Source organism: Lotus japonicus, chromosome 3 (genome assembly GCF_012489685.1).
Source record: "Lotus japonicus ecotype B-129 chromosome 3, LjGifu_v1.2".
Taxonomy (NCBI): Eukaryota; Viridiplantae; Streptophyta; class Magnoliopsida; order Fabales; family Fabaceae; genus Lotus; species Lotus japonicus.
In genome coordinates, this window is record NC_080043.1 from 88,725,703 (window position 1) to 88,797,171 (window position 71,469).

General features: G+C 35.6%; 8 protein-coding genes across 14 annotated transcripts in view; 2 read left to right on the plus strand and 6 right to left on the minus strand.

Annotated features, from left to right (window-relative positions):
• The window catches only part of LOC130744964 (uncharacterized), a 1,539-nt gene extending 869 nt beyond the window's left edge, over positions 1-670 (plus strand). The window contains exons 1-2 of the mRNA XM_057597121.1: positions 1-515; positions 666-670. The exon at positions 1-515 is cut by the window's left edge and continues 869 nt beyond it. Of these exons, the coding sequence (XP_057453104.1) occupies positions 1-515; positions 666-670 (520 nt within the window). The remainder of the gene's footprint in view (positions 516-665) is intronic.
• Positions 671-6,739: 6,069 nt separating this feature from the next.
• LOC130744965 (uncharacterized) lies at positions 6,740-8,947 on the plus strand. The gene is made up of 2 exons (XM_057597122.1): positions 6,740-7,552; positions 7,808-8,947. The coding sequence occupies exons 1-2, from the start codon at positions 6,740-6,742 to the stop codon at positions 8,945-8,947; spliced, it is 1,953 nt and encodes a 650-aa protein (XP_057453105.1).
• A 9,335-nt stretch (positions 8,948-18,282) lies between these two features.
• Positions 18,283-19,795, minus strand: LOC130747087 (E3 ubiquitin-protein ligase PUB23-like). Its single transcript, XM_057599910.1, has one exon. It carries the CDS (start codon positions 19,564-19,566, stop codon positions 18,355-18,357), a length of 1,212 nt encoding a protein of 403 aa, XP_057455893.1. The 5' UTR covers positions 19,567-19,795; the 3' UTR covers positions 18,283-18,354.
• A 4,075-nt stretch (positions 19,796-23,870) lies between these two features.
• Positions 23,871-31,967, minus strand: LOC130744967 (uncharacterized). The gene is made up of 14 exons (XM_057597123.1): positions 31,902-31,967; positions 31,030-31,581; positions 30,726-30,940; positions 29,956-30,011; positions 29,785-29,874; positions 29,289-29,408; positions 29,083-29,166; positions 28,869-28,994; positions 28,576-28,791; positions 28,049-28,487; positions 27,024-27,949; positions 25,870-26,949; positions 25,617-25,754; positions 23,871-25,537 (listed from the first exon to the last, which is right to left on the minus strand). Exons 1-14 carry the CDS (start codon positions 31,965-31,967, stop codon positions 23,871-23,873), a joined length of 5,775 nt encoding a protein of 1,924 aa, XP_057453106.1.
• A 3,546-nt stretch (positions 31,968-35,513) lies between these two features.
• LOC130742966 (replication factor A protein 1-like) lies at positions 35,514-38,428 on the minus strand. The gene is made up of 10 exons (XM_057595076.1): positions 37,953-38,428; positions 37,576-37,843; positions 37,392-37,488; positions 37,107-37,313; positions 36,896-37,028; positions 36,645-36,799; positions 36,445-36,565; positions 36,171-36,365; positions 36,009-36,092; positions 35,514-35,919 (listed from the first exon to the last, which is right to left on the minus strand). The coding sequence occupies exons 1-10, from the start codon at positions 38,100-38,102 to the stop codon at positions 35,689-35,691; spliced, it is 1,641 nt and encodes a 546-aa protein (XP_057451059.1). The 5' UTR covers positions 38,103-38,428; the 3' UTR covers positions 35,514-35,688.
• A 6,923-nt stretch (positions 38,429-45,351) lies between these two features.
• Positions 45,352-47,053, minus strand: LOC130747090 (E3 ubiquitin-protein ligase PUB23-like). Its single transcript, XM_057599912.1, has one exon. The coding sequence runs from the start codon at positions 46,918-46,920 to the stop codon at positions 45,685-45,687; it is 1,236 nt and encodes a 411-aa protein (XP_057455895.1). The 5' UTR covers positions 46,921-47,053; the 3' UTR covers positions 45,352-45,684.
• A 2,803-nt stretch (positions 47,054-49,856) lies between these two features.
• On the minus strand, positions 49,857-55,753 carry LOC130747089 (uncharacterized). Its single transcript, XM_057599911.1, has 5 exons — positions 55,232-55,753; positions 53,463-53,714; positions 52,802-52,963; positions 51,315-51,404; positions 49,857-50,583 (listed from the first exon to the last, which is right to left on the minus strand). The coding sequence occupies exons 1-5, from the start codon at positions 55,665-55,667 to the stop codon at positions 50,393-50,395; spliced, it is 1,131 nt and encodes a 376-aa protein (XP_057455894.1). The 5' UTR covers positions 55,668-55,753; the 3' UTR covers positions 49,857-50,392.
• A 1,476-nt stretch (positions 55,754-57,229) lies between these two features.
• Positions 57,230-63,394, minus strand: LOC130747091 (BEL1-like homeodomain protein 1). 7 transcript variants are annotated; one of them, XM_057599918.1, is made up of 5 exons: positions 63,174-63,394; positions 61,645-62,699; positions 59,663-60,039; positions 58,981-59,041; positions 57,230-58,897 (listed from the first exon to the last, which is right to left on the minus strand). In XM_057599918.1, exons 2-5 carry the CDS (start codon positions 62,566-62,568, stop codon positions 58,007-58,009), a joined length of 2,253 nt encoding a protein of 750 aa, XP_057455901.1. In that variant the 5' UTR covers positions 62,569-62,699; positions 63,174-63,394; the 3' UTR covers positions 57,230-58,006. The 7 variants fall into 7 exon arrangements, with proteins under 7 accessions (XP_057455901.1, XP_057455902.1, XP_057455900.1 ...); XM_057599919.1 differs by having other exon boundaries at positions 63,107-63,394; XM_057599917.1 differs by having other exon boundaries at positions 63,086-63,394.
• Positions 63,395-71,469: the final 8,075 nt, after the last annotated feature.

The window sequence follows — 71,469 nt, forward strand, 5'->3', positions numbered from 1 at the left end:
GAAAACTTGGAACAGAGATGTGTTTGAGGATTTGAACAGAAAGAAAAAAGAGGTGATTGAAAAAATAAACGAGCTGGAAAAGAAAGCAGAAGAAACTGATTTGCAGCTGGAGGAATTAGACCAGAGGAAACTTCTTGAAGTGGAATTTTGGCAGAATGCTAGAAGACTTGAATCACTATTTCATAAAAAAGCAAGGATATCTTGGGTGAAGTTTGGGGATGCAAATACGAGTTTTTTCCACTCGCTAGTTAATTTCAGAAGACGAATGAATGCGGTGGCTGGTCTAAATGTGAATGGGGTATGGTGTGAGGAACCGCAAACAGTGAAGGCTGGTGTTAAGGAATTCTTTGCTCAAAAATACAGAAGGACAACTCTTGCTACTCCTTCCCTCGATGGAGTTCCCTTCAAAGCACTCCCAGTTCAGATTTCTCAGTCCTTGGAATCTCCTTTTGCTATGGATGAATTGAAGGAAGCTGTATGGAGTTGTGCAAATGACAAGAGCCCTGGCCCGGACGGTATGAATGTTGAAAGATTTTTTACCACTCTACGTTTGAATCTCTCAAGACTCAATTGTAGTATAGTAAAGGGTTTTGTCGTATCCACAGGGAGGTGTAATACTTATGCCGTTCAATAGTTATCAAGCTTAAATGATGGTTGCACAATAGTTTGATTTTTGTTTAAAAACATAAAAGTAAATGAAAACAAGTAAAATAACGGAGAAACAACAGGTATGAGGAATTGTTGGGATGAGATTTCATTGAATGACCTCTGTGCCTTCTTGTGATTCAAATACAACCAAGTCTATGCTTATGACTCATCTACACTAGTTCAACCCTACATCATCGATGTCTCGCATGAGTGGATAGCAATAACTCTCTAATCCTAAACATTGATGTCTCACATGATTAAGAAAGATAGTTATCATGAAGCTTAGGTGTTTAAGTGACTAACAAACCTAACTCTATGTCTAGCAATTAGGATTATTAGGTGATTAACTCTAGTTCGGACTCTAGGCGATATAGCTCTCGCTCTCACGCCAAATCAAGCATATATGTTCTAGGTGCGCAAACTAAAACATAACATGAAGATCAAGAGAGAATCACTAACTCATAAACAAAGAACATGATTTATATCAAGGAGAATCAAATAGAAAACATAAGTATCAATCAATTACATCAAACCCCAACAAAAGAGAGATTAGTTATCCATTTTCATGGATAACTTTACAAATAGAGAAGAAGAATGAGAAGAACCGAAATCGTCGCGATGTCTCGCCGCCGAATCCGATGTCCAAGCCTCTTCTCTAGCCTCCTAAGCCTCTCTCCATGTTTCTCTTGTGTTTCCCCTCTGTTTGGGTTCTGTTCTCTTCAAGTTCCTTTACCAGATTCTTAAGAGAAGCTTTTTATATTGAAAAAACGCAGTATAGGGCGCTGAGCAGCCATATTACTTCAGGGGAAGGTTTCTGGCACCGCCTTGAGCGCTGGGCGGCCTCTGCAGGTCGCTGGGCGCCTAGTACACCTTCAAACTTCTTTTTCTTGCCAAAAACTTGCTATTTTCCTTGAATCTTCAATCCTACAGTAAAAGTTGAGATTAAAATCAAACTTTGGCTCATTCTAGCCTAATGTTCACCTATCAATACGTTATAATCAAAAGAAGTAGGATTTGATCAATATTTCTCATGAATTCAAAAGGATAAGTGCCTAAGTTGCTCATCGAAATTAGGTAAAATTGGCACTTATCAACTCCCCCCAACTAAGCACTTTGTTTGTCCTCAAACAAAAGGTAAAGACTTAAATCAAACAAGCATGACGGAAACTTTTTCAAAGCTCACTTTGCAAGATCTCACATGGATTGAATCAATGATCCAAAATAGAAACATGATGCCCACAAGAAAATGGATAACATTAATACAACTACTTATTCAACCTGGAATTCAATAGACATACAATCAATTACTCTTGATCAGGGAATCACTCAATCAAGCCAAGATATAACATGTAAATCAGGCAAGGTCAGTGTTTCGCTCATGTACATCACTGAATCACATAAGTCAAGATTGTTACTTGTCTCCACAATCATCAAAGCTACATGTTCAATCAAGGATCACTAAGGTCTTTATAGGGTTGTAATGAGGCTTGGCTTCAAAGAGTTTGGTTTTTCAGGATATGCAAAGAAACTCAACAAGAAAAGAGAGCAATCACACTTTACTTTCATGATATTCACTCCCCTCAACTTGCTTTAAACTAACTCTCATTCACCATTTTCAATTGAACTTAACCCTTATCTTTCATCAATCTCTTCTTTATTCTTTTTTTTGTTCTTTTTTTCTTTTTTTTTCCTTTTCCTTTCCTTTTCTTTTTGATTTATTTTGAAGCATATAAACATGAACATTTTTCAAAGTAATTACAAAGAGATTGACACAATATACAAACCATAATAGCATTCTCCCCCCAACTTGCATACAACCCACACTAGTGAATGCTCTCTTAGCCTATCAAGCTTAGGAGAAGTCATTGTTTTTCTTTTAGGTTTAGGGTTATAATCATGAACAAAACACAAATCTTCAACTTTATGGCTCAAAGGGGTAACAAATGGATTTTAATTGACATAGGTAGGCTGTTTGGCTATGTAGCTATATATACACAACAAAATATGCTTTGATCCTTTCCTATCAATTCCATGCAACCAATGTTATCAGAGACTCAAACAAAATCAACCATGTAAAGCAGTGATGTTCTCTCAACTCACATTGTATAGGAACACTCCCTCACAGGCTAAAAAGTTTCAAACTTCCCTGATTTTCAAGTAATTTTCATGTATGCTTCAAGAATTCCAATTAAATCATGCAATCATATCAAGTCATGATGTCAATGAGTGCAAACACAATTTCTATCATGGAATCACTAAAATCAATTCACTTTAAGCACATATCAAGAAATTTTCACAAAAGTCATGCTAGTATTGAGAAAGTCAGAGAAACATGTAATCCAGGACACATGTGCTATGTATAAAACTATCCTATTAAAAAGAAGCTAAAAAAAATGAAGTGGACTCCCTTATGATGTCAATGATTTGAATCCAAGCTCTCTACTAAAATCCTTGATCTCTCTCCCCTTCCATGGGAATTGGACTGTCCTCAGACCAAATTGTATGATTCTCCTGTTAATTTGCCTTACAGTCACTTGAAAAACATGTTAGAGTACAAGGGATAAATGAGAATATAAAAGCATTAAAACAATTCAAATCCTAGTCCATATGAAAATAGACTTCAAGAGCTTTCTAGAGAGTGGTCATTTGCTCAAATCTGAGAAGAAATGAAGAAGTTACGCTCATTTGAATAAAAGAGTGGATTGTAGAGAAGGGGATGGCGCTGAGCGGCCTCTGCATACTGCTGAGCGGTTAGCATCAGAGTTGCAGACCGCTGAGCGCTATCAGATGGGCGCCCGACGCCCTGTGTAGTGTAAAAGCTGAAGAAAACTAAAAAAACACAACTGGATTGGTCCAATTTTGAGTTTTACACTTCCCGATCACGCCAATTGATTTACACACATTCATATATCATAACAAACATGTTCATGCCTTAAAATTCAGCAATCAAGCACAGTTTATCAAAGATTCACAATGCAAGGCTTCCAAAGACAAGTTTGTATGCTTTTCCGGAACTTAATAGGCCATATTTTGATGTATTCACTTCTAGCACATGCCGCTTAGTCCAAGCACACATAAATACCCTAAGAAACTTGTGCATAGCTTAAAATTGACAATTCAAACGCATCTAGCACAACAATCACTTGAGGTTCCATTTAAGGTTCAATTTGCACTATTTTCACAACTCAACACCTCATTTTTAGAACTTCTTACATTTCCTTCATGCTAGGCCTCAAAATCATGTATTAACATCATTTAAAACTTGTTCAAGACCTTAGAGTACATTATAGTACACAATTCCCTCAAATCACCACTCATGATCAAGAAAAACACTAATTTAAGCATTCACACATAAAGTGACCTCAAAACTCACCAAGTTCCTAATGAAACTATCCTAACACACAAATATCAACTTCCTAATGCATAATAGAGCTTGTTCAAAAGATTGAAATGCAATTTTTCACTGTTTATGTAGAAAATGACAAGGAGGGACTAGTTTTTCAATTGAAACTCACAACCTCATGCCCCGAATTTTGCAAAACACTCAAACCATACACACCAACCATCCATATGCATGATAAACCATAATTTGGACCTGTTACAACTCTCAAATGCAGTTTTTCAACAAAATTTTCACAGGATCCATATTTCAGTCAGTTTTCATGCATTTTCACAAGTCAACTCCTCAAATTCCAAATTAATCACTTTCATTGCTTCCAAAACCTTTAAACACACTCAATATATCTATCAAAACTTGTGAAGCATATTAAAACACCTAATTAAACAAAGCTTCACAAAATCACGACCCTAGTTCTAAAAACACATGAAAACACATAAATATAACAAAAGCAATAAAAAAAAACACTGGGTTGCCTCCCAGGAAGCGCTTGTTTAACGTCATTAGCTTGACGCAAACACTATCATGGTGACCACAAACAAGGGTTATAGTATAACCCCTTCCGCTTCTTTGGCTTTTTGACTTGGTTTTCATCAAGTGTTCTATCAAAACCTTTCCTAGCCATCCAAAAATCATTCTTTTTCTTTCTTTTTTCAATCCACCCTAATTCACAATTTAAGCTATATACATTCTTTGAAGTATTCAATGAAATATTTTCATCAAACTTATCCCCAAATACATAATCTATATGTTCAACGATATAAATCATACCATTGCATTGGTGATGCTGAAAATCATCAAAAACTTCAAAGCTTACCTCAACCTTTTCATGTTTTACCTTTGGGGAATTTGGAGGTGAGTTGTGAATTGGTGGATCATTTTCTTCATTTTTTTCTTTTACTTCATCCTCCTCACCTTCTTCCTCATTTTCGTTTTCAATTTCTTTTGTTTCCACAACAACCTTACCATATTCAGCCATTTGTTGTGCTAGCTGCCCCATTTGATTTTCTAGGTTCTTGATGGAAGCCTCGGTATTCTTTTGATTAACTATTGAAATCTGCATGAATTGGACCAAGGTATCCTCAAGCTTAGCAATCCTATCATGTTCTGGGGAACAATATGGTTGATATGGTAGTGGTGATACCTGTACTTCCTGAAAAGGACAATAACCCACACAGTGAGTGTTAAAACAAATATCACACCATATTACCTGATCTTTTATAGATGGTTGTTGCATTTTTGGAAGTTAGTGACTCAGAAGCTTCTTGTTGCTCTTTTCTCTTTGACTAGCCGATTGAATGAAAACGAAAGCACAAGCTAACACAAGAGATTAGTAACAACAAGGAATATCAAATTGAAAACAAAAACTATACACTATATTCACAATCATTCAAGAATGAAAACTATTGCAATGCAATTAGTATTGGCACACCTCCCCGGCAACGGCGCCAATTTGTTGAAAGATTTTTTACCACTCTACGTTTGAATCTCTCAAGACTCAATTGTAGTATAGTAAAGGGTTTTGTCGTATCCACAGGGAGGTGTAATACTTATGCCGTTCAATAGTTATCAAGCTTAAATGATGGTTGCACAATAGTTTGATTTTTGTTTAAAAACATAAAAGTAAATGAAAACAAGTAAAATAACGGAGAAACAACATGTATGAGGAATTGTTGGGATGAGATTTCATTGAATGACCTCTGTGCCTTTTTGTGATTCAAATACAACCAAGTCTATGCTTATGACTCATCTACACTAGTTCAACCCTACATCATCGATGTCTCGCATGAGTGGATAGCAATAACTCTCTAATCCTAAACATTGATGTCTCACATGATTAAGAAAGATAGTTATCATGAAACTTAGGTGTTTAAGTGACTAACAAACCTAACTCTATGTCTAGCAATTAGGATTATTAGGTGATTAACTCTAGTTCGGACTCTAGGCGATATAGCTCTCGCTCTCACGCCAAATCAAGCATATATGTTCTAGGTGCGCAAACTAAAACATAACATGAAGATCAAGAGAGAATCACTAACTCATAAACAAAGAACATGATTTATATCAAGGAGAATCAAATAGAAAACATAAGTATCAATCAATTACATCAAACCCCAACAAAAGAGAGATTAGTTATCCATTTTCATGGATAACTTTACAAATAGAGAAGAAGAATGAGAAGAACCGAAATCGTCGCGATGTCTCGCCGCCGAATCCGATGTCCAAGCCTCTTCTCTAGCCTCCTAAGCCTCTCTCCATGTTTCTTTTGTGTTTCCCCTCTGTTTGGGTTCTGTTCTCTTCAAGTTCCTTTACCAGATTCTTAAGAGAAGCTTTTTATATTGAAAAAACGTAGTATAGGGCGCTGGGCGGCCTGTTATGGGCGCTGAGCGGCCAGATTACTTCAGGGGAAGGTTTCTGGCACCGCCTTGAGCGCTGGGCGGCCTCTGCAAGCCGCTGGGCGCCTAGTACACCTTCAAACTTCTTTTTCTTGCCAAAAACTTGCTATTTTCCTTGAATCTTCAATCCTACAGTAAGAGTTGAGATTAAAATCAAACTTTGGCTCATTCTAGCCTAATGTTCACCTATCAATACGTTATAATCAAAAGAAGTAGGATTTGATCAATATTTCTCATGAATTCAAAAGGATAAGTGCCTAAGTTGCTCATCGAAATTAGGTAAAATTGGCACTTATCAATGAACTTCAGATTTATTAAAGCATTTTGGGACATCTTGAAAGAAGACTTCAAAAAAACTGCCGATGAATTCTTTGCAAATGGCTCATGGCCGAAGGGGTTGAATGCGTCTTTCATTACGTTAATTCCTAAATCCGAGTCTCCACAAGGTTTGAAGGATTTTCGGCCAATCTCATTGGTTAATTGTGTGTACAAGGTGATGGCTAAAGTGCTGGCAATCCGAATGAAGGAAGTAATGTCTTATGTTATAGATGACTGCCAATTTGCATTTGTGGGCAACAAGAATATGTTGGACAGCGTACCTATAGCCAATGAAGTTATACATGAAGCAAAAAGGAGGAAGCAAGCGACTTTTGTGCTGAAGGTCGACTTCGAAAAAGCTTACGATACTATAAGCTGGCAGTTTTTAACTTACATGTTGAGAAGAATGAAATTTGGAGAAAGGTGGGTGAGATGGATCAAAGGTTGTCTTGAATCCTCTTGTGTTTCAGTGTTAGTAAACGGAAGCCCGACGGAAGAGTTTAGCATGGGAAGAGGGATTAGACAAGGGGATCCCCTTGCCCCTTTTCTTTTCCTTGTTGTTGCTGAAGGACTTAGTGGTTTGCTTCGACAAGCGACTTTGTTAGGAAAGTTCAGCCCGTTTGAGTTTAGATCAGAAGAGAAAATTGAGGTATCCCTCTTGCAATTTGCAGATGACACCGTTTTCTTTGGAAGAGCTACAATGCAGAATGTGTTCACAGTAAAGTGCATATTAAGATGCTTTGAGATGGTGTCCGAATTGAAAGTGAACTTCTTTAAAAGTAAGGTGGCAGGGGTAAGTGTGGACAGCGCAACACTAATTGGATTCTCCTCGATGCTACACTGCAAACAGATGCAATTCCCTTTTACTTATCTAGGCATGCCGGTGGGGGGGAATCCACGGAAGATCCGATTTTGGGAGCCTGTTTTCTTGAAGCTTCAGAGGAGACTATCACGATGGAAGCAACGTTCCCTGTTCTTCGGGGGCAGAGTTTGCCTTATTAAATCAGTACTATCTTCTATCCCCCTCTTTTATTTGTCTTTTTTTAAGATGCCTCAAGGAGTTGCTACTAAATGCAAAAGTATTCTTTTAAGATTCTTGTGGGGTGGAGCTGAGGGGGGTAGGAAGATAGCTTGGGTCCAGTGGGAAAAAGTCTGCAGACCAGTCAATGAAGGGGGTCTAGGGGTGAAGGATTGGAATCGCTTTAATTGGTCCCTACTAGGTAAGTGGAGATGGAGAATGATGAAGGAAGAAGATAGCTTATGGTGTAGAATCTTATCAGCTAAATATAATGGTAGGGTTCGACCTTCTGACTCACAATGGTGGAAAGACATTAATGCTGTCTGTTTTGATCAGGGACATGGGTGTTGGTTCAATAATGCAATTTGCAGAAGGTTGGGAGATGGTGGTAAAGTTGCTTTCTGGAAGGAGAATTGGTTAGGTTGTGGTGATTTAAAAGGAAAATTCCCAAGAATCTTTGCTTTATCAGACCACAAGGATAGGCGAATAAAGGAGATGGGAGAATGGAATAATGATATTTGGCAGTGGAAACTATTGTGGAATAGGGATCTGCTAGAAAGAGAAGAAGAGAGGGTTCAGGAGTTATTACAGCTGATAAAAAACTTCTCGCCGAAAAAGGGAATAGAGGATCGCTGGGTGTGGACTAAGGAAGGCTCAGGGGTTTATACAGTGAAGTCAGCATATGCGTTCTTGCACGGTAGTCTATTGGATGAGGAGAAATTGGTTTTTAAATGGATCTGGAGTTGCAAAGCTCCCTCGAATGCCTCTTCGTTTGTGTGGAGGGTGCTGATTAATAGAGTGCAATCGAAAGTTGAGTTAGCAAAGAGGAATGCTTTTCAAGGTAATGTGGATTTGTCTTGTGGAATGTGTGGGGGAGATGAGAAATCAAGTTCCCATTTGTTTTTTACCTGCCCAGTTGCTTGGAAGGTATGGATGGATGTTTACAGGTGGTTGGGGGTAGTCCTGTCCTTTCCCAAAACTGCAGAAGATCAGCTGATGCTACATGGTTCTGTGCTGCAAGGAGGAAAGAAATCTGTCCGGGTTCTGACCTTAATTTGGATCTCAACAGTGGGTGCGTTGTGGGGGGCACGCAATGGTTTTGTCTTCAAGGGCAAGGTGGTTGATGGGGATCGCTTAATAGGCAACATTCAGTACAAGGTTTGGCTATGACTAAAAGTGAAGGAGAGGAATTTCACTGCATCAATCTTTGAAAGGATAGGGAACCCAAGAGTGTGTATTAATGGACTATAACTCTGGTTGGAGTTGCTTGCTCTGTGGTGAAGGAAGACTACGCTGTAAATTGTTGGTTGATATTGTAGACTAGTTCTACAGTCTCTAAATCTGGTTCTTTTTTACTAGCTGTTTGTTCAGCTCTTAAGAAGTTGGTTCTTGTAACACTTCTTTTTCTCATGTGTTAATTACTTATTATTTGTTCCTCTTGTATTAGGGTTGGGCACCCCTTGTGCTCTCTTTAATGCAAGGTTTTGGTCTATCAAAAAAAAATATATATACTGTAATTAATTTTAGATATTCTTTCATTTTCCTCAATAAAATTTAAATATATATATATGTGAAAAATATATATAGTACGTACGTAATACTACGTTTGATAATATTAATTGAAAGAGTAATTAAATTGATAAATGTTGAACATGGACTACAGAATAAATTATGTTTAGTTGTCGTGGTCCAAACCCTTTGCCCACCATGATGGCCAGAACAGCGGTGTTTATGGTTTTGCTTTTTTTCGTCATAGTCATGGATTGGAGGGTATATATTGAATGAGCCACTACCACTAGGTATTTTCCATTGGTATTGATAGCCAGCCAACTTGAGCCAAGCATAATTTTTGAATATTCCCAGGTTTAAATTCTACCTATAACTTGCTGACACGTGTAGGATTAGCCTCTTTTCTTACCCCTCGTGACTGTATTTTGGGATAGAGCTAGAATCAAAAGGGTATGTATGTCTGAGAAATTCTCAATCAAGTTTGATTTTATGTTTTGATGTACTATGGAAAAAAGAAATCTAGTTCATAAATTAAAAGAGTACAATACATTTTGGAGTAATAGTAAGAATATAGTTTATGACTGGATCAATTTTTAACGTTGTCATAGTTGTCCTGGTTTGGGTCTCAGATCCTCCAAATTATCAAAAAAAAAAAAAATGTTGTCCTGGTTTGAATATAAGACACGAACAATATCAATCCAAGTATATATATGTACGTGCGTGTGTTTAGGTTTCCAATCTATACCCCCTATCCTTCCAGACTGTCTCTCAACAATGATGACTATTGTTTTCCTAGCTTTATTCCCGACCTGCTTTCTTCTGAATACTGCTTCAGAATTAATTCCTTCATTTTTCTTATAATTTCATATCACTCTGATTTAGACATGGAAATGGAACCATGCATATCAGCATATTAGCCATGTACAATAGCTTTGGTATTTCATTGATCTAAAGTTTTTTCCTTTGAGATCATCACTTCAATCATTTTCACACATTTAAGTCTTCAATAATCCTTAATCAACTTAAATAGGTCCACTTAAAGTTTTCTCAACTCCTCTATTTCTTTAGAGCACTGATGATACATGAACATACAATTTTTTTACCGATTAACATATATTCAATATACATATCACTAACAATTTTTAACTGTTACAAACAAAAGCAGCAGTTAAATAATACTATTAATGTGTATGCCGAATTATATGTTGTTAGCTTTTGCATGTCATACCTTTGTTTTCAATTTCTTTACAACAAAGTAAAAGAAAATACAAGTGACAAAACTTGTCGGAACGGCCATCGTGCAATTCTCTCGGCTGAACCGGCGGTGTGTCCAAAGGTCCAATTCCAATTTTAGATCAACTACGATAATGATTAATTATACGAATCTAAATAATACTGCTTTTAATATAGTTTGCTTACCCAAAAAAAAAAAAAAACTGCTTTGGAACATGATCTAAGACCACTTACAATGGTCTGTTTTTTCTCTTGTTTAATGTTGTTGAAACTTGTTTAATACTTACAATGGTCTGTTGAATATTGTTGAAGGAGGGAAAATGTTGAATGGAAAATTTTTGTTTAAACCATTGTACATGGTCTAAAATTGATGGATCAGTTTATCTCTCATTCTCTACTTGAGCAGTACGTACAGTACTCAATGACAAGAAGTACTGTATGTGGGCCACTTCATAAACTTCTAAATTGCTAGTTGTAAGAATATGGAATACAGAATACATGTCACTCAAAAGTTTAACATGCAATGATAAAAACAAACAATATAATGTCCATTCACATAATGCTTAATTTTTAACATGCAACACTACTACCAGTTTTGCTAACCGTCACCTGAACATGTTGAAACAAATAATAATATGATCAGTGCCATGCATATATGGAAGAATTGACTAATCTCTCTTACGTACGGAATTTTTGTTGCATATTTCTCCAGCTTTATCAAATTGAAAAGGTGGCCGACATTAGGAATGAATGCTCTTAAAATCATTTCTTAGTGTTTTTACTTATTGGGGTAGTGACATATACTTTCATTTTGCTATTAAAGAAAACAAAAGAAAAATTATTAGTGGCTCAAGCTAAATACTATCTGAATGCATGTGCTGCGTGGATTTTCCACCGAATAATGAAGAGGTACGGAACTTCTAATATATTATATATAGGGCTCATTTTGATTTGCTAAAAGAAATTGAAATACTATTAAAACAATGCAAAAGTACTACATTCATGTTTAAGTTTCAAAATGGTTATGAGAAGGAATAAAAACAGAATAATTAAAGGATGGAGTTTTCTTAGGTGAACATATGAAAATTAAACAAAAAGCTAAAGATATAAAACATCCTTAAATAACAAAGAGTCCATCATTTCAGGAGCATCAACAAGCTCTATGAGATCACATCGCAAACGAATTGGTACGGTATACCAGTGAGACAATCAACTGGCTCGTTAGCACCTCTACAAATATGATGAAGGTGTGGACGTCTCAATCACACGACGTACATAAGTATGTGGACATCAAAGAAATCACTAGCGAGCTCATAATATGTATTTTTGGTCATCCTGAAGAGAATTAACAATCACTAAACAATCTGTTTTGCAAGTGGCGTGATTAATATTCATCCTCCAAGCAATAGAAGGCTAAATTTAAGCGCATCCACCTCAACTTGCAATGGATCTCCTCCCTGCTTTCCAACATAAAACCCACAAAGTCGTTTTCTAGAATCATCACGCACTAGGCCTCCCTGTTGAAGCTACATACTCTTCCAGGGTCCTTTCCTCTTTGAAGAGGATATATTAAGGCGCGGGATTATATTCACAATGGTTTCTCCTTCAAACTTGGGAATGTATCAACCTCTTTTTGATTTTCAAATTGGAGCAGACTTGGCTACCTTGCAACTACTGTCCCCTCTGTTTATATATCTGATTCAAACATCCAGTTAAAAGATCTCGCGTTGTGGATGGAACTTGGAATTTGAACTCATTGTACCCGGATATTCCACCCAACTTCAGGGAGATTTGTATACCATCTCCTCTGTCAGTGATGCGCTCTTTGGACATGTGGACTTGGAAGCATAGCACCACATGGACTTAAACGATGGCGAATAAATGGTTAGTTACGGATCAGAATGCGACTGTTCAAGCAATCGGTGACAATTCTGATTGCAAGTGGCATGGATATGAAGATTAGCGCACAAGAGAAGATTAGGGTGTTTATTTGACTTTTTATGCATAATTCTATCAGGGTAGACAACCACTGTTTTCATTGTCATCTAGCTAGGTCACAAAGTTGCTCTCATCCTCTTGAAGATAATTTACATTGTCTACGAAACTATCCTTACTCTCAGGTGTGTCTGCGTTTGGATGTTGTAGCTTGGCCGAACTTTAATGTCATGAATCCTCGGGTCTAGTGCGAAACCAAATTAGTGTCCAAACTCTTCGCTTTTCCTAGCAATTATTTGGGTCATGTGGTAGTGGCGAAATGAAAAGGATAAAGTTTTAAAATTTGTTAATCAATTGTAACAAAAAAAAGGCTAGTCAATAAACCTTCAAATAACTTTTTCCCTAAAGAAGTAAGAACAATTTATCACAAATTAAGCAACACATATAAAACACTATATTGTAAGTCAAGTATTAATTAATTAATGTACCATTGCTTAATTTCAGTCCCATAATATGCATCATACATGATTTTGAAATTTATATTAATCTAATTCTATCTTAAAATTTAATTTAAAGGTGGAAGTTACTTTTACTTTTTATAAAATATAAGGCTTTATTAGCTATATCTATGAGTAATGATATATACACACCTCATTTTTTAAACACTTCATTTCCATCTCTTTTTGTTTCTATCTCTTTCATTTTATCATCTATCACATCTCATACTTTTTCTCTTTTACTTTTTCTTTTCTTCCTATCTCTCTTTTCATTCCGCCTCTTCCACCTCAAATGAGAGGTGTGTAAGTAACATTATTGCTATATCTATAGTTAACATGAGATCTCTGAATACACAATACTCTACACCTATGTTGGTGGATAAAATGGCTAGTCTTGGGGAAAATCTAATCTTGTGCAATTATTACTTATGAGTTATGTTTTTTTTTTTTTTGGGTAAGCCAATTTTACTTATGAGTTATGTCATTGACCCAAGAAAAGAAAGTGTGTCACCATAATTCTGACAAGAGACCAAGAAATATTGTGCGAGATATGGATTGGGTGGTGCCAAAAGTTATGTTCTGTTTTGGGCGCAAAAAATAACCAAGCAAACAGATTTGTTACTGGATACTTGTCTTCTCAAGGCTGGCCCGTTAACACTTTACAACTGTTGGGCTAGATACCTTTATCAAGAGAAATTCTTAGTATTAAGGGTCAATAATATATTTTGACCAAGAAAAAAAAAGAGTCAATAATTTATATTGACAAAAAAAAAGAGTCAATAATTTATATCTAATTCAAATTAGTACCTGTAATTATTGAAAAAAATAGTATATGTAATTAAAACTTGATCCTTCCAAATTTCTTGGGTTAATTTTCTTTTTCATCCTGAAAATATGCAAGAGTCCTTCTTAAAAATAATATTGTAATTTTTTATAAAGTGATAATTATGAAACCTAGGAAAGGTTTTGATGAGGCACACACTCTATTCTCTAAGAGCCTGGGTGGGTTTTTCATGTAAGACTAACTCCAATGGTGTTGAAATGTGAGTGTTTAATGTTGAAATGTGTGTGTAATGGTGTTTAATGGAAGTGTTGAAAGTTGAAAGGGGGAGAGAGGAGTTAAAAAATTAAACACAGTTGAAACCTACGTCCGGAGCCACGTGGCACGCCCTGGTTGGTGACCGACAGGCGCGTGCCACACACGCGCCGACAAGGCGCGTAACGTGTCAGTTGGCTGCGCTGTGGGACCCAGTGGCTCCGGAAGTGGGACGCGTGGCACATCCTGGTTGGGCAACGACAGGCGCGTGTCACGCACGCGTCAGAGGAGAGAGAGGGGCTGCAGTGGGACACGTGGCTCCGTTTGATTGGTCCGGGCGATTTTCGTTTATCATAATCTTTCCAACTCAATTATTTCATTCAAAAAAAAATTAAAAAATATAATTTTTTTTACCAAAATTCATGATTTTTTTTCTCTATAAATAGAGACTTGGTTCGTTTGATTTGGACACAGAAAAAAAACCAAGTTTTCCATCATCTTATTCATCTTATTATCTTTCTATTATCCCCTTTACTTTGAAATGGATCCCAACAAGTACCATTTCAACACCCAGAATTCTTCTAACCAAATTCCCAACAATTATCAACATCCAAATCAGTTTTCCAACTACCAAATTCCCAACAATTATCAACATCCAAATCAGTTTCCCAACTACCAAAATCCCAACATTTATCAACATCCAAATCAAATTTCCAACTACCAAAATCCCAACAATTATCAACATCCAAATCAAATTTCCAACTACCAAAATCCCAACAATTTTCAAGATCCAAATCAATTTCTCAACCAACGTCCTCATCCCCATCATGGATCTATGTTCAGATATCCATCTCCAACACCGCTGTCTAATGATGGTGCACCTGAATTTCCCAAATTTTCAACACAAATGACTCTTGGTGGCATGACAGCTGGTAATGAAGCCACTCCAAATGAAGAGGATTCAACTCCTACGAGCAGGAGAAGTCACTTACAAGCATGGAACACTGATCAAAATATCGTGTTAATTAGTGGGTGGCTTAAATATGGAACAATCAGTGTTGTCGGGAGAAACCAAAAAGGAGAAACATTTTGGGGTCAAATTGCTGAGTATTGTAATCAGCATTGCTCATTCGATCCTCCGCGGGATGGAAATGCATGCCGAAACCGTTATAATTATATGAGCAAGCAAATAAATAAATGGATTGGCGCTTATGATGGCGCTAATCGTATGCAACGAAGCGGTTGGTCGGAGAATAATATTTTGACCCAAGCGCAAGAATTATACGCAGATGGGAAGAAGGGTCAATTTAATTTGATGGCAGAATGGCAGGCTCTCCGTGATCAACCACGTTACTGTAGTCAAGCAGGAGGTAATGTTGGCTCAGGAAGTAGTGGATCTAAGAGATCTCGCGAGAGTGATGCATGTGGCTCAAACTCTATAGGATCGATTCCCCGTCCAATGGGTAGGGAGGCAGCTAAAAAAAAGGGTAAAAAGAAGAGCACAACAACTGCCTTGGAGGCGATGGAGAAAGATTGGGCTGAATACAAACAAGTCAAGGAGATAGAGGTTGAACAATTGAAGCAGATAGCATCGATGCAACAAGAGACTAATAAATTGAGGAAAGAGGAGACTGAAGCTAAGAAAATGGAATTATTTCTAAAGTTAAGTGAAGAGGAGCATCTCAGTGACCACAAGAAAGAGCTGTTGAAGCGGTTGTCCCAAGAGCTCTTTGGAAATTAATTGTCTGTAGTGTTTGCTTTATTAATTTTCAAGTGGTGTCAAGTCTGTAGTGTTTGCTTTAATAATTTGTCAGTGTTGTCAAGTCTGTAGTGTTTGCTTTATTAATTTTCAATTGGTGTCAAGTCTGTACTGTTTACTTTAATAATTTGTCAGTGTTGTCAGTGGCTTTAATGTATGGGTTACCGAGTTTGAATGTGTATCACTCAATTCGAATCTAGTCCTTATCCGATAATTAACTATAGTTCATATTATTTCGAATCCGTTAGTGTCCACCATTCAATTTATCTATATATATGGACTCATAGATCCACCATTCAATGTATCTCTTCCCATCTACTTCAAATTTCACAAAAAATGGATCCACCAGAGTTTGATCTCGAAGCATACCTTGAAAAAAGTGAGAGAGAAGACACTTATATACTCAACCGATTTAGGGATCGTCGAAATCTAATATTGGAGGATAGTGCACCTCGTGGTAGGAAACATCTCAGTAGAGATCATGCAAGGGCAAACCAAAGGTTAATTGACGACTACTTTGTCAATGAGCCTACATACGACGATGGAATATTCCGTCGCCGGTACCGGATGCAAAAACATGTTTTCCTTAGAATCGTTGCGGACCTTTCAAGTAGTGATAACTACTTCACCCAGCGAGTTGATGCAGCGAAAAAAGAAGGTATATCGCCCTTAGCAAAATGCACCACAGCAATGTGAATGTTAGCATATGGTGTGGCAGCAAATGCAGTCGATGAGTACATCAAAATAGGAGAGACTACAACATTGGAGTGTTTACGTAGATTCTGTAAAGGAATCATACGATTGTATGAGTAAGAGTACATGGGAGCACCAACCCAAGAGGACCTGCAAAGAATACTACAGGTTAGTGAAATGCGGGGGTTCCCAGGCATGATCGGGAGTATTGACTGCATGCACTGGGAGTGGAAAAATTGTCCTAAAGCATGGGAATGTCAATTTTCTAGAGGGGATAAGGGAACCACCACAGTTATTCTTGAAGCAGTTGCATCTCCTGATCTTTGGATCTGGCATGCCTTTTTTGGATGTCCGGGAACGTTGAACGATATAAACGTTCTAGACCGGTCACCAGTGTTTGATGAATTGGAACAGGGAAACGCTCTAAGTGTGAATTTCATCGTGAATCAACGTCCCTATAATATGGCATACTATCTAGTTGATGGTATCTATCCTTCTTATCCAACTTTCGTCAAATCTATTAGACTTCCTCAAAGTGCTTTGCAAAACATCAGGAGGGATGTCGGAAGGACATCGAACGTGCATTTAGAGTGCTTCAAGCTCGTTTTAAAATCATCCGTGAACCAGCTCGCTTGTGGGACATAACTGATTTGGGTATCATCATGAGGTCATGCATCATATTACATAATATGATTGTTGAGGATGAACGAGATTCATATGCCCAACGCTGGACCGATTTTGAGCAAGCTGACAGAAGTGGATCTAGTACACCGCAACCATACTCGAACCGAGGTGTTACCCGCTTTTGCGGATCATGTGCGTGCTAGATCCGAGTTGCGTGATCCAAAAGTCCATCACGAACTGCAAGCAGATCTAGTGAAGCACATTTGGGCAAAGTTTGTAATGTATCATGATTAAATATGCTTTGTATTGTACTAATTACGTTATTTGTGTGTTGTGTGTTTAGTTTGTTGTCTTGCATTTTAAGTTAAGAAAATTAAATAAATTATTGTGTGCTTAGTTTGTTGTCTTGCATTTTAAGTTAAGCAAATAAAATATATTATTGTGTGCTTAGTTTGTTGTCTTGCATTTTAAGTTAAACAAATAAAATATATTATTGTGTGCTTAGTTTCTTTTCTTCCATTTGAAGTTAATAAAATAAAATAAATTATTGTGTATATTTTTTTTATAAAATATTAAATTGTTAAGTGTTTTAATTTAATTTACGTTAAAAAATATTACGTTAATTTAATTTAATTTAAAATAATAAAAAAACATTAAATTAAACTAAATCAATAATAGTTTATTTAATTTAATTTTTATTGAAAATTTTAATTTTATGAAATCATAAAAAGAAAAATATAAAATTAAATCAAAATATGAAATAAAAAAAAGTGGTGGGGTAGGGGGTAGGGTGTTGAATGAAAAACCATTGGAGTGGGTAAAAGTTGAATGAAGTGTTGAACTGGAGAGAGAAGATGATGTGGAGTGTTGAGAAGAGAAAAAGTGGAGTGTTGAGGGTGTTGAATGTTGAAACCATTGGAGATAATCTAACATTGGCGTTTATGCAAGTATTCTGGGGCAATTTTGCATATACACATGACAAGCCAATGAACCCTTGATAGCTAGCAAACACATAGTTCCAAGAGTATATTGTTTACAAAATTAGATATGGGGATTCATTTTTCATTGGTATATATTTCGAAGGATAAACTGTCAAGATTAAAATGTTTTGGACAATGATAGTTTCATTCTTTCACCATGTACAACAAAAACATGTTTGGAAATCCTTCTACAATTGATTCTAAAGTCCAAATCAATTTTGAAAAAAAACTTATGTGAATAGCTTCCGAATGTCATAATTGATTCTGAGGAAAAAAATAAGTTAATCCAAACATGCGACCATTAGACTAGATCATGGGTGGAATGAAAGCAAAGGGAGAGGTATACATGGGGAATTCTTCCAAACTCCAGAGTGCAATTTGAGTGTCTCCATGGCCTTGAAACTGCTTTCCACCTGAACCACCAAACACAACTTTGACACCACCCCAAATTGCAGCATTTCTTGAAGTACCTTAGTAGTAGCTGAATACCTACAAATTGAGCTCAAAATTCTAACCCCTCTATCACTTGCCACATGAGAAACCCACAAAATTTTCTTTGACACAATGGCCAATCCAGCTCCATGGCTCAAGAATTCAGCCCTTCCTTCTGCACAGTCACAGAGTTTATCCAAAGCTGCCAACATGAGTTCACATGATCTTCTTTCAGAGACCTCAAAAAGAAGCTCAATGAGGACTAAAACAGAACCACCTTCTACTGCTTTGATTCTGTTCCTACCCCATGAACACAACTCCACAAGAAGCTTCAATGCTGCCTTAGATCCCTGATTTGAAACCTGATCCTTTAGAAATCTTGTTATTTCCACAAACAATTCTGTTCTGACACTGCTTGATTGGGTTGGTCCAGCCACTTCAAATGCTGACTTTAATAACATAGTTGCATATGACCTAGACTTGTAATTTCCATGCCTCAAAACCTGAAACAAAGCTTCAATCAATTGAATAGTACCCTCATTGTTTATCAGATTCTTAAGCTGAGCCCCACATGGATTAAGATGAAACAAGACTTCAATAGCAACTTCACTCTTAAGAGGTGAATCTTCTTGGCTGATGCAACTCAACATGATTGAAGCCAAGAAATCTATTAGTATTACCCCTGAAGACACCAAACAGAGTTTGTTACTTTCACTTTCAAGAGCAATAGATTGAAGGCTTTTGAGGCATTTGAGTTGCTTTTCCGGGAACCTCTTTGCTTCTGAGATGAGTTTGAGAATTTGAGTTTTGTCAATGGTTGGTTTTGGAGTTGGAACATTTTCAATTCCAAGACAAGCACTGTGGGAACACCAAGCTTGGATCAACCTTTGTAGAGTGTGGTTTGGAGTGAGATCTGTGTGTTGTGAAAGTGGTTGCTTTGTGACAGGGCAAGTGTAGTTCTTGCATGAAGATAACCATTTCTCTATGTTTTCTCTATCGTAAGTGATTCCTGTGCAAACAGTGACAGGATCTCTCATGAGCTGCAGGGAAATGGGGCAGAGAAAAAGGGGAGGAACATCGTTTTCATCCATGTTTGTGTGGATGAATCATGAATGTGATGATGGAATTAGTTCCAGCCAAAAGAAGTGGCTTAAAAGAGAAAAATGTTAGATTGGATCTTTGAATTCTAATGGTACAGTGGGAGGAAGATAGAAAATGACATCCCTGAATTGGCTGCAAATTGAGTGCAGAGTCAACTGTCTGACATCTCAGATAAGGCTAACTGGGATCTCACTCTATTAGTTAAGGTCATTATAATGACAGTAGACAAAATGATACTACCTCATCTCGTTTTTATTGGAACATGTAGGGGTGTAATATATTAGAAATATATTATAAATGTTAAAGTGGCAAGACTCTCAGGGCCCGTTTGGTGCGATGTATAGTATAAAACCTGATAGTATAAGACTTGATAGTATTAGGCCTGATAGTATAAGCCCTGATAACTTTCTTATACTATCCAGCGTTTGGCCATACTCTGTATAATTTACCATATCGTTTAAATTAATGCAATTTTATGTTTAATGAAGTATTGAATAATGATATATAATAAAAATCAAATATGGAGATGATTTTAACGGTAGTGGCGGTGGTGATGGAAGTGGTGGTAGGTTGGTGGTGGTGGTGGCAATGGTGGTAGGTTGGTGTTGGTGGTGGTGGTGGTGACAGTGGAGATAGGTTGGTGGTGGTGATGGCAGCGATGGTGGTTGTGGTGGTAAGGCGGTGGAGGGTCGAGGCAATGGTGGTGGTGGTGGTGATAGGGTGGTGGTTGTGGTGTCGGTGGTGGCAATAGAGTGGTGACGACGATTATGGTGGTGGTGGTGATATGGTGATTGTGGTGGCGGTGGTGGCGGTAGGGCGGCGGTGGTGGTGGCGGTGGTGGTGATCAGGTGGTGGCAGCGATGGTGGTTGTGGTGTTGGCGACGATAGGGTGGTGGTAGTGGTTGTAAGGCGGTGGCGGCGACGGTGGAGGGTGGAGGCAATGGTGGTGGTGGTGGCGATAGGGTGGTGGTTATGGTGTCGGTGGTGGCAATAGAGTGGTGGCGGCGATTATGGTGGTGGTGGCGATAGGGTTGTGGTGGCGGCAATTATGGTGATGGTGACGGTAGGGCAGTGGTGGTGGCGGCGGCGACAACACTAGTGGTGACGGTAGGGCGGTGGTCGCGGCGGCGGCGGTGATCGGTTGGTGGCGGCAACACTGGTGGTGGTGGTGGTTCCAATGGTGGTGTAAGTTGGCAGCAATGGAGGGTGGTGGTGAATGGTGATAGTGACTTATACGTCACAACTTTATCATGCCTTATCCATCACTCACATGATGGATTAAATAATACGTCATTTTAACGTATAAGAGGACTTTGATGGATAAGCTTATATAATACAATGTCATCACCAAACAATGGATAAACTCATAATGTATTGTATAAGCTTATACTATCATGCCTAATACAGCGTGTCAAACGAGCCCTCATAGTTTTTTTTTTTGAATAGAAGACTCTCATAGTTTAATGGGTTATAATGGGGTTTGAGATGAGGTAGTACCATTTTGAACATAAGTAATTTAAATATCATTCACGTAAAATCACCACAAAATTTTAAGATAATGAATGAGTGAGTTTTTGCACTTATAAATTGTTCTACCCTTATTTATTTTTCCTAATTGGGACTAATTTCATTCTATTCACATTTGTTACTTCAATAATAAAATCATTCATGTGACTTTACATAATAGTTTAAGTTTTGAAATAATTGGTTTATAACATGCTACTAGAACTTCTATAATTACGTGATTTAGAGTTTGATCTTTATTGCCCACACACACTTCATAATCACTAAGAAAGTTATTTTAATGGGACTAATGTTCTTTAGAAATAGAACTTCAATCATCTATGATCTTTGTATAGTGAATATAGACTGAACGCTTTGCTTGCATAGCAATGTCCATGGCGGATCCAAATAGTAAAATGAGTAATATTTATGTAGATGAATGATTAAACATGTATTTACAGACATGGTAAAACCTGCAATAATTGAAGTCTTGATTTTTAATGGTAAAACACGCTTGAGTAGCTTTGCAATTATTTAATTAAGTGTATTGGCTTTGTTGCACTCGACTACCTGTATCACAAGATAAATTTTCATTTTGATCATCTTGCCCGATCAATATGATATTCATTTTATTGGGAAATCTTGCAAGATGATACTAAATTTTGTGGCAATTTTATAGGCCGGACAAACAGATATAAGACTTTCTCCAATTATAAACTGTATATTTTTTTTTGAAAGCTGAATAATAAACTGTATTAGAAAAGGAGTGACAAAGACTTTCAAATAAAACTGCTCAAGTACACTTTCTGTTGTCTTTCTACTAGTATATCTGCCCGTGCTCTGCACGGTTAGTTTTCCATGATAAATTGTGTAACACAAACAATACTCTACCCATATATTACATATTATTGATCAGAAAATCTGGGCCATTCATTCACTTGTGAACACAGTTCATCGTTCATTTCACTACATGAAAACAATACCACTTCAGCAAAACCTAGAAATCCTATTAGGTCTGATCATGTATTAATACATCAATAATGGCTTCTTTCTCACAGGTAAAAAAAAAGGTCAATGTATCTCCTTCCTTTAATCCATGTGTTCTGCAAAAGGTTCTCCAACCCTTACCAAATCTCGCATATGTGCGTCGTGGAACACCAAGAATCTTGCATTGAACTTCTTTGCCAGTTGGCCCTCTCAATAGCCAGTTGTAAACTTCACCTTGTCGTAGATATTCATAAACATGTGCAGGCAAATTCTGCAAGCATCATTACAACCTATTAGGAACCTTAATTAGCATGTTAAAAAGCTTAAGCAAATTAGTTTTACTATACCAGCTGACTTGAAGATACTTGATTTGGTGATAGCCTGGAGGCGAAAAAACAGGGATACACAATCCATTCTGGGTCCCTACTATTTTGGATCCGGGTGGATTCAGCCTGGCTTGAAATTGCAACATCAACAGTAGGGGGTGGGGGGGTTAAAACTGGAGGTGGAGGTGGGGGAAGGTAACATACTTCCTCAATACTTTCATTGTATATAAACAAATCAAAGTTGGAAAATCCCTGGAATTTGAGAAGCAACCAGTTCAACCCTTCCAAAGAATAATACTTCCGTATCTCCGGCAGACCTTTAAACAAATAGGGCTTTCCAGCATTTTTATCATATGAAACAAAATGAACCTTTCCAAAGGGATCAATCAACTTCCACTGGTTGAGTAGTTCATGATCAAATTCGTTAGCAAATTGTGGTGAAACTAAGGCTACTTCCTGCACATTCAAATTAAGTCAAAAAATATACACACATACACTAATAAAGCAAAATCTATATGATGAGCTTTATCACCTGGCCAGGTAATGTGAAAATGGCAATGGAGTCCCTACAACAAAGAAGATCATCTTCAAAATTCAGCTCCATCTACACAGTTGATTTTGGATATGTGGAATGAACTCACTGCACTCCGGTGTGTATACAAAGGATTATAAGTAGTTGCTACAATGGGTGTCTATGATATGCTGGCACAGTTGAATATTGGAGTCAAAGTTAAAAAACATGCATACCTTTTTGCAGAGCCTCAAGCAGAACTTAAGTTATTTCCAATTAGCCATCAAACCGTTTACTACCAATTCTACTTTTGGGTGGCTGAAATAATTAGTAGACGTTGTGTCAGAGTTGGGAATTCGTAAAAACGGGGTTGCCCTTATTGCAGCATTTATATTTGACTGTGTAATGTTTGAAAAAATATACTGACAAAGAAAGGAAACAGGTTTATTGATTATACCATATATCATGAATTAATTGACCTTCTTTGATTTGGTGGCCTTTCTTAAGCATGAATTATTACCTGAGCCTCTCAGTCGGTGAAAGGTGTTTATCAAAAAGACTTGGAAATACTGATTTTATTTGGCATCACTACATGGGCAGTATATTAGGATATAGATTGCAACCTGAAGCATCTTGACATAAGTTTTTTCAACTTAATAGTAGTAGATACAATATGTCTGGCATTAGATAACAGATTAGAGTATTTGGCTTATTACAGAATATAGATGGAAAACTAAAATAGTTAATGTACTGGATCAATGGGAAGTGGACAACATGGAACTGCCACAAAATTACACATATGATTTTAAGAGAGCCCCCCAAACTGTTTTGACCACGTAATTGTCTGCAAAAACATGACAAACATATATAAAAAAGATATTGAAATGATATCCTTACAACAATGTTATAATTTAATACATATAAGAGTAAGATTTAAAACTTACAGTATTTCATATATGATGGTTCTTCAAACGTTTTGAAAAACTTCATTGTATACCACATTTTTGGTGACCTTTGAGATTAATCCATCTTCATCTAACAATAAAATTTTGAGACCTTTTCTGGACTTTACTCTTGATAAGGCAACATATAACTGTCCATGAGTAAATACTGGCTTAGGCAAATACAAACCGACATGAGAAAGCGTCTGACCTTGACTTTTATTAATCGTCATTGCAAAACATAAAGCAATGGGAAACTGTCTCCTGACAAATTTAAATGGTAAACCAGAGTCTGTAGGTACTAAATCCATTCTTGATATAAGAACCTTCTCACCTAACTGCTTCCCTGATACTACATTGGCAACAATAACATTTTTTCCCATATCTTTAACAATCATTCTAGTACCATTACAAAGTCCACCTGCTTGGTCAATGTTGCGCAACAACATAATAGGGACACCCACTTTCAAACTCAATTTGTGATTTGGTATACCGGAACATTGAATATTATTGAGGAACTCAGTTGTGAACCATTCTGCTTCGACCTCTGAGTCTTCATCTGACCTGCAAGTTGTATCACAACTCAAATATTCTTTAATCTCACCTGGAATTTTACCTAGCATTTCAGTATTAATAATTTCTACACTTTCTAATGTAGGAGCCAAAATAGCCCTATCTTCAAAGAATTTGTAATTCTTTTCATTCAAATTTTGCAGCATTTGAGGGTAAGCAAAGTCAATCAAACTTTGAATTGGATTATCAGAGTCAAGAATAAGAAGATCATCTGGAATCTGAATTGTAGAATCTTCTGCATCAATTGTATTCACCTTTCCGTCACCAATGTCTAATAGCCAGTCAGCAAACCTTTTAATTTCAATCTTTTCATCATGACATTTTGAGCTAATAAGCCTCATGTTTTTGGTAAGTTTTAGCACATGACATTGCTTCCAAAGATAAGACGAATTGATTGTGGCACTAACAATTTCAGAACGACTTCCTTTCTGAATAACTGGCAAAATTTGCCTAAAATCTCCACCCAAAACCACCACTTTACCCCCAAAAGGCATGCCACTATCAACACTTTGATGCGACTTCATTATATCATTTAAAGTCCGGTCCAATGCTTCAAAACACCATTTATTGAGCATGGGTGCTTCATCCCATATGATCAAACTTGTTTTTTGTAACAACTCTGCCTTTAAAGAACCTTGTGATACATTGCAAGTTGAACTCTCTTTTATAGAAATTGGAATAGAAAACCTAGAATGTGCAGTTCTGCCACCAGGTAAAAGCAAAGAAGCAATACCACTTGAAGCAACATTTAATACAATCAACCCTTGTGCCCTAACAGCAGCTGATAATGTATTCCACAAATAGGTCTTACCAGTACCTCCAAAACCATATAAGAAAAAGAGACCTCCAGCTCTATTCATAACTGCATCCATTATGGATTTGTATATCTTATGTTGTTCAGCAGTTAATGAATTGAGTAATGATTTGTGCAAATCTTCCATTTCAGCTTTATCATAATTCAATTCATCCGCTACAAATTTGTTCTCAAATTGGGAGTCATCAAATAAGTGTGGAAATGGTAAGCATGGATAATCTTTTAAAGATCTTCCATTCATATGCAGTAGTTTCTCCAATTCTATTAAACAAAGATTCTTTAAATCATCATCATTTATATGAAGATCTACACCAAAAAAAACCCCAATAATTATCTCATGCAAATATATACATTAACATAATTTCGATAAAAAAAATTTCCAAACCTGAATTGCGCAGCTTTTTCCTCCTTTCATAAACTATACTGTCAGACAAAATTCTCCAAGACTTTTCCCACACAAATTCAGGTTTGCTCATTGTGTTTGTTGTAAGCAACATTACAAAGAACTTTCGCAGCTGGGTACCTACAAAAATATATATGGTAATTAGATAATACTATCATGAACAACAGAGGAAGTTGATATAAATTTCGTGCTGTATTTTATGACAAATAAAAGACATTAATTGGATGTTACACACCTGATGCTAATTCATTTGCTTCCGTAATTGCATCTAAGAATTCCTTATCATCAGCTAATAATCCTAAGGCGTAACATGCGTCACGAAATGTAGGATATTCAACATCATCCACAGTGCGAATGCTCTCCCAACTTGTGCAACCTTTCTGTAGAGTCAATAAAATTCTCAAGTAATAAAGTTCACCAACTCCATGAGGAATATATTGGAGTCTTCCAATAGATGTCCCTTTCTTCCTTGGATGCCATGAATGAGTGTCTTCATCATATACAAAATGGGATGGGAACTCTGCATATGTAAACGCTTTTCCTTCACCATACTTACAATTGGCTTTCATCCAAGCTATAAACATAGTGTCTTTTTCAGTAGCCTTGTCTACCACGCGCTTTAAATCATCATGATCTTTAAAACAAACACTTTGTTTATTTGGAAGATGAAATGTCACTTTTTTAACCGAAGGCCATTTGACATGAATAAATAATTTCAATGTCCTCCAAACTGCTTCACACGGAGTAAGGTATCTACAATCATAATATTGTTTAATTTCATCTTTGACCTCAGTCTCCGTGCAATCTTTGTTCTGATTGGATATCTCAACATTTACTCTATCCGGCCCTTTGCTAACATATTTGAAGAGATATTTGATTGCATTTGACTTGTTGCAATATTCAACATTGATATGACCATTGTATAACATGAGTAATTGAGGATTATAAGGGACAACAAAACTATTATCCATGCGAATACCTTTCTTGTCCACATAAACTCCAGTGTCTCTTCTTTTATAAACAGGATAACCATCATCATCAATTATAGTGCTTTCTTGGAATTTTTTCGGAAAAAATTTACTGCACTTTCCATCTGTCATGCAAGGAGATTTGTAATGTCCCGAACCACAAGGCCCATGCAACATGTAAGTAGACACAACGTTGTTTAATTTAGGATATAATATTGGGTCAGGAATCTCAGCAGAAATGCATTTATCAATGTCAGAAGTTGTTACTAATTTGTTCTCTTTAGAAAGCCATAACAAAATATGAGCATGGGGTAATCCTCTTTTTTGGAATTCAATTGTATACATACCTGGAAAAAAAACATACAAATAACTATATATACAATAAGTTATAATTTGAAAACAGTAAATAAATGGAACATACCTGCATCCAAAGGTCCGAAGATGATGCCACTCTTCAAGGTTGCTATTAAATGGTCAAGTTTGATTTTAAACACTCGACAACAAACATCAGGACGTTCGTCAGCACGAACATTTCGTGGTCGCACAAATCTATCAATTTCTTTCCATGCAGAATTGCAGGTGACAGTAATGAAAAGGTCAGGATAACCATAACGCTTGCATATAGCCATTGCATCCTGACAACAATCAAACATATAGCGTTTTCCACCAATAAAGGATGCTGGGAGCACAATACGCGTCCCTAAAAAACTTGGATCAGTTTCTCCTCTAGACATTGCTTCTTCAAGGCCATTGAGAAAATCTGCTCGAATCAGTTTTTGATTATTTCTAATAAATGAAAGCCTTTGTGATTCAATCATAGTAAAGCAATCAACCACAAATTGTTGAAAAAGCCTTCTGCATAAAACCACATTCCCATACTCATTATTCCTTTCTTGAATTCTGAATGTTATGAATTCTCTCAATGTGACGCGAGGTTTCAAGCGAGAGCTAGTAGTAGCAGAAATACCAGATAAAGGAATATCTTCTTGCCAACCATCTTCGCCATAAGGAAATATCAAAGGATATTGTAAAGGAATAAACGAAGTATGAGTTTCGTGAATCCTAGAAAGGACACCATCTTTTTTGACAATAATATCACGACCAACTTCAACTGTATCAAAATCTCCTACAATAAGTGCTGCAATCTCGTCAGACGTAGGAAGGTTATATGTTCGGGGGTCCTTACCTCGCTTCCGAAAAAGTCTCAAAGCAAATGACGAAGATTCTTTCTCATTGATATAATCTCGCACTTTGCGAAATGATTTTGCTAAAACATTGTTCTCATCAATCATTTGCTTTAAATCCTCAACTAATGATATATCCAAATTCTCCGCTGTGTTCATTGAGCTGCACATGGGCCAAAACACTTGTTAAATTTCATGCCAACATATTACATGTAAAAATGATAAAAAAAGATAAATTACTATATAGAATATAAAAACTTACTTAAACGGCTTCATTCTATTGGAATTTTCATTCTGTGTGTCATAGATATAAAGTTGGGCAAATTTTGGTGATTGACCGGCTTGAGGTAATAGAGTACCAATTCTGTGATAATTTTGGCCACTCAACACAAATTGAGGGGGGCCTCCACCATTGTTCAAAGAGGATTCAACCTTCCCACCAATTGAAGTAAAGGCGAACATACTATTATATGCTCTAATATTATCCTTAAAGTGTTTTGATCGGGAATCTATACCATGAAGCAAATTATACAACAACAGTGGCGGCTTAGATATAAATGGTAAGACCACCTTTCCTTTCATACAACACCGATAGAATTCGGGATTATTAGACTGCTTACTTTTGTCTATTCGTTCTTCATACCACATCTGAGCATGGCAAATTCTGCACAGAAAAGATGCATCTCCAAGGTCTACCTCGTCTGTAAACACACAAATGAAACGTTACATTACAGCTCGGTTGAACTTACGCATGGAACCTCTATTAGATAACAAAAACTAAACAATTACCTATTAACTCAGCATCGTCGTATATGTTTGGAACATTAAGTGGAGAATTAGCAGCTGCATTGAACTCAGAAACCAGTTTCCGACACAGAGATACACCTTCCCCAGGCTTAGTCTTAACAACAGAACTCTTTGAGGAACTTGCTCTAGACTGTGCTATATTCGGTCTTTTACCAATATTTCTTTTCTTGACCTTCAGTCTGGGGGAATCACGTGTTCCTACTTAACAACATTTACACATGTTATTAACTATGAAAAGAAAATAAATTAATCATTAGCAATTCGGGACGACATACCTGTGTTGGAATCACGTTGTGGAAAATTTTGTTTGTCCATGACCAAGCAGCTTCTTTTGATTTTGACATGTTGTATTCTCCTTAACCTTGCAGCTGCACTCTGCTGGGTTATAATAATGTCTTCAGCTGCACATATTGAACATAAAATCATTTCAAAATATAACATTTATTGTCAATCATCAATCATTTAAATCATAGTAAAATGATTAGATACCAGTTTTTAGGGAACCATTGGAGTGGACATCTTGCAAAATCGAAATGTGAGTCAAATTGGAAGAAGATGTTGAATGAAACCCGCCTGAATCAAACACGGATTTCTGTGAATAATACACAATACTTCCAATTCAACCTCAAGGATATAACACGAAATTCAGATCTTACAAAATGTGCTTTTTGTATATCCCTCGTTAGGAGTGGCACCTGGAATGTTGATTGCTCTATCCAAACGCATCCCACTGGATCTTCCATCATTTGGAACTGACATGATATTTGTTATATTTGATAACAATGGACTGCAACTCATCTCCCTAGACTTTGAACCTGTTTCATTGAAATTAAGAGCATTATATAAATTAGTAGACACAGGATAGGAAATGACCAAAATTTTAGCCATTTCACTTAACACTAAAGTGGAAATCACAAATTAGAATTTATAGCATAATAAAAAGTGCATAACAACTGCAATGCTTGCCTTGCCCAGTGCTCCCACAATTTTCATTGTGAAAAATTTCTACAGAACTTCTTTTACGATCCATTATTTGCTTCCTGATACTTCTGGATGCTTTGCATAATAATGCTGCTAAATTTAGACCATTAAACTACTTGGCATGTACAAAAGTGTCTTCGTTAAACGAAAAATGGTACTAATATTAAGATGAATTCAAAGGAAGCTTATATAGCAATATGACCAAATTACCTTGGACCTTATCTTCGCCAGGCGTGTCCCTATGCACAGATGAAGAGTCCATAACAAAACTTTCCTGATTGTGCCCAGGTGAAGAATCCCCTTATAGTAATACCAGGGTATGTTGATACAATAGCCAAGAGCAAACTCCTGATGAAAATACATACACTAAACTACAATTACTATCTCCAAATTCAGAAAGTTCAGCAACAGGTGGTATGGAAAATTCATGATTCAACCTTGAAGGTCAAATATGAGTTTGTGGTTTAGATATTTATATCCATTGCCACCAATAAGTGAAACACATGATACCAAATACCACAATAGCATAGGCGAGAATATCACATCAATTGGATTTGAATAATGAAATATAAAAGCCTTTATTAAAGTGGTTTGGTAAATTACATAAAAAAAAATGTGAATGGAAGTCAACATCAAAAGTAACTCGAAATGGGCCTTTGATAGCTTAATAAAGACAAAAACTTACACTTAAGATTTAAATATACTACATAAGATTATTTAGGAGCCATTACTCTTTAAATAAAATCTGATATAAATGCTACCCCTTATATACACTGTCTTGAAGTGATGTTCTCTTTGCCATGTAAAGATACTTTTCTACTCCAAAACAACCATTTGCATGGTTTTAAGAAGAGAGTGAAATCACTTTTTCATAACACAACTTGACATTAATATTAATAATATTTTACAAACATATCTTGATTGGTAAACATAGATGACATATTCATATCGTGAAACAAACGTAGACATAAACCACTAAACAACACAACATCCTAATTCCTACAATTAGGCCAACCTAAGCCTTTCTTGAAATGTCCACACTGGACCAGATCTGGCATTAAAAACCATGCAAATAAGCAACCCAAATCCCCCTAAAAGCGTGTACAATGGCCAACAACAATCTCTACTTGAAAATCTCCACATCAATCAACCTGGATACACCATCAGTGAAGTGCATTGACATCTTCTGACCATGCTGAATGTCATGAAGTTTACAAAATTTTCTCCAACCCTTTCCAAGTTTAGTGTAGGTTTTATCTGGCCTGAAAAGGATGTTGATGTCCTTCTTAATTCCAGTTGGTCCTCTTATGACCCAGGGCTGACGTCCGTTTTGGCGAACATATTCAGCCACCTTTCGAGGTAAGTTCTAGAAAAAAAAATGAAAAAACATCATATACTTAAGGGGAAACGAATGGTATCAATAAGCCTTAGTTTTACAATTTAAATCAAACTTACATACTGACTTCCGTACGCACGGTACGGGGTCAGAGTCGTGTTGAGGTGCATGCGATACTGAGGTGGCCCTTCATTTGCTTGCACAGTTGTTCCTCCCAGGTGAGCCACCATTTCAAGCTCTTGCTCGGCCTCAACAGAAATATCAGTGCTAGAGGGTGGTGGAGCATATGGCACAAGGGCTAAAGCTTCTGACAAAGCATCTTCTTCAGAGCGGTCTATCCGGACGCTCTCGACTTCATCTTCTTCCCCCCTGACAGACCCAGAACCTTCTACAGGTGCTCGAAAGGGATCATAGCTAATCTCATTGTCCAATAAGTCAAAAATCCTCATGTGGAAATGAGATGCAGCAACCATTTGGAGGACACACCAATGTGTCTCATCCAAGCCATAGAATGAAACAACTGCACCCCAACCTTGAAGGAGAGTTGGTGTTGTAAAATCCATATTAAAGTCCACAATGTAAAGCCTCTGCAAAGGGTCTTCAATCAACCATTTGGCCCCAAGAACATTAGCCCAGTTAAGCACGAATTGTTGGTCAATCACAGCAATTTCCTAGATGCAAAAAATAACCAGAGTAAATAAATTAAAATGAAGCGTTATAATAGTTTAAGAACATGTGTTTCCCAGTAAATGCAAGGAAGCATAACGTGCAAAAGGAAACTATCATGAAGCGTTAGAATAATCAATATTTAGTATGTTCCTTAGGCACTATCATGAACCAAGCAGGTCTGGGTTAAGTCTTGAACCAAGGTTTACCAAATAAATGTCAACGTTTCAATAACAGTTATATCATGGTTTGTTTACCAAATCCATACTGGAAAAAAAAAGACCCAAAAAAATGTGTTTTGAGGTCTAAAGTGGAAATAGCATACTTCATTCTTGCGCGGTATGATACAAAGGGTACCCATGTAACCACCAAATGGAACAAAGTGAACCATGACTTGTGTGAAGATTTGAAGCACAGATTGAAAAGTAAGACCAAAAACAGCTTAATGATGCATGAAGTTAAAGTCCCTGGAAGTACCTATTTATAGGATGGTGGGCAAGTGAGGCAAAGTTTTTCCCACCAAAACGAACATAGATATCTTTAATGACTAAATCATAAGTTTTTTATAAAATAAATTATAAAGAAATTCTTATTTTGTAGATATATAATTATATAGTCTAAAAAAGATACTCATACATGCTTGGAGGATCGGATTAAGTTATTAACAATGAAGCTAACTTTTTTGAAAAAAACATATTTACATAATGATTTACTTGGAATTAATTTTGTTTCAGAGAAATATAATCATTCCACTTAAATATATGCGGCAGATATTTTTTGGGCATGTGCTATTGCTTGTGAAAAAAAGAACGTGTATAGTAAATATCAAAGATACAAAGAGTAAAGACATGAAACTAACATTCTTGCAACGTTAAATGCTCCTTTCATGTCAAACTTATCTGATACACCTGGCCAGCATTAGCAACTCTGTGAACTGATCCTAAAACATATTTTATGAGGACTATGTTCTACCCAAACCATTAAATATGTTAATCCTAAAAAATGTGATTAGATTACAAACTAAAGTAGTTTAGTGTTTGCACCGGAACCCAACCCTCTTCTGAATGTATTTATTACAGATTGTATATGCCATATACAAATTTGGAAAATAAGAATTTCAAATGAACAAATGTACAAAAGGTGAGGTTTTATCGAGATGGCAACACCTGTACATGAGCAAACTACTACTATGTCCTGTCAACAGAATAATCCCAGATTTGGGTGCTCAAGATACAGGGGTAGAGATCAAGTTGTTTGCACAAAAAAAGATCTTTCTTATGTTGATCAACAGTAGCATAGCAGAGGTATAATTACAGCCAGATCTCACCACATGAGCAAACTACTACTATGTCCTTCCAAACCGCTTGAGCCCCGTAATTTATTAAATGCTTCCTTCTACAAATAACCTTTCTATTACTTGCACCATTCTTTTAGTCTTTGCCATGATGATTATGATTAAGGCCGGATGTGATGTGAAACTTATATATTTAAGAGACCATGAGGTAGACAACCACCCACATTTATTGCGCCTGAACTACAGTTAGTGAAATTGAGAGTTTGTAATAATATGCTATCCTATTAGCGGTCCTTTAATTAAAAAAAATACACTAAGCCCTTCCATTTTACATGCGTCCTACATCCAAAATAAGAAAAGTCACTGTGCCCTTATATTACATGCTAACGTGAACTCTTGGTTCAGTTTAACATCATCACCAAATGCCAAGGTGGAAAACTCTCAGTATTTGAGCTTCCATTTAATTACTTGTTCTGAGTAATTTATAAATATAACAACAGATGTAGACATGTAGTCAAGTAGTCCATTAACAAAGTTGTACAACTAATTAAGTTCACTAAGGTCTCGTTTGGAAAAACAGCTTAATCAAGCACTTATGGTCATAAGCGCTTATGACTCATAAGCAAATTTTAAAAATCTATTGAAATAAATTAAACTTAAGCTATATATAAGCATAAGCTGTTTTTCGTAAGCTATCCTGAATAGCTTATGAAAATAACCTGAAAATAGCTTATGACAGCTCATAAGCTGTTTGCATAAGCCCTCCCAGACACGGGCATAAGAGCTTATGTTGTCAGCTAAACTCAAATAATCTCTACCAAACTGGGCTAAAGTTGGAGTCTATAGAGTTAGTGTGTGTTTGGATTTAAGTTTGCAAAATATAGTTTGAGTGAAAGTGAGTTTGCAAAATAGAGTTTGAATGAAAGTGAGTGGATTGTAAAGTGACTTATGTTTGGATGTTTTGATTTTAAAAGTCCATTTGATAAATGAAACTTGATTGGGTAATAGTAATTAAAAGCACTTATAAAATGTGTAATTACAAAAAAGGATATGAGTCAATGGAGTTAATATCACTTATATTGATTCTTTTCCTTTTTTTTTATATCTCCTCTATAGTAATAATATATTTTTAAACTCTTCCCAGTAATAAAATCTGTTTAGGTTCATGTCTTGACTCATTGTATCTCCTTCAAAGTAATAATATTTTTTAAAAAGAAAATAAAATGCATTTTAGTAGTTGAAATTTGTAAACTTTAGATTAATCAATTAATTAAGTCTTAAGTATAGTAGAACCAAAATACTTGTCACGTTTAGTGTTGGAGGTTAAAATAAATTATAAAACATATGAAAATATAAGGATAATGATACATGTTAATAGTTATAAGTTGTAAGTGTATTAAAACAATGCATGCGGTGATGATAGTGGGGCAATAATGTCACATATAAAGACACGTCAAATTTTTAAATATAGTATTAGAATTGCAACCAACTTTCATTCAATTGAAAATGGATGCTTTTTTGTCGTTGATAAAACTGGGTTTTAGGAACATAACTTGGTTGAGACAACTGAGATAAAAGTTAGCCATACAAAAGGGCACTGCGTTTTGTGCAGTCTGGAAGCACATTAAGAGGGGTAACCAGTAATATCTAGTATAACCATAGGAATTGGACACACAATGCTCCCTCTATTTGCAAATTAGTCCATCAAAAGTCTTACAATTTTGCATACTCTTTGGAGACATCATGAAATGAATTTTTAAGGACTATAATGCAATTCTAATTTGTGGACAGGGTGAATTGAAAATGTGTTTAACAATCCACAGCAACTAAAAGTGTTATTTTGCCCACACAAAATTCATTATTATCTTGTCTAGTATAGATGAGTACATGTAGTATCTAGTATATCCATAGCAATTGGACACACAATGCTCCCTCTATTTGCAAATTAGTCCATCAAAAGTTTTACAATTTTGCAAACTCTTTGGAGACATCATGAAATGAAGTTTTAAGGACTATAATGCAATTCCAGTTTGTGGACATGATCAGTTGAAAATGTGTTTAACAATCCACAGCAACTAAAAGTGTTATTTTGCCCACACAAAAATCATGATTATCTTGTATAGTATAGATGAGTACATGTAATATCAGGATGCCACTAAGTTTCATCCAGCCTAACTAAGAACAACAAAATAATCCACTGCAAGGTTCAAGCAGGAAAACTCAGTTTTCACTTGAAAAACACAACCCTTTATATACCATACCCTTGATTCAAGAGTATCTAAGTTTATAGTATAAATAATAGGCCACAGCAAGGTTCACTTGGATGGTATTAGTAGATGCTTGATTCTACTGCATACATCTCAATTTTTAATAAACCATACACTTGATTCATGGGATCCTAAATTTTTCTTAAACAACAAAACCCATTACAGTTAAGTGTGAAATGGTTTGATTACGTTCCAAGTATGATCTACATGGATTTTAAGTGTGGAATGGATATAGTGGTGTATGTAAGTACTTACATAATTGTCATCAAAATAAATTAAAGTAACATAAATCAACCATGTCCACTACAAAAGTACCTAATTGACGACGCAAAATACTACTTTCATATTTATATTGATGACCATGTCCATGGGAACTGGTATTTCTTGGAACAAACAACAGCAATTGAAATAGCAGACTGGAATTTAAAAACATAACATAGATAATAAGGTGAAAAAAGACACTGCAACCACATGTTGCTTCTTAACAACTTAAAATTACACCAAATACATTTAAAACAACTGCATCGTCAATATGATAGGTCTCAATTCTTCTACTTCCTCATCTTTGGAAACACCTTCTTCTTCCTGCCCGTCAAAACCAACACACCATCGTTCTCAGGTGAAGGACTCCTCTTAGGACTGATGATGTCTTGAGTATTTCCAGCTAGATCAATCGCTGGAGATTCCAATGACATAGCAGGTTGATTCGCAGGACCTTCCAAAGATTCTTCAGTTTGGGTGGCTTTCTCATTGGACACAACAGCAAAGTCTTCCAACAAATCCTGCAAAAATATCAATTAATACTTAATTATAACCTTGTCTATATAATGTGGTAAAGAAGGAACAATAACATACTTCTAAAAATATAAACCTTCGCTAATTCCTCATGCTTCACAGCTTCTGGATTCAGAGTAGACTGAGGGGTGAGCAGCAAACGACTTGAAGAGGCACCAACCTTTATCCCGTATTCATTAAGATCAGGACCAGCATTAGGTAAATAAACATAACAAAAATAAGGTAGAGAAACACCTACACTGTTATCTAACTGCAATGTTTTGAACTGCTCAATAATCGATTGATCAGTGCAGACACGCTTTACACGATATGAAGTCTCAAATCTGGACCTGTCAAACCTCTGACCTTGGAAATTTTTAACCTCAATCTTGAAAAGAGCAGATCTCCCAACAAAGCTAGTTAATTCAACAGGAATCCCCATCCCATTATCATTCTGAAAGTTATATACAACCAATAAAAATTTTAACTTGGCCACAGGTTGTTCGTTAAAAAAATATAATGTTGAAACATACCTTGTCACAAGCATCAACCATTTCAGAGCAAGTTTTCCCAACCAGTGCAGTGGCTTCTTTATCAAAGAGGATAAAGTTTGCACTGCCAGAATTATCTTCCACCCTGACTTGAAGACGATACCTAAACCAAATGAAATATACCATTACTATCTAACCACCCAACGTTACCATGAGAACATTTAAAATGAAGTCAACCAAACCTAGGATAGACGGCCAGCACGTGACGGTTACATCCCTCACAGAAAAACATCCTTTCATCAGCATACACCTTGCGGCTACATCTACAGGCAGTGTACCACCAATCAACACCTTCTTCAAGAGGAAGAATGGTACCATACACAACACAGACACAATCCTACACAAACAAATAATATTATCATCAAAAGTCTGGCATATAACGCAAGAGTTATCAACATTTCTCATTTGATAACAATGAGATGCAATCTCAAACCTTCTTGATTTCCCTCAAATCAGCAATAGACTTGCTAATTGTCAGAACCAGGAAATCATCCTCGCCAGAAACGGTTTTGGAATCAGACAATTGGCTAACAGAGTGCGATGCACTTTCATTGGCTTCCAAAAAACTGCAAGGAACATTGGGCAGACAATCAAGTACACAATTTCAATGACTAAAATTTAAAGTCCAAAACATAGACGCATACCTGGTTTTCAAAACATCAGCCATTGGTAGATCTGGGTCAAACAGAATTTTAGTAGTCCCATGAACATTTTGAAGGCTGTTGTGCCCCTGAAAGGATTTGACTTTAGCAAACTGTATGATCACGACAGGGTTGTTGAGTTCACCACCGCCAAGAAAATTAGCAAGCTCATCAACATAAGCTCCGAATAGGGCGCACTCAACCCTGACCCTGGAAGTAAATGTGAATGACTACATTATAGGTTCAAACGATGAAAATCAAATAATCCAAAAACTTAAGGGAAATTACCCTGCAGAATCAATCTCAATCACATTCATCTTTGATTTCTTCCCATTAGTAACAATCTCCCTCTCAACTCCAACGCCGGTTAGAATGCCAATCACATCTGCAAAACATAACCATATGGAATACGAAATTGTTAAAGGGGTGGAACACATAATTGTCATAGGCAGATAAAAGTCTAAAATGATACCAATTAGGAAAGAGGAATCATAGGTAGGAGCTAAAAGGTCAGCTAGAGGAACAAAGCTGTAGGGGAACGCATCAATAGGAAACTGGTCCATTGGGCGCACTTCAGTGTTATACATGAAACATATCTTGTAATTATGACGTGTAGTTTTATACTCCCCACTACTATCCACTAACACAAATGAGGACACACTGTAAACCTTCCCCTCAACCAGTAACTTCTCAAACTTGTACATCAGAGTCTTTTTAATACTGGCATGGATCTTGGTACCCTTCAAAGTAAAGAGGCATACAACCATTACCAACACGGAATATTTAATATTATTCTGGAAAATAAATGTATAACATAGACAAATAGACAAAACGATATCAAGCCAGTACCTTATCATCCATCAGGACAAGCTCAAGAGAAAGGGGCAACTTCGATGTGGCAAACCCTTGGCTGTACCAAATCCGGATCACCTTCACCATAATCCTCCAATGTTGCTTCCCAGAACGAAGCTCAGCAACATTATGGTAAACAGACTCCATCACAAATCACTCAGAAAGGAAGTAAAACGTACAGGGAATGGTAAGCAAATCAACGTTGGTGGGTGGGTGTGGTAGATACAATGGCCTTGTACTAAATTTATAGTTGGAAAAAAGTAGAAACCGGGAGAATCACAGAATTGGAGAATGTATTTTTTTTTTTTTTCAAATTTGAAAAGGGGGAGAAACACATGAATCACACAGAGGTAGGTAGCAGTGGGAAAATCATGGTATTTGAGAAGTATGGTGTTAAAACATCTGCTAAAGATTTTTTCCTTCAGAGGGCTGATAAGAACCCGGGGAACGGAGACACGTGGCAAACTTCTTAGAGAGCGACACGTCAAATTTTGTCCTGGTAAACGGCTTGTGCTTTGTATCTAGTATAGATTTACATTTTCCATGTTATCGATCGGATGAAATTTCATGATAACGCCATTAAATAATCTGGGTTTACTATTATTGATGGCGTGGATTCAAGATTTCACTTGAAAAAATAAAATCATTAAATATGCAGCATGTATTTGAGGCACGTAGTGCTAAAAAAAAATATGGTGGTAGAGAAGGTAGGGTGTTTAACTGTTTATACAAGTTGTTCTGAAAGATAAGGTCAACACATGGAAATTAATCGATACAGAGATGGTGATGGTGAATTAGTTAGGATAGGACCAAATTAATGCTTATATTATTTATAATACTCCTATATGCTTGCAACTACTTCAAGCAGGCGGAGTTAAAAAGATGAATTTTTCATATAAAACTTTTAAAAGATCTTGTCACGTGAAAGTTATTTATTTATTTTTCTTGACACCTCATTAACAAAATAAGTAAAATAAATAAGTTGATATAATTAAAAAAATAATTTATTTCTTCATTGAATTAAAAAAATTTATTGAGAAATAACTAAACATAAATTTTTAACTTAATAAAATTATAATATATATATATAATAATAAGATGATATTTGCTACACTCCTGTAATGTATATAAAAAGTTACAAATTTAATTTTAACGTGAATCCAATAATAGAATTTTTTTTCTTAACACATGACATGAGAAGTTTAATGCATGCATGGATAGTGCTGAAAATCATTTGCACCATTAATGCTTGTTTGATTACTAGCTGAGTAAATTGGATAAATCTTCCTTCACACTCAATATACACTTATATCATCAAGGGAGATAAAAGAAAATAAGAGATGAAAATATTTAATAAAAAAGAAAAATAAGTGATATAATATGTGTTGTAAATTGTAATATAGAAAAAAAAAGACATGAACAGATAAAGTAAATGAAATTAGATGAAAAAATGTTTTATGAATAAATTAAAAGCCTTGATCCCATGTTGGGACTTGAGTAGCTCGGAATTTCTTATATGGGGGTTCTTGTTGATTTGGCCTTCCCTCTTTTACTATCACATGTCCAAGTTCATGTAATTTGTTTATAAATTAAGGCGTTTTTGCTGGGAAAGTTTGATTGGAGCAAGTACCATAGAAGATTTTGCATATTCATATAAGATACAGGTTTACATTTCAACTATCACTTCTAGTGTGGCAACGTATTTTATAAGCATATAAGATCTTAGCTTTTGTGTTACTGTCCTCAACAATTTTGTTTCATGATGTGAAATAGCCAAATGGCGACAAGTTTGAGTCAAAGACAGCACGTATATATAAATACAGAACAGCAAATTAAGAAAATATATAAAGCAGTTCTGACTTTGGACTTTTGTATCTGTAACATGTACAACTAAGATTTGAATCTACACTTTCTGACGTTGGGAGATGTGATAACGTACCAACCATGCATCAGAAAACATGTTATAGTAGTAGTATACAGATCAGGACACTGAAATCAAGCATGCTTAAAGAAAAATAATTAGGAGTGCCGGTGCATTAAAATTTAATACCTGGAAAATTTAAAACGATATCTATATCAAAATATAAATAGTTTATTTTTTTTATAAGAATACTAAACTCTTAATCATATCTTTATTCTTTTGTCGTTATCGAATGTGATGCTGCATAATTAGGTACGAAGTTTAGTATTAAAATTTCCACTTCTTTATTTTCTTTCTTCCCATATTGAGAGGCATATTTTAAATCAGTCAAATTCTGATAATTGGGTCAGATGTATAGATATCTGATTTAGCCCATACTCACATTGTCATTGAATAAACTAATTAATTAACATGGACTATTGACCCAAAAAAAATAACATGCATGGACTAGCACCATTGTCCTCAACATTTTAGGATTTCACACAAATAGAACACACATATATATATATATATATATATATATATGAATTTATTTACATTGGAAAATAGTAAACAATACATACATATATATGTACATATTTGTACAATTGTACTTATAGAACAAACAGTGAAAAAATAGTAATTGGTAAACAATTAAGCCACGTTTGCTCGGCTACTTGGACTTGATTGAAGAAGTGCTTTCCTGACAGATGAACTAAGAGCAACTCCAACGCTGGTTTCTTAACCCAGCTGGAGTTGCTAAGATACGGTTTCTTATTTTTTTCAGCATTGGAGCTTGCTCAGTTGGCAGGTTCAGTTTCTTAGCTACAGTGCATGGTTGCTTCTGCAAGCAACTATGCTTTTTGGTTTCTTAGCATTAAAAATTATTATTTTCTCTCACTTCCCCAACAGATTTCAGAGGCAAACATAACAGAAAGGATGAAATTGAACAATGTAAATTAAACAGAGACATAATCAGAGGACGAAAATTGCAATTTTATTGAATGAATTGAAACTTTACAGGAAGAAATTGAAACTTAAAACACATAAATTGATATTTACAAACCCTAAAAAAAAAAAATCTTCTCTGGTGAGTTCTGGAAGCTCTGATCTGAGTAATGGCCCTTGCATGTGTGAAAAGGAAGGATTTTTGCAAGCTTCAAGGCTTTGAAGCTTGCAAACAGGGGTTGTGGGGGTCGGATTGAGGCTGTATGGTGGCGGTGGTGGTTGTTTGGTGGCCGATGGTGACTGCATGTGGTTGTTTAGTGGCGGCGGTTGATGTTTGGTGATCGGTTGGGGCTTTGGAGGAGTGGACCAGAGAGATCGAGGGAGAAGAAGTGAGGGAGAGAGGGAGGAGAAGAGGAGGCGTCGAGAGGAAGGAGAAAAGGAGAAGTGAGGCAGAGAGGAAGGATCTGCAGGGTTTAGGGTGAGAGGAAGGGGAAAAGGAGACGCTGCAGGTCAGGGAAAGAGGAAGGGGGAAAAAGGAAGGGGAAAAGAGGAAGGTGAGTGAGAGCTTTGAGGAAGAAGGTGAGTGAGAGAGGTTGAAGAAGAAGCTGCGTGAGAGAAGAGAGGAAGAAGAAGCTGCGTGAGAGAAGAGAGGAGCGGCTAGGGTTAGAATGGAGAGTGAGTGAGGAAAAATAGATTATATAGTGGGTGACCGGCTGAGCCGGTCATCCCACCGGCTGGAGCCGGTTTTCTGCCCGTTTGGGCTTTTTTTTTTGAATTTTTTTAAATTGACCGGTTTGACCGGTTTTCTGACCGTTTTTTCAATTCTCAGCTTCTTTACCGACCGTTTTTTCAATTCTCAGCTTCTTTACCTTATATATAGTGCAGTAGACCATTTGAAACACCAACATTTACTCCCACAATTTCTCTCTTGTCCAAAAATTCTCAAATTTCTCAAAATGTCTAATCCTTATGAGCAATATTATCCACTGCTCGACAATGAAACACCTCCTACAAGTGAAGGTTTGCAACCTTCGCCTATGTTTCCGGCACAAAACCAACCTCCGCAGATGATTCACCCGCAAAGCCAACCTATGATGGTGTTCCAACAACAAAACCAACATTCGCAGATGATTCACCCGCAAAGCCAACCTATGTCGATGTTCCAACAACAAAACCCACATCCGCAAATGTATCAACCACAAAGCCAACATCTGCAGATGTGTCACCCTCAAAACCAACCTCCTCACACCGGTGGTAATGTTCAAAATCCTTCGTATCAAATGTTTCCATAATCGTTCTACCATCAAAACCAACCTCAGGGTCAAATATTAAGTAAAATTAAATTTAAATTAAATTCGTATTAATTTTAATTAAATTATTTTTAAGTTGAAGTATTGATTTAGTATTAAATTTTAAATCTAAATTGAGTGAAAATAAATATTATTAATTTATGTTGTATGGTGGGACACGGGTGGGACCCTTCAAATAGTAATTTAAGAAACCATGGGTTGGAGCAAAATCTGCTTCAGTTTCTTAGGAGTTTCTTAAGTCTGATGTGGCAGACAGGGCCCACAGGAATAGTGCTGAATAGTGCTGAATAGTGTGTTAAGAAACCAGATAAGAAATTGTGGGTTGGAGTTGCTCTAAGAGTCTAAATCTGATGATAGTCAAAAAGAGCTGCTTCAGCTTGGCAAAGATTGATTTACGTCCAATGAACTACTAGAGAAATAGGAAGGTGAAGATATATGTGATATGTATAGTATGTGATGCATTTTGTGCGTAAAAATGTCTGTGATAAATATATAAAAAAGGAAATTGCTCGGTTTGTGCGTGAAAACGCATTCAGAGTACATATACGAAATTTTGTGCGTAGAAATTATCTCTTATTACAAATCCTAAAAAGCACCTCCTTCACACACCGCCGCCGTTGCCGCCCTACTAATGCACCACACCTCCGTTTATCCTTTCTTTGGTCCGGTGCTTCTCCTCTCTCCACCCTGAAACACAATTCTCTCTTTGGTCCTTTCTCCACCGTACCTTCTCTCCTCTCCTCTCCTATATTTTATTTAAGATCTCAGTGTTGAGAGTATACTTGAGCTAAGGCAAGATCTTAGCAAACTAAGATCTAAGATCTCATGTCATTTAGGATAGCTTCAATGATGAGATCTAACAAGATCTGGATCTTATTTTTAGATCTCAGTTTAAGGACTTCATCGGAGATGCTCTAAGAGATATGGGGACATATGAGTTGGGTGGGGGGTCCAAGAATCAATTTCTGAAAGATGCAATTTATCTTTTTGATGTACAAAAAAAGAGTAGTCAAGCATCCCTTATTCTCAATTTCCTCCTGTAACAAAAAATAATCCCTTATTCCCTTTATCTTCTATTTTTATTATATCATAATTTATTTTAAAAAAATCAGAAATGCATTTTTTATTTATTCAATAATAATTAATCATATTTTCGATGCATACATTTTTTTTAATCATGATAGTCCTAAGCTATAATTTTGAACGGATTTGGATCCTCCTCATATATGACATGTCATTATAATGTTAATTTTTTAAAAAATTGTATAAGCTTTCATCTAAATACAAAACTTCTAACATGGTAAAGATGTTATAAAACCTCTATATGAAAGGAACTAATTCAACCCTGAAATATACTTTACCGCAATATTGGTCAAAAACCAATAATCTTTCATATTTCAATAAATCTAGTGCTGAGAAATAGTACATGCGTTCCCTTACCTTTATTCAAAGTAAAAGGAAAAAAGTTAACTACTCTTTGTCGATCTTTTGATTGATTTCATCACGTGTATTTTATTTGGGAGAAAACAAGAGATGAACGTGTTCTGGCTACATTGACAATAGAAATTACATGAGAACATATATAGTTAGGCAAAGAAACACGATAAATTTATTGCACATGTTTTTATCTGGCCAATTAAGCATATAGTCATTTCGCATTAGATAGCCATTATAATAAAGTAACGCCATCAGGGACCTTTTCTGTTTTTTTCATTTTGTTGCATTGCTACTTGCTAGCTTGTGCAGTTGCCCGGTATCGATGACCAATTCAACCCTCTTAAGGAGAATCAAACCGCCGTCATGCTTGTCTAGATACAAAGGGTGGCGAATACACATTTTGTGGAGGCGATACCTAAGCAGAACAGATAAAGCTTAAGTTGAACGGTTGATGTTTTGTTTCTATTTCTCTTTTTACATATATTAGATTATGATGGACTCTTTAAAAAATTATAAAGAAAGAGATATATAGTGACAATATTTCAATTGACATCATCAATTTACTTGAGATGATCTTAATCTAAACCAACACACATGCAGTTTTGTAAAGATTTTTAACTACCACAATTTAAAATTCAAATCCTCTCCGATCTCTGCAGCCACAAAATAATAAGTGTAAAAAAACAAATTGACTAGCTAGTTTAATGTTTTATGAATTAATCTGATTCCTTTTGCAGCAGAGAACTATTGATATGAGTTTTCATTTTTAAGCTATGATATGTATATGTTTTGCACGAATTGCCTAGTAATGATTTTAGAAAACTGCAAACTAGAACTCGCTTGTGTGAAGTAGAGAAATTATCTCGCGACTGTGAGAAATGAATTGTCGAAGTTGATGAAGTTTTCTCAACTATGAGAACCTATCAACCATCACCAAATGATTCATGTTGCCACAATCAATATGAGTTTTCATTTTTAAGCTATGATATGTATATGTTTTGCACAAATTGCCTAGTGATGATTTTAGAAAACTGCAAACTAGAACTCGCCTGTGTGAAGTAGAGAAATTATCTCGCGACGGTGAGAAATGAATTGTGGAAGTTGATGAAGTTTTCTCAACTATGAGAACCTATCAACCATCACCAAAAAATTTTTTCTCTCTCTTAGACCAAGGTAGACCTAAAACAAAATCCATAGAAATATCGATCCACAAATGTTTCAGAACAGATAATGGAGTATATAATCCATGTGGCATGACCTTGGCTCCTCTCTTCACTCACATTCTTTGGGATTGGCCACTCTTAGATTGCTTTTACCTTCTCTTGATCAACCTGCACTACTCCTTGTAAGCTAAGAAAAATGGTTTTCTTAGCCCTTGTCTTTCAATAATGTTCATGTGCCCCTTATGTTCTCATCAGAAGTGTGCGAAGAAGAGAACGCATGTGTGAAGAAGAGGAATTGCCTTGCGATGTTGAGAAAGAAATCATCGAAGAAAGAAATCAGTGAGAGGAGAAGAAACGCATCCTAGTAAGAGTAAAATTTTGGAAGAGAAGCAAGAGCTAGCACACGAAAAATCAGAGAAGAACAATAGTATAATATGGTGGTTCAACACGCCGTTTTATTCAACAAAACTGCCTCATATTTTTTATTATGGAGGATTACAATCTGTTATAAAGCTTCTTCTAATTTTGATAATATCATTTGTAAAATAATTTCCAAAACAGCCATATATTAAACTCAACAAGTTTCCTGATTTAAGAGAGGTCAAGAAATAGTTCCTTTCTTCATATACACTTGATGATTTAACAATACAAATACCAAATGGGATGAAAAAAATATGGTGGTTTCTATGATACCCACAATGTATCATACATGAAGGATGTGATTGGTCCACAACAAAAATAATTTATATTTTCATTTTTTTCTTTTTAAATACGGAGGATGTGATTGGTCCACAACCTTTTCGTATATCATACCCACACAAGTATTGTGGTATCGTAGCAAGCACCAAAAAATATTAGTTTCCTTTGTACTTAACAAGTGGTTATTTCTGTTTTGTACATCTTAATGTGTAACTCATCAACTATAAAATTGAAAATGTTTGTAAAGTTATGATTGTCCTATGTGTATGAGATCACCTTTGGTGCCTAGTAAACAAATACAATTGTATACAAGGAGAATTATTCCAAGCTGTCGAGTGCAACCTAAGAATATCTCTTGCTTTTTCTTTCAAATAAGAAGCACAATCCGCTTGCATCACCATGCAAAGCTTCGACACTGCTCCAACTCTCAACATCTCTTGAACAAACTCTTTGGATTGCGAGTATCTCGCAATGATTCCAAGTATATGTACTGCTCTGTCATCAGTTCCAGGAGAAACCCTCAGAATCCTCTTCGAAACCACCGCGATGCCCGCCGCGTGGCGAAGAAAATGTTCCCTTCCATCAGCACAAGAACATAGATGTGCAAGAAGGTTGAATATGAGCTCTGAGATGTTCTTCTCTGGCTTTTCAAGCTCGAGCTCAATGAGCTCTGTCACTGCCCCTGCTTCCACGATCCTTGTTCTGTTTCTACCCAAAGGGCACGTTTGGACGAGGATGTGTAAAGCTGATTTGATAGCTTGTTGAGAGAGTGCTCTTTTTCTCAACACATTCACCATTCCTGTGAAGAATCCAGAGTCTAAATTCGCTACCAGAGTTGAATTTGCGACTTCAATTGTCAATTTCAAAAGGGGCATTGCTTCGTTGACCATCTTCACGTTTTTCTCCATGTGAAGCAGCACAATCCAAGTCAAGGAATTGATGAAGTCCATGTTTGTTCCAACCAAATTCTTCATGCTGTAAGACATGGTTGGAACATTCCATAGAAGATGAACAATTCTCAAAGCTTCTTCTAGGAAAATTGTTCTCCTTCCTTCCTTGAAATTCTTGTTTATCAACTTCACCACACCTTTCACTACTCCTGTTTCAGCCATGCTTGTTCTGTTTCTCTCACTTTCTGTAGCAAACTCACGCAATTTCTCTAGTGCTGCTTTATATAACCGAGGGACCTCAAGATCCTTCACAAGTTTCTCAATGTGGGACTTCTCAATAGGAGTTTTTGGGGTTGGAATTTGATCTACACCGTTGGTTGAATTTGATGAACACCATGCTTGAATCAACCTTCTTAGCGTGTGATTTGGAGTCAAATATTGTGAGCTTCTAGGAAGTGGTTGTTTGGTAACTGGGCACACGCAATCTCTGGCTTTCTGCAACCATTGCTCGATGCTTTCTCTGTCGTATGTTATGCCGGTAACGGCTGTCACAGGATCCTTCATGAGCTGAAACGAAATTGGACATACATAATATTGAGGAATTTCAATTTCTGTCATTGAATGAAACAAAATGGTATGGTTGATTGAACAGAAAGAAGATACAGAAGAAGAAGAAGAAGAAAATGAGAGGTTATTGTTTTTGGTAAGAGAATGCGGCTTTATAAATCTGAAGGTTTGAAGAGATTGTGTGTATAATATACAGATATATATATAATATTTATATGATTCTAGATGAAGTCATGAGAGGGTTAAAAATTTATGCCAGTTTTTCTCGTTGATTTTATCGGTCGTAGATGCTGAATATTTCATATAATGTTCAATTTTGATGATTCGGTGGTCAAAGGTAGCTTGCAACAGCTAGAAATTAATTATGGTGGCTCTTTTGACTTTTAGTTGCACTTACGAATTTTTCCAAGTGTACGTGCATCATGCTCTGCCTAAATGGCATGATTTTAGTGGACAATAGTTGTTAGTTGTCGTCACGTTATAATTTTGGTTTTGGAATTTCTGTGTTTGAAGCCACCAGCAGAGAGGAATTTCTATATACAATAATAATTGTCGATACTGGCAAATCGCGACATATAATTTAATAATTTATATATAATACCTACAAAATATACTCACAATGCTATAGTAAAATGATGAAAATAATGGTTTGATTTTGGATTATCAGGTTCATAAGATTGATCCAAGTCGATGGTCGACATTCCTCTTAGTTGAACGATACTACTACTTATTATTATGTATATATGTAGATGATGTTTGTATTTTTTTATTGATACTATTTAAAAAAACAGAAATGAGCTTGAGAACTGTTCTTAGTCATAGCCTACTCATCATCATCTCTACCCAAGATCACTATCGACACTCGATCTACATATATGCTATTTTTTTTATCATTCTCTTTCTGTTAAATCATATATATTTCATATTTTTTACGTATTTCTCTTATTAATTTGGGTGTGGAAAGTCTACAAATTAAAACATTTTTATATACTAATTAAGTATCAAATTTGCTTACAACTCAAAAATTCATTCACATTCACTTTCTCTTCATCTTCATTTCAATCCGGCCACCTATCTTTTTCTTCCAATCTCTTTATCAATTTCATGTCACATCATCTATTATATATTTCATCTAGGGATGGCAGAGAAGCCCGAACCCATGGGCACCCGACCCGACCCGACCCGATTTCTTGGGTGAAAACCCGAGTTAAATGGGTTCGGGTTCGGGTTCGGGTTTTACCCGATCACTTTCGGGTTCGGGTTTGGGTTTGGCCAAACCCGCACCCGAACCCTACCCGAACCCGGATCTGTATAAGTGAAACCTAAGTATTCTGCTTGTGCAATACAATATATGCAGCATCTTGCATATTAATTTAACAGTAACATGGCAATTACAATGTTACATTACATAATATAGCTCTCTTCACAGTCTTTTTCAGGTCGGGTTTCCGAGTTCAACTGTTTGTTTGAGGTTGTGTGCGGGTGTGGGTACGGGTCGGGTGAACCCGAAACCCAATGGGTTCGGGTGTGGGTTTAAGTTCACCACCCATTTCGGGTTCGGGTGCGGGTGCGGGTGTGGGTTTTTGATTTCGGGTTTGGGTTTGGGTTTGGCAAAACCCGCACCCTACCCGACCCATTGCCATCCCTAATTTCATCTATCTAGGCGGTGTTAGAAAATAGCAAAAAATAAGCGCAATCAAAACACAAGAATATTACATGAAAAAACTGTAAAACTAGAGAAAAAATCATGGTCAATACATTAGTATATATATCGATACTCTCACAAATTAAAGCAAATATTTTGACTAAGTCAAATATAAGCTTAAAGTGTTATTTGTTGATACATCTTAAAACAAAAAACTATAATCCAATATATATATAGCATTGACCTCTCCTTACTTCACCACACTAAGCAATTTATTTTTCACATCCTTCTTTATTTACAATTCACCCTAACATGTGGAGCTCAATCAATAAATCATTTTTCATTTTCTTATGCATGCAATGAACGTAATCAGTTTTTGCTTTATGAAAACGAAGAATTGTGAATGAGAAGTTTCGACTGCTTTTTTACTTTGTTTCTGTGCATTTTTGACCCAATTGGTAGCGTATACAACAATGTGTTCTGGGGTTGCTGTCTGAGATTAAGCCCAGTTGTTAAGTTTCGCAAAAGAGAATTCGAATTCAACCAATGAAAGTGAGGACCACAATGGCGGTCTTAGAGAAACGAAATACAAAATTAACAAAGTGGCAACTGGCAAAGTTCATAGCTGATGAATGTGGTATGGCATGGCTATTATAAATATATATATATATATATATATATATTATATTATAATTTAGATTTTAGAGTGTTTATTCATTGACACCAAAATTACGAGATACCTGCAAGTCTGCGACACATACAATTTGTGACAATTTTTTTATAAACTCTGCAATTTATGGTTGTTTAAAATTATCACAAATTGCAGGTGTCGATAGAAATGCGCACTTCGTTAGCTCTTTAGACTTTATGTATGACTGTTTGGCTGTTTGAGCCAAGTAACGCATATAGCCAAACAGAACTAGTCCAGAAAATTCGGATAGATGTTGATTGTGCCCCTACGTCATGTCGGCTATGTGGGGCTTGGGATAAAGGTTAATTCCCTCAAACTGTAGTCTGTAGATCATGGAGAAGTTTGATTTTGTTAAAATAATACAAATGAATTGATGTAGAAAATGTGAAAAGCGTTGGATTTGGATTTTGGACTGAATTATTGCCTGCAATTGCTTTTTAAACTGTTGAATGCATGTTTGGCAAAGAATAGATTCTTGACGGTAAAATTAAATCTAAAACTGTTCAATGTGTTAAGTGTGTGTGTCCACCCAAGAATTTCTCTTTGAGCATAGATTCTAGTGTCAGGAATTGATTTTTATGAATATAAAAAAACGCGTAAGAGAGACTTTTCACATGAAAAAATAACAGATACTTTTTTCTATACACACTGTTTAAAGTTTAAAAACACACTTTTATTTAATGAAAAAATACTCAAACGAGATGTTATACATTACAATACAGTTAACACACTTGTATATTTGATAAAACTGGTAACCAAACGGGACATTTCCTCAACAATTTGTCAATGGATCAGCATGTAATTTGCACAACATGGCGGATGAGCAATTAACCCCAGTATTGCAGCATTGCTAAATGATTCATGCTCCATAATTTCTTTTGGCAATTACGGCTATCTGTACCCACAACTTTTTGTTATTTTGATCAAATGGCTGAATCTAGAATTTTGGTTTTGTAACACACGTGTAATCTCCATGAGAGACGATCATATTTGAAACGGAACTTCTTTATGGAGCCCAACAGATTGTTTTTTCATACACAAGTCTCGAGCCAGAGACTTTTGCTTCAAACATGTACCACCTTTGAACCGCACAACCTAGAATTTATGAAGGCTGCAATCTCTTTTCTCTCTGGGCTTCAAAAAAAGAGGATAAAACTAACATCAATTAAAGCAGTACTATGAAGATATTAATCATCTCCCCAAGCATCGTCCCTTAATTTCTGCCTCGTAACAATACGCTCCCTCCTTGCATCTTCTTGCTTTTTATATTGTCTGGATCCGGCGCTTGGGGATGACAATTTTAGTCCCATTCCATGAGCAATCAGCCTCTGTGCTGCTTGGGCAGAGGTTTTCGGCCTTTGTTTTGGCGGTTCCAGGTCTGAGTGAACCAAGAAGCATGAAAATCATGTAAGATAATGGTTACTGCTCTCACTGTTACTTGATAGACAAGTGCAATGAAAAATGGGATTTAATTTTAATTCCTTGAGGGTGTAAAAATTAATTGTAGTAGAAAAAGCAATCTACATCAATATTCAATAAGCCGGCAGAATGAAAAGTTGTACACCAACAGACAATTAAATTTAACACTAAACAAAAATAGGGGGTCGCAAAACATGAAAATTCAGAAACTTCACCTTAATTTTTTAGAAGCAGATAGCAGTGAATCCTAGTTTGAGTGAAAAAAGTCATGTTTGTTTAAGTGAATCCTAGTTTGAGTGAAAAAAGTCATGCTGTTTAAGAAGTCTCAAAATACTACACTAAATATAGAAAGAGAAACTGCCATGTTATGAAAGGTAAACACCTTGTAGTAGTGAAAAAAATTTGATCGACAGAACAATGCCATATCCCATATGGTGAGCCCCAAACACCTTCCACACAGAAAAGACCATACAAAATGGACATAGCAAACTATAATATTTGATTCAGTAATAGCTTACTAGAACAGAGATGACAGATACTTTAAAGATCAACAAGATCATTTTAGCAAGGCTATCTTCTAGTTCTAAGCACTTCAATTTCAAAAGTAGATGCAGCACAAAGAAACTTTAATATACGGTAAACCTTATATTACCATGATATAGCAAAAAGAGGAAGCATTTAGTAAATTACCACTTGCTTTAATTGAACTAAGAAGTGTATCATCTTCCTCAAGTATCCTCAAAGTGAAGGAACAACGAATACTGTTTCGGGCCTCAAGTGCTGCATTAAAAATTAATGGTTTTGAATAGTCATGTAATCAAAGTAAAAAAGTAGATATGAAACACATTGATACAGCAATACAAAATGGTGATTGGTGCCTTTTTTTTATACAAATTCATGTGTATAACCATTTAAAAGTCAACCCAACCAACATGCCATGCTTTAGTTGGTGTTAATCAATCAACTAATGATAGTCTCTGAATTCGGGTTAGGTCTAACTCCATCCCAAAAGCTAGCTCATGGGTAAGGATTGTTTACCATAAATGGAAAATTTTGGCCATATCTCTAGTCAACGTGGGACATCTCCCTCATGCACAGGGCTAGACATATGGAGCGTGGAGTTTGCAAGACTGAACATGAACGGGGGCCTAATAAATAGATAAACTCTGATACCATCTTACAATTTGGATTAAGCATAACTCAACCCCAAAAGCTAGCTGAGGAGTGAGGATTGTTCTATTATTTATAATGAACTGGACATCTCCGGGTGACGACTTATTTATGGGTAGTCCAATAAATGGATCAAGGATAGACTCTGTTACCATCTTAGAGTTCAGGTTAGGCCTAACTCGATCCCAAAAGTTAGCTCAAGTGTGAGGATTGTTTTACCCTTTATAAGACTATTTTAGTCATATCTCTAGTCAATGTGTAACCTTAACACCCTTCCCCCCACGCCTACGGTTGGACATATGGAGCATGAGGTTTGCACGATTAGACATTTCTGGTGTCCCATTTATGGATGGCCCGATAAACGGATCTAGGATAGACTCTAATACCATCTTAGAATACAGATTAAGCCTAACTCAACCTCTAAAGCTAGCTCAAGGATGAGGGTCGTTCTATCTTGTATAAGAACTTATTTTAGTCAAAGATCTTAACATATAGGAATTTCGTTGTGCAAGAGATCATCTTTGAAGTCTAAGATAATTGTTAAAAAAACTCAGCCTTAGCACACTTAAGTTACATGCCAAGCTGCACTCCACATATCTCATCAAATATATTTTTACAAGCATGATGAGCATGGTAATCTCCAAGCTATCCTTGAAGGACTGTTTGCCCCAATCCCATCTTTTTTCCTTTGAAGGATGAGAGTATCATTAATACCAACCTTTAACTCCCAAATCACAGTCAGATCGATGCAAATATCAGGTATAACCCAGCTATAAAGTGCCTACATTACATGTTATAGAACAAGAAGATGATGTTGTAAAATACAGAACTGAATAAGAACATATAGAAGAATTTAAGTACTAGTTTAGTAGTTTCCATAAGGATACATGTAGACAATCCTCCAATAGTACAACCATAGTTCACTATCATAATACATACATAAACCTTGATGCATGTTAACATTATCAAGATGATGCATAAGAAAATTCAGGCAATTTTGTAATTACCCACTGAAGGTGTTCGGAATACTGCAAGTGCAACAGTATCATTGACCCATCGAATAACTACTCCACGGTCATTGAAGTTCTCAAGAAGCTTTTCCAGGTCCGTTGTCCTAGTACTCGGTGGAAAGTCAGCCAACACTAGAGCATGACTGGTCCCATATTTTGCTGAAATCAACAAACAAGAATTACAATCTAAGTATTTTTCAAGACAATAATGTTAGAAATATAATATGATATTCATCTAAAAGCTTAAGCTTTTTGGGATATTTGGTTCGGGAAATGGTGACAGAGCCTCTATGATTAAGTGGTTTAGAGTTTGATCCTAGTTGTTCCCCATTATTGAAATAAAAAAATTTGAATTTCAAGACAAGATAGGTGGATCTATGCATTGTCCACCCTTCAAGCCCGATATATATACTCTTCGTGAAGGGGTGTGTTAGAAATAACTATTCATGTCTTCATCAAAGAGCTTAAGCTTTTGGGATATTTGGTTAACCGCAAATACCTTGCGTATATACAACCTAAGCATAAGCAACTAGCTACGTGATAAAACATTGCATATGCAAAATAACTCATGGTACAAAGAAACAAAAAATATGAGTTACAAAATAAGCACATAACCAATGTTTATTGAAAGACTGAGATGTACTTGGGTGTCACTTACAGTTTTGTGGTATATCTTTTTTATCTTCAGAATTACAGTGAGTCTCCTCCTCCTCAACATCAATGACCGAGCTATCGAGTAACTGGTCACTATAAAGTTTTTGTTTATCATAAGAGAATGTTCCCCTTCCACGCCGCTTTGGAGTTTGACTTTTGGTGTTCCCCAATTTAAGATTTGATACACCAGATAAACAATCTGGGGATATTGTGGGCAGTATCTCATCAGGTTCACGTTCCGCTATTGCTTCCCAATCTGCAATATTTCCTAATATCATTTACATTGCATGATTGAAATAAGTAAAATCATTGACATAAGTGCTCAGAAGAATAAAAATTCTCAGTCTCCTTCCAAGTTGTTATAGCGTTTGGAAATTTCTAGAATTTTCTTTCTGAATGATTATTCCACATATGAAGAATCTTATAGCCGTTTATCCTTCGTTGAATTGACCAACACCATGACTTATACTAGCAAAGAGTAAAATGTACTTGGCTTTTAATGCATGTATTTGCAGCTAAAATATAGGATGTTTTTGGCCAAAAGGTAAGCCAAAGAAAGTTAAGAACTTATTATACTTATAAATCACAAAGCAAAAACATCAACATGTTGCAGAGGATGAAAATTGCACATGAGCCACGGTCAAAACAGCATAAACAAAATAAACACCACAAATCAATACACTAGCATTTAGCACAGTTATGCTTGCATGCTCATATCCATAAATGAGGATAACAAATCCACAATCATATTGAAATTACAGGGTAATGCTTATATGACCACTCGATATCCTATATCATAAACTAGGAATGGCAATGTCCATGTAACAATGGGGACCCTCATGGGAATTGCCCCATTTAGGGCCCTGACCTTGGAGAATTTTTCCCTATGGCAACGAAGACGGGGTAAAAATCTCTCCTACAGAAATTTAGGGACGAGGATGAGGATGGGGAACACAACACATCTTGGCCCCACGGGGTCCCCGCCCCGCATACATGAGGAAGTATAGTAATACCATTAACACAAAAAGTTAAGTAACTAACGGATAAAAATAGTAAAGACCCTAAACCAAGCCCACTATGAAGGAAGAAACCCCAAAAAAAAGTTCATTTCAGTAAAAACAACCTCTACACTTACATTTTGAAAGCTGAAATTCACACCTCGGATTGCTTATTGTGAAAACTTCACATAATGCTTAATGTTGAATTTTAGTTAATGTTAGCAGACTTGTCAGTTGTCTAAATTTAGTGCATATTTTTTGTATTATTCCCCTTTATTGTCAATTTTTTAAAGATTATTATAACAGGTTTGTGGTCATTGCAAGTACCTGCGAGAATGTAAGGAACGGGAACACGAGAAAAATATATTCCATAACGAGGATTGAGCATGGGACAGGGATACGATAGGGGTGCAGGGACTAGGAGCGGAGTGCCACTCCTCAACCTTGCCCTGCATCGGTGACATTTCTGCCTACAACTATCAAACCATTATTCCACATCTCTACTAAACCCTCCAATACTGATCCGTGCTTCTCTTCCCGTTCTTTGCTCAGCCTATCTGCTCTCTATTTATGCAGAGCCATCCACATACCACTTCATCATCTGCACACTACATCTTCACTTATGCACACGCTGCATATTTACACAGCCAAATCCCACTCCCAAATTTTGTTCACATCTCCTTCTCTTTCTTTGCTCTCTCTCTCTCACTCTCACACACACTCAAATCCACCCAATACCCTATTATAAAGAAAGGAAAAGAAAGTGAAAACATACCATCATCTGAAGAAGCAGTAGAAGTCTGATTAGGCAATTCAGCTTCCTTTCCAAGATTGTGTTCAGAAATAGAATCTTTTGAAGACGAAAGAGCAGCATCAGTTGGTTTGGATTCACTCCCAATTTGTGAACGGTGACGTAGTTTGATAACGGAAGCTTGGGATTGAAGATCATGTGCTTTGAGAGAGAAGCCTTTGGAGGAGTAAAGGTTGGCCAAGTCGGTGAGAGCAGAGGCCAATTGAAGCTGTGAAACCCAATCGGAAGAAGAAGAAGAAGAAGAAGAAGAAGAAGAAGAGTTTAGGGTTTCAACAATGGATTCCAACAGTGTGATTGCGCTTTCTACCTCCCCTGCGTCTACAAGATCTTCCACGCGTTCGCTCCAATTCTTTTCGCTACCTTCTTCATCTTTCTCCATTGATTTCTTTTGATCCTCCATTTTTCTTCTGCTTCTTGAAGCTCCAACTCTTGATACTGACACACTAGCAGGTTGTCTCTTTGATTTTGATTTTGATTTTCTAGGTGTTAAAATTAACTTTATTTTCAGATGAATTTCATGTAGATAACTTTATTTAATAATATGGTAATTTTTTAATCAAACTATATTTATTAAAAATGATGATTATTAATTTATTTTAATATTTGACAATTTAATAACAAAAATAAAATTAACAATATGTTTAAAATGATTATACTTGTTGTTCTTTTAATATGATGATTATATGATGTTGGTTTGTGTCAATCTTGGACTCCACCACCTTACGGTTATGTTTCCCTCTCAATTCATGACTCATTTAAGCATGATCTTCACTTCATGGGGATGGGGTGTTGTTCGTGACTCCAATGAAGTTTGGCGTCGAGGTTTCCATGTTGGTCAGCGTGGGGGTGATTCGGCGTGTGCTGAGGTTCGGGCTCTAAAGCTTGGCCTTGAGCTTCTTTGGAGTATGAATGTCAAGAGGGTTTTTTTTGAGGCTGATTGTTTGGAGTGTGTGGAGACGCTTATGGATGGATGGTACGAGCGCTATATGCATGCTATTGATTTTGCGGATGTTCGACACTTGTTGGATCCGGATTGAGAGATTCAGCTTAGACATATTTTCCGTGAAGCTAATGGTCCTGCAGATTGCCTTGCTGCGATAAGTAATTCTGCTCAGTGCACGTTCATTGTTCTTGAGGATCCCCCTGATCGGGTTATCCCGTTAATCTTTTAGGGTGTAGTTTTTTGCTTGTTTTTTAATTTTCTGATGTACCAAAAACATGAAGAAAAAAAATCAAATTCTTAACATCAAATTCACAAACTCAATGTAGTGAAGTAAGAGTTGATGTTGTGTTGGTATATAACTGAAAATTTTCTTAAATGCCAATAATTATAAAGTCTAAAAAGTTGTAATGTGATATCGATGGAGTTTAACTTTATATATCATGATAAATATAAGGTGACTCACCTAGTAGTAAGACTATGAGAAACTAATATGATTCTTGATCTGGACGAAACAAGACAAAAGAAATATGCGAAAAAGTAGTGATATGATGTGCGTTGAGTTGACAAAAGGAGATTAAAAAACTTAGGCGGAAAAAAGTGTGAAAGTAATGTGTGAAATTATCAAAATCTATTTATATATGAGCATGTCATGCTTTTCAATGTAGAGTTTTCATACATACACATTTTATTTTTTCTTCCATCATATTTTTACATATTTTTCTTCCTTTCTCTGTAATTTTTTATCACATTACTTATTATATTATTCATCTTTCTCTCTTCCCTTTATATTTGAGCAAAGTGGGAGTGTAATTGGTATCTAAACAAAAATTAAATGTGTACATGTACTCACTTGATCCCTTCAATGTATAAATCGCAAATACAAAAGCACGTATAAGCAAAACAAAACTCACATGCACGAATAATTAATTTATAAAGTATCCATAACTTCTGAAGAATAAATTATCTTAACACTTTAACCTCACTTCTACAAATGAGAAAATGAAGAAAAGATAGAGAAATGAGACATAAGATATCTGATGTGATAGCAAAAGAAGATAGATATACAAAGAAAAATGAAGTGAAAATGAGATGGAAGAGAAAAAAGTGTGAAAATGAATCAAACTCCTATCTCAATATATCTATACATTACCTATCAAAGAAATCATTCAATTTCTTCTATGTATACCACATTACTTTCCAATCCCATATACAATACACCTTGAATCTTATAATTAAACAAACTCAATACATATAGAACTGAATTCTCAGCAAATTTTTCTATAATCACACCCTGGTTTCCATCTTTTAAATGGAGCAAGTATTATCAACCATGCCAGGAATATGAGTGTAGATCATATGTAACACAAGCGTTGCTTGGGTTTGTACAAGCACATAGACATCTCCATTTCTTTTCAAAGGAGATGCTAGCTGAAGTCCTTCTGCTATAAATCATAGTGTGCTTAGAGAAACCCTCTCAACTGAATTTGTCTTTTTTGGATTTCAATAGTAGAAAAATAAAGTTTTGACTTCCTCATAGGATATATCCATCATACCCTATCATCAATTCTTAGGATTCGGTACCTGCACGCAATTTTTCCTAAATTAACTGCAATCCTAGCTCGATAGCCGTTCGATCAAGATGGGATGGTTTAAATTTAAATTTCCATATTCAACAAATATAGAGCTGTGATTTCTATAAATATGAGAAAAGCCGTCTGATCCTGATCCAACGGCTATGAATTTCTGACTGCAGCGAATTTAGGAAAAATTGACTGCAGAAAATCAAATCCCAATTCTTAAGCCACAAAATTCCTCAATAATTGTGCTGCAAATCTCTTTCTGTTTTGAATATCAATGTTCTCATAACTGGTGCCTGAATGAGAAGAAGGTGGAGCAGTAGTGTTATTGATGCCACAAAACTCATTTTCATTGGTTTCCATTTCAAGCCTCCCTCCCAAATGCATATTCTGTGGGAGAAACCCATGCTGTGTTGCAGAGAGAGAAAGGTTGTCATTATGGGGAAGTCCAAGAGTGAGTGAAACACCATTTCCATGGAACCTTGGAGCCAATTGGTCAGTGACATTAAACCTTCCAATGTCTTCCATGGAAAATGCTCCTCCATAACCCCCACCATGGTTTTCGTCACCACTAGTCTTCAAAGGGTAGCCATCTTTGTTGTGCCTTTCAGTGTCAAACTCTGTGTTAGCTTCTCTAGTTTCCTCTCCTCCAGGTTTCATTTCCATGTTCATTGAACCTGGAAAGTGTTGTTGCATTTCAGAACTTCTTGGTTTTTTTGGACTACTCCTAATTTGGATTTCAGATGATGACTCTGCAAGATGGAAGCCAGAGTACTGGGATTGAAATGATCCTCCTCCCATGGGAGATGTTGACAGTGAATTGTTATCAGAATTTGAGATCTCAGTTGGAGAGGTGTTTTGGTTGTTGATTAATCTTTCTGGTTTTGAATGAAAGGAATTAATCTGTTGATCAAGTTTTAAGGCACCTGATGATGATTCATGTGTAGCATTAGTTGCTGATGCTGACCATAACTCCTTGCTTGATTGATCTTTTGCTGATCTATTTGTGTTATCATTATTCTGCTCTTGCTCCTTGATTTCTTCCAAATACATTTCTTCAACCATTGGTTTCCACAGCCGAACTCGGGCATTTATAAACCAGTTAGACACCTGCATTCAGAAGTCAGAACTTATCAAATGCCACAAATAAGTTGGAATAAAATAAAATACAAAAGGTTGGAATATATATGTACCTGGCTCCGAGTAAGTCCAGTTTGTTTTGCAAGCATAACCTTATCGGAATCCTTAGGATAGCTGCAAGTCACAACAAGAAACTCTTCAGTTGAAGCCAAGTAAACAATTTGTCATATGAAAGATAAAAGTTTTATTCACAATTTATTTCTAGAAGGGTGTGTGCGCAGGTAGATTTAGTCCGGTTTAAGAGAGAAATATAAAAATACGATAGATAATGTGATAAGAAAAGAGAAGTGAAATAAGAAGATAAAGTTGGTAGAAATAAAACTAAAGAGAAAGTTAGGCGAATAAATTATAGAGGACAATTAGATTATTTTAAAATCTGATCCGCTTAATATTTAGTACATATTATTTAAAATATATGCTTAAATTAGTTTTTTTAAAACTCTTTTAATTTGTAAATCAGACTTTTTATGGTCCACAATACACAAAAGACTTTTATAAACAAGGAGAAGACATCACAATTCTTATTTGCATGTTTGGTTAAACGTTAGAGGTAACACCAACATATATAATTTCACATAAGATTTTGATATGTTAACTTTAACATGAATCCATGGTGAGTCCAACTAAAATCCAAACTCACAATATAACTTCTTAGTGGATGTTACTATAGGGCTTCTAAGTTGTAATTAACCATATCATCAAATATCATCTATAGATTAGTGTATATATACTTACGGGTGCAAGAAATGCTCAAAAAGCCAAGCACGAAGAACGGAAACAGCTCGTTCAGGCAAGCCTCGTTGGGGCCTCCAAGCATTGTGCTGGATCATTCCGAGCTGCTGCAACGCCCGTTGCTGCCGAAGATGGTGGTCAACATACCTAAGCCTGGAACCTTCAACCTTGGCTCCTAAGCAATCATCTTGATCACCCAATGTCTTGCTCGCTGTCTTAATCTGTGAAGATATTGCATCTTTCAGACATCGAAATTGCTTTGAAATGGTCTTCAAGGCGAGGGTTGTATATGATTTTGCCGCCCCATACCCCGTTCCTTGCTCAAATGATGATATCACCATGTCCATTTGGTTGTGATATTGTCGGTACCTTAGCTCTACCTGCAAGTTCAATGTAATATATGATGTGATCTGATAAGAATGTTACAATATAGAGAAAAATAAAATGTATATAAGATATTGATATTGTTGATGAAATGTTTACAAACCATGAATATTGTAATGAAATCGCTAGTTTATGGTATGTTTAGACTGCCCTAGTGCTTATTAAGATTATCTTTGGATGGTGGGAGAACATGAAACAAAATGAAAAGAATCATAAAACATGAAATGAAGTAAAATAGAATATGAAATTAAAATACCCACTTCATTATTTGCTTATTATGAAGAAATGAAATAAATTAAAAGATCGACATCACCATGGTATCGTTTCGAAAGTACTGGCCATGATGATTTGTCATATTTTTATTCCTTAATCACTTTTTCCATCAAAAGACTGTAAGATAATATGTGTTTTTATATTTACTTTAACACATTCACTTAAATAATACAAGAGACATGTACTTACATTTATCTTAAAACATGCGCCGACAAAATTTCAAACATACCCAATATCTTTCATGAATGATTAAAAATAAGAAAAATTGATGAGATAAAATGGAGATGATATTGGTTCTATATATTATGTATGTTAATCCATATTTTTTAACAATCTAAAAAATAGAGCATAATGTGATTCAATTCTATTCTCCTCCAATTTGTTACATTCTACTAATCCAAACATAACTTAATAAGCAAAACTGGACCAATTAATATTATCCACACTCATTCTCCAAATATTCAATAAAAGAGATAAAGAAATATAAAAGAGAGACATGTAGGTGATATAATAAGAAAATAAGTTAGAGAAAGATTAAAAAAATTGTAAAAATAAAATGAAAACGAAAGTGTAAAATGAATTATTTGCTGCAAAATTGTCTGCAATCCCTCTAGTAGAACTTTGACTATTGATTTTTAGTTTTGAATGTCAAAATTGTTGCATGAAAAAATAATTAATTAATTTTTTTTAGCAATTAATGATAATAGGTTACTTTATGTGTTCAAGAATCCAAATTCAAGAAAGTGAGAGTGAAGTTATAATCAAAACTCATATACAAAATATATAGTATTATGAAGAAGGCTTATATACTTTATAAAATTTCAATATCCTTTCCCAATCCCAATCAATAATGGGTCACTTGAGTTTCAGAATTTCAGATATAAACCTGAAACTGACCCAAATGGGCCCAAACCCAAAATCATTCTCTGACACTCACCAGACCAAGTCACTTTTTCTTATCAGTTTTCTTTCCTCATCCCATATTTTTAGGAAACAAGTAAAGAACAGATCATGAGTGACAATCCTGTCAATTTCACAATCCCTCCTGCACTGTCACACTCTCTTATCTATTATTATCTTCAGTTCCTCTCGACAAAAGCTGAACCATAACATTTTTCTCTCTCTTGTCAAGTACTGATGAACCAACAAAAACAAAATATTAACGATATTTATGTACAGCAGTACTTTTCACAAGATCAAACATTAATCAAACAAGGTACATTTGTAGAATGCAATGAATCATAAATTCAATGAAATCATATATCAAATCCCAAATCATTATTAAGGGAAAAGTTTAACGTTACGTGCATGTACACAATAAAACTTACCTCATCGAGCATGCTCACGAGCTTGGACTTCTTCATCTGAAGCTCTTGTCTCTGTGCCATGCTTAGCTCAGCTCCTTGCTTGTTACTTCCACTGTTTTCACCGATCCCAGAAGTTTCAGATTCAATATTCGCTCTCATCTTCTCTTTATTATTCTTAGGCGCCCCCTCCATAGATTCCCCTTCACAAATTTCCTTCCCCACTTTCACAGCTTCATCTAGAACCTCCTGTACGGCTTTCAAATACTTGGATCCCAAAATAACTCCATTGCCAGCGCTACGGCTTTCCGGAACGCCAATCTCACCACCGGAGAGTGACCTAAAAGATGGTTGTTGCGATGAAAGACTAAGCGACAGGCCACTCTGCTGATTACCACGATTATTATAACCAGAGTCATCTGCCACGGTGACTGCAGCAGAGTACGCTGAATTGTTGCTCGGAGTGGTTTCTGCCGCAGTTGTCACAGATGACATGGTTTGATTGATTATCGAACCCCACAAGTTATAGTGAGCACGTGGGTTTGTAGCCACCACTGCTGGTGTGGTGGTGGCTGCAAAGCTCTGGAAGCCGCCGGAGATCCCGTGCTGTCCGAGATGGTTTGAGTTGCCAGTAGTGGTGTTAGTGGTGGTGGATCCAAGGATGTTTGAGGAAGGAATGGTAAACCCAACTAGGTGGTTTTGTTGTTGTTGTTGATGATGGCGGTGATTATTTGCTGAAGAAGGTGGAGGCGCGTGGGAGAAGTTGGAGAGGTTGAGCGCGTTGGCGGAAGTACCAGCAGCAGCAATACTAGTATTGGGATTAACGAGGAGCATGTTGGGCGCGTCAGAGTAAGGTACGTAGTTTGGGTTCATAAGGTAAAGTGTCTGCAACCCTTCTGCTGAGGATTCGATTTCTGATGATGTATTTCCATGAAAGTACGTTGCCATGTTCTGTCAGAATTCCCTTTTTGGTGAGCCTGTCTGTCCGTACAAATCAAACCTCCTTTTTATACTAACCACTTGATCTGTTTCAATATGTGTCCGATGAACAGGTTTTCATTCTATGATAGTGGCAGATCCTGAAAAGCAAAGCCAAGAGAAACTAGTTAGGATGCCAATGAATAAATTAATCTAAGAAATAAGAATTACCTTAAACTTCACAAAAAGAAAGAAAAGAAATTAAAGATGCATAGTATGGAACACCGCGGAATTTGTTCAAGACTCCACGGAACCGCTTAAGAAGCTGAACAAGTAAGAGTAAGAGTAATAGGACCTTCATGATTTATTGATAATTTGATGATGGTGGGGTTGTTGAAGAGAGGAATAACAAGATGCTCAAGATGGATCTCAATAGAAAGAAAGAAGTTTGAAAGGTAGAAATTAAAATGGAAACGTACGATCCCATGGAATTAATGAAGGATATCTAGCTAGCTATCTATCTTGGCTGCGCAATGAAGAAACCAACCAGTTTTGAGTGTGGCCGTACCATTCCCATTTAATAATGTTTGATTTGGCACACGAGGAGAGAGGAGATGATGAAGGAAGGTGAAAACCTGCTATATTGATCTAATTCTGCGATGCAGACTGCAACCGCAATTTAAAACCTTGAGATGAACGAAATATAGTGAGAAGCTGCTATCTAAGTTTCATCATCGCGGGAGGATTATGGAAAGGCTGCTTTCAGAGGAATTGATTGAGTTGGGTTGCGTTAGAACTTTGGAGTTCGCTTGATAGCTGAGTATTCTCTCTCAAGTTCTCTCCTCCAAGTGAATTTTGAGTAGTGTTTAAAATTATATATATTTAGGATATTTAAAAAGACAGATGGTGGATGAGTGATGACTGGTGAGGTTTTAAAGTAGTGTGGTCGGTTTTATGTGCTTCGTGATAATATTGATTGTATTTAGAATTAATCCATCATCTAATTACGTGTCTTTAATCATGGACAACAATAATAGACAGCTATAGCTCAAAGAGTGAATTTCTTGTTTTGTTGGACGCTCTCACACCTAGTGTTAGCTATACCTATATATGCATCTGGGTCACCATCTATGCACACCCCACTTTTGGACCTGTAATTTGTGGTAGATCCTATCACAAATTGCAGAACTAAAATAATAACAATAACAATAAAAAAATTGTAATTTCTGATGATTATAAATCTCCACAATTTACAAGTTTTGTTGGGCGTCTGTCAAAAGTGGTGTCCAAGTCCAGCTACTTATTTTTCATGCATTTTATATCTTTGGAATTTTTTTAAATTTTATTATTTTAGCTTATGTCCTCTCTCATTTAGAATGTTGAATTCTCTTTTCTTTGTTAATAATTAAATTGTAAATTTCAAAACTCATTATTATTATTATCTATCATAAAAATAGTGTACACCAGATGCATTTATCATATGAAAAACTGGGGTACACCCCGAAGGATTAAGAATACCATAAACTCCATCGAGATTCAGACAACCAATGAAAATACACCAAATCAATCCCAGAAAAAACACCCTAGAACCATGACCATGTTCTATTTAGTGAATGAATTGTTTATCTTCTCGAGTAAAAGCATCATGTGTTAGTTGTTTTTAATTTCTGTTGGATATGGAAATGGCATAATAATCATGTTCTTGATGAGCATTGACCTATTTATTTTGTTCTTAGATGTATCATGGCATTCGTGCAAGAGTTATGTAAATGGGGGAATCTGGTGTGCACCCTTGGCTAATTGATGTTATTCTAAGCATCATGAGCGTGTATGGAGTTGGGTTTGAGATGTTACGTTCTCTTTTCCTAGAGAAAGCAACATATGACTTATGAGTTGGCTATACAAGCCTCTAAAAATGATTCTCTTTACGCATTTGGAGACTTCTTACTTCTAATGTTATTCACTATCTACGACAAGACTTGCGAGCATATCTTATGGTGTTACTTTCAATGAGAAATGATTTATGTACATGCATACAATGTAAGTATATATACTTCAGACATACGCTTTTCTAGCGATCTGGGACAACTAACATGACCGTCAAAAACATGTTTTTACTTTTTATTAATAAATAATTTCACGAGTTAGTGATGTGCTAAAACTGCCACAAACTCTATCTTAATTAAGTGGAATAATAGCACTATTTGTTAAGTTTTAAATGAAAATGAGTGTAATTTATTATAAAATGAGCCTATGTTATAAAGTACTACTCGTCCATCTAGAATGATATTATTTAACTTCATGAGGAAAGTAAACCAATCCTGTTATACAACTCCGTACCTTTGTTCAACTAATGAACCAAACACGTACCCTTAACACCGCTAATGACACACTTGAGCAAATTAGTTTGATTGACACAATCACGTACACATGTTGACGAAATTCTATAATAAGAGAGCGGAAGCCAGAAAAGAGTGAAAGAAAACAATTTTTGTGAAAGAAAATATGGAAAGTGGGGTATGATCATGGAAATTGAGAAAACAATTAAGTAGCAAAACAATCAAGGGGTTGATCTCTATATATCAATTAAAATCTGGCCCTTGGATATTCCAACCTGTTGACAACTCCTTCTCTTTGGTCTCTGATACTGCTTTTCCTTTTTCTCATTTACCCTTTTTCAAAATTCGTAGTTTTCATCTATATGTTATTTTTCCCTTTTCCTCTATTCTGTGGTTGGAAACAGGAGTTACAAGATATAATAAACCATGACCTAAGCCATACATCAATGCAATGATAAAAGCGAATCCTAATTATTACACACGTTTAGTCGATGTAATTTCTCAATTAACGAATGATATGAATAGTGAATTTAGTAGTATACTTTTCCATAACAATGCCCTTTATATGCACAGACACCACTAAGCACTAAACACGTGCCACAAAAAAAGTATGAAAATTAATAAAAAGAAACATATGAACTACAAAATTGTCCCCACAACATGTCTGTGTCACTCAATGAACGATGGCACCTACCAATGAATTCTTATCTTTGCTTGGAAAGGTAAAATAAAAAGTTGGTTTCAATTAATTATGATGTGCTTAGGGCCACATTTGCTTAACTGCGTTGTCGGTCTCTAAAATATCCAGCAAATTAGTTAATCATATACTATCATGTACAGGTGTAGATATTGTTTTGACTTGTAGTACTGGTCTAATTTGATTACCTTGGTCTGTGAAAATGGATAATGTCTAATCCTATAGGGTGGAATTCTATATCATATATATATGATATTAATTATACAGGTCGATCATTCTTTCGCAGCTAAATCTACAATAATTTAAACCAATTTTTCATTGTTAATTATAATTTGCTAGCTATGAATTGAAATATGTTTGAAAGTAATTGGCTGCTTAGCTATGGAAGTATCACACTTGATGTCTCATGCGTGCACCATACCTACCCTATTAAGATAAAACATGCAATTTTAGAATGATGAGATTTGGATTACTGCAATTTAGAAAATAAGCAATATTGAGCTTTCTAATTAAAAAAAGAGGAAATATCATAGTCATGATTTTTTTAAAGAACTAAGAGATTTTTTTTAGACCTATATATATTTTTAGTTTATGATTTCAAAGAGAAATTAACTTGAGTCTCTAACTTTTAAAATCTTTACAATTAATGATCCCTGAATTTTTTTAATCAAATTATCAATTTGGCACGGTCACCAGACCCATATTACTTTCACTTTTTTATCCTACATGTCATTTTTATTTTCACCCTTGTACTTCCTCTTCTTCCCCCTTCATCTTTTTCATATTCTTCCTCTTCATCACCCACCATCATCTTCATCTCCCACCCAAACTTATCAAACCCCAAATTGAAACAAATTCTTGATCACCCAGAAACTTTTATTCATCAAACCCTTTGTTCAACCCCACCACCACCTGCATCAAACCCTCTTTTCTCTCCCCTTCAAAAATCAAACCCCCACCACCACCTGTTCAATTTTGAAAGTAAAATGATTTGATTTGAGTAATTAATGGAATTATAGGAACCAGAATTACATTTTCTTAAAACTATATATAGGAACAAAAAATTGTAATTGAACCGAAAAATTAAGGTGTGTAAAAAGCACCCCAAATCTCGTGGAGAAGCTTAAGGGCCTGTTTGGTTTGAGAAAACATTTTCTATTTTCATTTTCTAATTCTATTTTCAGAAAATGATTTTCATTTTCAATTTTTCAATATTTAGAAAACATGTTTGGTTTAACTTTCTATTTTTCATTTTCTGAAAATGGAAACATTGAAAATGTGTTTGATTCAATTTCCAAAAACATAAATATTATATGATAAGAATATATTTTCTCTTATTAATAAAAAAATTATGATTTTTTTAAAGTAATTATGAATTAATTTTTATATAAATTTAAAACAATATAATATATTTATTAATGAACAATTTGTAACTACAAAATTTCTTTCAAAAAAAAACTACAAAATTTACTCTATAATATTTAATTTTTTTGTTACATCAGAAAGATAAACTACAACCCTCTAGGTTGATTCTTGGATCTCCTCACCCTCATGCCTCAACGGCTCAACCCATACGTATATTGACTCTTATCACTTGAGTTATTCTTCGCAAATCATAAGTCTTTAATAGCGTTCGGGATATATATAATATAATATTGTTCTCTAAAAAAAATATAATATAATATTTATTTAATAAAGCTATACAAAAAGAAATTAAAAAAAGGCAAATATAAATGTTTGTATATATATATATTTTAATTTAATATATTTTCTATTAGTCATCAGCGGTTTACGTATATTTTTAATATATTGTTTGCAATGTCTTTATTGATATACTCACTAAAAAGATTTTATTAAAATACTACTACGTAGTATAATGATCTAATCCGTTATACTGATTACTAAAAAAAAAGAAAAAAATATTACTGAAATATGCAATTCCACATCCATATATTGTACTGAACTGCAAGGTAGTCAAATCGAGATACGTATCGTGTATCGCTAGACCCTAATTTCGTGTCGCGTATCGTATCGTAACGTGTATCGTAAGATACGGACACAAAAAAAAAATTAAGTCATAAATTAAATAATATACTAATATATCATCTAAATATAGTTCAAAATAATCAAAGATCCAAGTCATAAGTAGAAAAATAGTCTTCAAGTTCAACCTAATTCCAAGCCATAAGCCAAACTAAAGTACTAAACATCAAAGAGATGAAATTAAATGCCCACTCCCTAATTCCAAGCCATTAAAGGGTTGCTGAAGTTGAACGTGAAACATGAAAGGGCTGTTGAAGTGAAGTTGAACGTGAAAGGGTGAAAGAATCAAAGAAAACATCACTTTTTAGAGCAATTTACTAATTTTTAATGAAATTAAATGCCCACTCCCTAATTTTTCTAGGGGAGTAAGATGAAACGGCATTTGAAAAACTGTTTTTGTATCGTATCGGGATACGTATCGTGCGATACTCATGCGATATGTGCGATACAGGTCACGATACGAACACAAAAAGATACATACATGGGATACATATCGTTTGGTTGATTTTCGTATCGTATCGGGATACGTATCGTGCGATACGCACGATACTAACTACCATGCTGAACTGTTGCCTTATAGGAGAAAGTGTAGGATTTCTATTTTGTCCCTTGTAAGAATCGAACACGTGACATGAATGAAGAAAGAACACGTTTCATATGAAAGTCCATTTATTCACAAAATTGCCACCGCGTTTTCTACCCTTTTCATTCTCAAAGTGATTCATCGAAAACGTTGGAAACAATAATTTTTTGTTTTCAAAATTAGACCCATTTCCAGAAATATTTTCAGTGAAAACATTTTCTAAAATTTGAGCAAACGCATTTTCAGCTCTGTTTTCAATTTTCAGTGAAAATGAAAATAGAAAACAAGTAAACCAAACAGGCCCTTAGTCATTTTGTTTTTCACGAACAGAATTCCAATGCGAGCAAAATTCAATTATAATCCTCAAGCTGTTAAGCCCATGGATTTTCCGATGTACCAAAAACAATCCTCAAGCCCATGGATATCTAAAAAAAAAATTGTCGTCCAAATTAAACATGGATCTTTTTTGCAAAAATATACATGGATCTCTGACTGTGACCACACTGCAGTTGAGCAACATTTATTGGGCTTTGGCCTTTAGCTTTTGCTGTGTTCTGCTACAAATCATAAGGTCCATTACATAGACCATTTAGTTGCATTTAATTTAATTTTTCTGAAACAGACCATATATCTCTAGTGATGTCCCATCTTTTCTTTTCACTATGTCAGTCTTTAGTTTTTTAAGTTTCATGCTGTGCCTAGATCTATGTTAGATAGTGGCACTAGTTAGCTTAGCAAGACACATTGGGACTCCATTCCCCACTCTTAATAGCTGATGTACTGTAACGTGAGCCATTTGTAACTTGCATTTTGGGCCTTCCAAGTCCCATTATCAATGAATCATCGTACCGTTGACAAAAAAAAAAAGACCATATATCCAACCTATTATTTATTTTTATTTTTTTGAAATAACCATGCCTAATATTATGTTGAAAGCTTTCTGAATTTAGAAAATTATGCTCCATCCCCTAATATGTTGGGAGCTTTTCATTACGTCCAAAACTTTTGAGGTTGGCTTGGCTCTAACTTTCTTTCCAGACAAATTTTTTATTTGGCATTAACAAAATGTTCTTTTAGTACAAAGATATTCTAAAAAATGACAGTCATCAGATTAATTTTCTCGAGGTCAGAAGATCACTAAGTGGGTAAATATCTCATAATAAATATTTTTTCATACATATCGCTCAGGGATCGAACCGTAATGAAATGCTTCAGAAACTCAGCTATCTAGCTGTGTTGGGACTTGTTTGGTATATGCAATGATAATGATATAGAAGAAACAAAAGTAAGGAAGATTGGTAAGATTTACAACTGACAAACGGTCATGAGATTGTACAATTTATTTAATTAGTTTTTATTTAGGTGATTTTTTTAAAGAAATAATGTGCATATACTATTATAATAATTAAATGAGATTCTCATCTAAAATCTCCTAATGACAATTTTGCTACCAGCTTCACCCATTATTAATCCTCAAATATCTTCCTTTGTGGAACTCGAAGAGGGACATGCACCCTATTTAATTTATGTAAGTTTATCTCATAATAAAACACTTATGTAAATATTTGTGAGAGGTTATACAATTAGCTATATGATATATGAATAAGTTATTCTAAAATTATTTTTCATAAATTATTCAAATTAGCTTAGAATAAGAGTTTGATGCTAATTGGGCTTATATAGCTCAGTTTGAGCTACCTATAACTTATTTTTAACTTTTTCAATATTTTTTTGTCAAAAATTCAATATATTTCTTAAATATTTTATAGGCTAATTAAAAAATAATATATTTCTTAAAATTAGCTTATAAATAAATAGTTATGCCAAAAAAAAGCTATATACCCAAAGTCTTTGTTACATAAAAGTCTAATAACTAGAAATCAAGGACTCATTTTAATGTCAATTTAGCTAAACTAAGGCATTTCAAAAAGAAAAACTAAACTAGCAAATAGTTTGGGCCATCGCTCCCTTTGAATACCAAAGTAAACGTTTTTTTTTGGGGCGAGCACCAAAATCATTAGTGAATCGATTTAGTAAAGTTAGGCCCACTTACATCAATAGAACTTAACCTAATTTGTTTCTTGACCTAAATATTTTTAGTGCAAGCAATGATCAATAACATATAAAATTCATAATAAATGTTAACTTCTAACTTCTAAGGTGATGATTGTAGTAAAAGTAAAACCGAAGAAGCATAGTGAAATGAATGTTTTTTTCTTGAACAATAGTGAAATGAATGTTAGAATTAGGGTTGGTAATGGCCCCGTGGGTGCGGGTTTGACCATTTCCACACCCAAACCCAAACTTAACACTCAAACTCAAACCCAAACCTAAATTTAATATGAGTGCAAAAGTTAAACCCAAACCCAAACCCTAGGGTTTCGGGTTATCCGAACCCAAACCCAAAACCCAATGTGAACATTGATTCGACAAAAAACCAAAAATATCGACCCGGAAGCAACATGTACATAAGATAACAACATGAACGTAAGCTGATTAAACATCATCATCATTTCAATACAAAGGAAAAATATAGTTCATGAACATAAGCCTACTTAGTAACTTTAAAGAAGACTAATAACTTTAATAATATATATAAGGGCTGATAATTACATGCATAAGACTTCAGGTTTGAGTTTGGGTTTGAGTGCGGGTCTAATCAATCCCACACCCAAACCCAAACATGTTTTAAAATTTGGGTGAAACCCAAAGTTGAACCCAAACCCAAAGAAATCGGGTTTCACCCGAAATTTCGGGTAGGGTTCGGGTTGGACCCCACGGATTTGGGTTTTCCTGTCATCTCTAGTTAGAATAAGTATTTTTTTTTATACATTGGAAAAGGGTTGGAATAAGTATTAAGTACAATGGCTGATTAAAAAAAAAAGTACAAAGGCAAACTTGAACTTATAAAAATGGAAAAGAAATAAAAAATTGAGGTTGAAAAAGTGATTTATGAATATCAGTGATATGAAAATGCATAATCAATTTTTCAATTAAAACGTTAGGCTACGTTATTCAATTTCAGCTAAGTTTTCAGCTTTAATTCAATTAATTATATGCCAAACATAGCTTTAGACAAACCTGTTTTTAATTACGACCAAACACCCTTATTTTTGTAAAATCAATTTGTAGTTTACAAACGTGATTTTAGGAGCTAGCAATCTCTTCCGTAAACAATATACGCTAGAAGTCATGATATTGGTGGGAACACAGCTTGTTTATTTCCAGATGAGGCAATTAATTTATGTTTCAATATATGTTGGTTGCTT

Bases quoted from the DNA above. Each gene is read 5' to 3' on its own strand.
- LOC130744965 (XM_057597122.1), top strand. From the start codon at position 6,740: ATGAACTTCAGATTTATTAAAGCATTTTGGGACATCTTGAAAGAAGAC. The intron at 7,553-7,807 runs GTAAGTGTGGAC...TCTTTTTTTAAG, and splicing joins TTAAAAGTAAGGTGGCAGGG to ATGCCTCAAGGAGTTGCTAC.
- LOC130747087 (XM_057599910.1), bottom strand. From the start codon at position 19,566: ATGGATGAAAACGATGTTCCTCCCCTTTTTCTCTGCCCCATTTCCCTG.
- LOC130744967 (XM_057597123.1), bottom strand. From the start codon at position 31,967: ATGGTTCACTTTGTTCCATTTGGTGGTTACATGGGTACCCTTTGTATC. The intron at 29,409-29,784 runs GTAATTTGGTCA...TCAATGAAACAG, and splicing joins TGGCGAAGATAAGGTCCAAG to GTTCAAAGTCTAGGGAGATG. The intron at 27,950-28,048 runs GTAAGTTTTTAT...GCCCATGTGCAG, and splicing joins AATAGAATGAAGCCGTTTAA to CTCAATGAACACAGCGGAGA.
- LOC130742966 (XM_057595076.1), bottom strand. From the start codon at position 38,102: ATGGAGTCTGTTTACCATAATGTTGCTGAGCTTCGTTCTGGGAAGCAA. The intron at 37,029-37,106 runs GTATGCGTCTAT...TGTTCCTTGCAG, and splicing joins GCTGATGTTTTGAAAACCAG to TTTTTTGGAAGCCAATGAAA. The intron at 36,366-36,444 runs GTATGTTTCAAC...TATAACTTTCAG, and splicing joins TGGTTGATGCTTGTGACAAG to AATGATAATGGGATGGGGAT.
- LOC130747090 (XM_057599912.1), bottom strand. From the start codon at position 46,920: ATGACAGAAATTGAAATTCCTCAATATTATGTATGTCCAATTTCGTTT.
- LOC130747089 (XM_057599911.1), bottom strand. From the start codon at position 55,667: ATGGAGGATCAAAAGAAATCAATGGAGAAAGATGAAGAAGGTAGCGAA. The intron at 51,405-52,801 runs GTAATTACAAAA...TTTTTAATGCAG, and splicing joins ATTCCGAACACCTTCAGTGG to CACTTGAGGCCCGAAACAGT. The intron at 50,584-51,314 runs GTAATTTACTAA...TGGTTCACTCAG, and splicing joins TAGTTCAATTAAAGCAAGTG to ACCTGGAACCGCCAAAACAA.
- LOC130747091 (XM_057599918.1), bottom strand. From the start codon at position 62,568: ATGGCAACGTACTTTCATGGAAATACATCATCAGAAATCGAATCCTCA. The intron at 59,042-59,662 runs GTAAGTATATAT...TGTGACTTGCAG, and splicing joins TTTGAGCATTTCTTGCACCC to CTATCCTAAGGATTCCGATA. The intron at 58,898-58,980 runs GTACATATATAT...TTCTGAATGCAG, and splicing joins CTGGACTTACTCGGAGCCAG to GTGTCTAACTGGTTTATAAA.